Raw genomic sequence first — 72089 nt, 5'->3', positions numbered from 1 at the left:
CACACCTTCATAAATCAACCAACCACTGTTTGCAAAACCCACTGCCACTGTTGCACATTTCTATTGCACTGTTGTGTTTGTGTCATTCTGGGGTTTTTTTGCACACTTGTCTCTCACATTATGTAGTCCTGTGTTGATTGTCTGCCATATGTAGGAATGTTGGAGGAACGTCGGAGGAACGTTGTCTCGCTGTGTACTGTAACACTGACCATGGTTGGAAAAGTTTGCCACTAGAATTGTCTTGACTTGTGCTTCCCTGGCCACTGTATCTGTGGGGACGGCGTTCGCTGTGACGCCCAGTTTGTATTAACGAGCGAAGAAGGATAAAAGAATAAATCAGTATAGTGACATACAAAAGTTTAACACACACGACAACTCACACTGGGTTAAAGGCCAAAGAGAAAAGACGTGTTTTTAAAAGCACGGTAAAAACAGCAAGAGGCGGCGCCTGCCTGACCTCCAGAGGCAGCTCCTTTTACATGTTAGGAGCCAAAAGTGCAAAGGCTGTGTCTCCTGTGGATTTATAAAAATGTCTTCGGGACAGTCAAAGCTCCTGGTTAGCAGATCTACGTGATGGCATGTGAGGGTGAAGCAGGTCCATTTCACACCTAAACGAGTAAATGCTGGTTTTTTCATGTGGGGCCAAATAGGAAGGTCAAAGAATACAGCTGGAGCCACTGGATTTAAAAAACATCACCTCAGTCACTTTTCATTAAAATAGACTTGACATCATCAGCAGATACAGTCAGGGAAAAATGATTTTGTAAGTTTGCCCACAAAGAAAGGATCAGTCTATCATTTCTATGGTAGCTTTATTTGAACAGTGGGAGACAGAACAATAACCAACAAATCCAGAAAAATGCATTTCAAACCAGTCAAATTAATTCACATTTTCATGAATGAAACAAATATATGATGCTTTGGTGCTTGGTGGTTAAACCTTTGTTGCAATCACAGAGGTCAGTTTTACATGTCGGGGGGTTTTGTCCCAGTCCTCGATGCAGATCCTCTGCAAGTCATTGAAGTTTTGTGGCTGATGTTTGGCAACTCGAACCTTCAGCTCCCTCTTCAGATTTCCTAAAAAAAATTCAAAAAACGTTAAATGAGAGGGCGTGTCCAAACCCGTGACACACATTTATACATATATAGTGTTTGACACTGTTAGACAGGAGCCATGCACACGGCAGTCTTGATGTGTTTTGCACTGCAGCTGTTTGGGAGCTTCTTCAGAGGATAATGAGCATAGAGTTAATGATGCTTTTGTTTACCTTTTGACTGAGAGCAGGCTGAGTCCTCCGACCTCCAGCCCATGAATATGAGCAGCTTTCAGAAGTGTTTCGTGATAATATTTCACACAGAAACTCTGAAATGTGTAAAAAATCATTTTTCTTTGTTCCTTCTCCTCTCTGAGTTTGGCAGTTTGTCATTGTTTTAAATGACTGCTGGTCATACACACTGCAACACACACTAACACATACATACACACAGTGTTAGTGAGGGGTGAAATTGAGTTGTTTCAGTCTGGAGACTGAAACTAAAGAATAATGGAGAGAGAGAGCATGAGAGAGGCTCAGCTATTACACCGAAGCATTTTCAAACCTCCTATTTTCCTCTATTATCTCCATCTCTCGTCTGTCCGTGTGTCCCACGCTCACTCTGTTGTCATGTTGTAATGATGAAAGCTGTTTAAATAGCTGCAGTCGGCATGACAACACAAAACACACCCATTACCCCGACTGTCAGCTAGAGCTGATTAGTTAAAGTGTTTCCTAAAACACAATTATCCTCTTTTCCTCCTCTCCTTTATGGTCTCCATGGAAACAGCATGTTGTAGTTTCCCCAGCTGTTACCGTTGTGATGTATCGTCCTAATTTATGAGCAGGATTGTTTACACGTGAAGATCTGTGTACAGATGAATTTATTCAGGCCAAAAAGCCACTTGCTGTTTTCCTGGTCATTTAAACACAATCTCAGAGCTTAAAACCAACAACCACAGACAGACAAACCACACAAACCCACTCCAACTGTCCTGCACAGAATCCCACTGGAAGGTTCTTCCATTGAAGCCAGCAAGCATCTAACCAACCATGCCTCGATTACAGAAGTGTAGGTAGCAGGCCTGAACTGATAATCTAGCACACCGGGCATTTTCCCAGTGAGCTGATGCACTTTGGGCCTGATGTGTCAATCAAAGGACAGCCGCAGTGGACAGAAACACAATTGTTCAATGACATTAATGTCACTGTATTGCCCAATCAAATCTCTTAACGCAGTTGGCCCCTTACCCTACCATCGCTGTGTTCATGCACATTGCAGAACAGAGTTTAGTGTGGAAGAAGTGGAGCTGAAAAGCTAAGAGATAAGCTAAACTTGTCAGATTAACTAACATGCTAGCTGTTGGCTGCTGCACTATCAACAGTACGAGCAACAAACTGCTAGCCAGTGCTCACAGTAATAAGAGGATGCTGTTTTTTAGGGTTAGACGTGACGAAGAGACAGAGGAAGAAGGTGAAATTAATGTTGTAGGAAAATAGACGTAATTAAGGAGACCCATATGGAAAAGAAATAGTAAAAACTTATATGATTTACTCATGAAAGTGGCCACTTTCTCATTACTTTCATATATTGTTTTAGTAAGTATCCAAAACATACAAGTTTCATTTATATAATTTTTCAAGGGATCTTATATCTGTTTTCACTTTTGTATGCTTTTCATACAAGTTTCACACAAGACTAGGGATGGGTATCCGGTTCTTGTTGAGAACCGGTTCCCACTGTTTCAATTCCTTGTTGTTTGCCATTTTTGCAAACGATTCCCTTATCGATTCCAGCCGCCCCGAATGACGTCACCACGTTGCGGAGCGTCATTTACCTGGCAGGAAACACGGCGGCTCAAACGCTCAAAAGTTTGGTTATACTTTACGAGAACGGATGACAACAGGACAACTTGCAATACTTGCAAAGTCGATATTTCATTTAAGGGAGGAAACACTACGAATATGCAAAAGCATTTGCTCACAAAACACGCGATGACCTGAAATGAATGTCGTGTTTTTAATTCGCTCCGGACTCGTGAATCTCAACCCAGCAGCAGTGGTAACGTTTGCACGTCCTCTCCCGTTAATGCGGCAGGTAAATAATCAACTAACAGTGCATATTATGTTAGCGCGATCTGCCTTATTACAAACCTGCCATTACTGTGCGTTTAGGTGACCATGATGAGACAGACAGAGTCTGGCTCAGATGCTGGCAGTTCTCGCTGCAGTCTGCCGGTAGCGTCTCCTTTCAGGCCAGGATAGACGAATGTCACCGAGCAGCAGTGTTGGGACTAACGTGTTATTAAGTAACGCGTTACAGTAACTACGTTATTATTGTGGTAACGAGCACGGTAACTAGTTATTATGCCAAAATCAGGAACGCGTTACTCGTTACTGGGATTTAGATAGGCTCGTTATTCGTTACTTCGTGTGGTGGCTATCGCGGAGCTTCCACAGATTCAGTAACATTAGCAAGTGGTGGAAGCCAGCAGGTGGACGACAGAAAGGGGACGCAGGAGGAGGAGAGACCCGAAGCGGCCGCCCGTCCGAGTGTCAGGTGAACTGAACTTCAGGTAAGACGTTATAACCTGCAGTCTATCTGGGTCAGATATGAACCAAGTTTAGTTGGAGTTTATTTTTGTTATGCTGACTTTTTCGTACTGCGTGCTAGCTAGCATGACGGGGTTTCTATACAGCTGGGTGGTGCTATGATGTTAATGATGTTGAACTTTATTTTGTTCATAAGGTTAATTATTAGAGTTGCCAACCGTTCCCTAAAAAACGGAATCGTCTCGTATTCAGAGAAACTATTACGCGTTTCGTATTGAGGTGAAAAGGAACAGTTTGTCCCGGACTTCAGCTACAATGAAAAAGACACAAAGCTGGAGTTATTCTTTGTCTTTGCTGCACAGCTGCCTCTTCTTCTCTCATCCTCTCCCCCTCTCTCTCCTGTTGCTACTTTAATCATGAAACTGATCAATGATCAGCTGATCGGCTTTTCTCTCTTGTTTATTTATCGTCCACTTTGCGCCAGAAAGAGGAAACCAGCGGATGTCGCGTTAAACAACAGCAGCACGTTTAAGCTTGATCAGCTGTTGTTAGAATTTATTTAATATTAATTTCTAGTATCAGCTGATGTTTGCTGGAGCCACAGCTGTAAAGCTGCTGGTCATGATATTGTTTTGTATATCTGGTGAGTGGGAAACCAGATGAAACCAGGAGACGTCCTTACTGAATCATCAGAGCTGAACAGGTGATGGAGAAACAGGTTTACCTTTTAGGTGACATGAATGAGTTGAAGGGAAGTTATGAACTGTTTCTGAGAGACAAATAACACCAGGATCCTTTTCTATGTAGCTGATAGCTGGTAACTGTGTAGCAAAGTTTTGCCAGGGGGGCAGGTAGGGCATTAACAGGGAAAGGGGGGCACAAAGAAATACTTTCTTATTCTCATTTCAAATGTCTCGCTTTTAATAAATAATTATCTGAGTCTTACAACAAACGATTGATAGATTGATACATATATACCATCAAGACAGTGTACATCACTGTCACAACAGTGTTTGTTTTCATTCAAAGCCTTTATGATATTTGCTATAATGGCGGCCGGTCTCTAGTCAAAATGCCCGGGCTGATTTTTTGTCCCAGTCCAGCCCTGTATGCAGCTCATCTGCAGCCTGTTACCTACATCTTCCTATTCGGAAGGCAGAATTTCTGAGTTCTGAGTACAATCAAAAGCACCACGACTGCAGTTTTTGTGTTGGATGTAAAAAGCGCACATGATGCTGTGACGTAGGCTAGAATCATGGCGGCGGTCAACGGCGGTCCAGGCGTGGGATTTCTCTCGTGGAAATATGCACATTATTTTTTCCTTTGGTAGGTGGCACAGTGCACTGTGGCAAGTAAGCAAGCTAGAAGACTGGCACTCTTGCTGGGTATCCAGTTAGCAACACATTAACAAGAGAAGTCTGAGTAAAACCAAAGTTACTTTCCCTAGTAACTAGTTACTTTGAAAGTAACGAGTAACTTGAAGTAACTGAGTTACTTTTGATGGAAGTAACTAGTAATGTAACTAAGTTACTAATTTAAAGTAACTTACCCAACACTGCCGAGCAGTGACTCAGTTTGTGGTCAAAGGCTTGCACCCATTTGCCACAGCAGATGATTTTCGGTAAGTGAATGTGTTTAATTGTAGGCAGGGACATTACTGGATATTCTTGTGTAATTACTACAGAATAATTTATGTTATACTTTGTTATTCCTACAGAAAAATATTTATTTTATTATTTTACATTTACAATTTTCTTTCCTGGGGACCCTGTGACACCCCATTGAAGAGCCGTAGGCTGGATCTCTTAAGATCTCACTGTTGGGTTTGTAAGGCCATGTTACTCCTAAATTTCTATCTTGTTCAAAGAGAAGATATAAAACAAAGTTCTAAGCTAATCGACCTTAGTGTTCTCCTTTTTAAAAAGGATTGATAAAGAATCGAATCGTTAAACAGAATCGAAAATGGAATCGGAATCATGAAAATCTTATCAATACCCATCCCTACACAAGACAGATACAAACTTTATAAGATTTATATATCTTTTCCATTTGGGGAGAGTTAAGGATTTAGGTCACATGGATGGCTACTGTGACTGTGAGCCGGTGCTCATACCTAAAGTTGGACTTATTTGTTGCAGTGGAACTAAGATGTCCTAACACAAGAACAACTGTACCAAGCTGATTAAAACCTGTTTCAATATAAGGAAACAAAATGAAACATGGACAAAATATGTGACAGTATAATAAAAAACCAAAGTTGTCCCATAACCACCGGGGCCATCTTCTCGAGCTCCCATTTCAGCCCTTTTGATTTCCCTCACATTAATCATGTTTCTCATCACAGTCACACAGCTGTGCTTGTACTAATGCTGTACTCTATGAATCAGTTTTACAGTCATTAACAGTTACACTGGATATATATCAGGTAAAGAGCAAAAGGAAATGTAGACAGGAGGATTAGCTAAAGCTGCTGAAGAGGTCTCTTAGTGTAACCCGTTCTCATTTGTAAACTATTTTTGGTTTTCATTCATTGAGCTTTAAAATATCTACTTTTTAATGATCTCACTTGTTGTAACACTCATTGACAATTGGCTGTCGGCTCTGTTATAATCGCTATATTTTTTCTCTCAAGTGTTTAATGGTAAAGAATATTTCAAATATAAACATGCAAATAATGGAATTTGATTAAAAGCTCGAACTGTAACGGTTCGCAGCTGACTGAAGCGGTGGGAATGAGAATCAGCACCTCCAAATCTGAGGCCATGGTTCTCAGCCGGAAAAGGGTGGAGTGCCCACTCCGGGTCAAGTTCTTACCTAAGTGGAGGAGTTTAAGTATCCCGGGGATTTGTTTATGAGTAACAGGAGAAGGGAGCGGGAGATCGACAGACAGATTGGTGTACCGGTCTGTTGTGGTGGAGAGAGAGCTGAGTGTAAAAGCGAAGCTCTCAAGTTACCGGTCGATCTACGTCCCTACCCTCACCTATGGTCACGAGCTGTGGGCAGTGACCGAAAGAATGAGATCGCAAATACAGGCGGCAGAAATGAGCTTCCTCCGAAGGGTGGCTGGCCTCTCCCTTAGAGATAGGGTGAGAAGTTCAGCCATCCGGGAGGGGCTCAGAGTAGAGCTGCTGCTCCTCCACATCGAAAGGAGCCAGCTGAGGTGGTTCGGGCATCTGACAAGGATGTCTCCTGGGTGCTAGTGATGTGCGATACCACTGATTTCCTTTCTGATCCGATACCAAGTAATATTCAGGGTGGTATCGACGATACTGATCCGATACCGATACTTTGTACAACAACTTATTTTATTTATTGTATCTCAAATTATAGCGTCATAATGATTACAGGACATCAGATTTCTTGTTCTTATCACTTAATAATGCAGAGTTCATATGGTAAAAGCAAATCTGAGAGATAAGAAGGCCCAAGACCATTAAGACATTTAAAAACCAATAAAGAACTTTAAATGCAGAGTTCATCATATAGAAATAAAAAAACCTGAAGTTATGGCTATTTGAACACCTTGCCTGCCTGCAGCACTAAAGGACTCCGTGAGAGACGTCACCTGTCCCTGTCCTCCTCTTCACTTCGTCTCAACATACGCTCGTCATATTCTGTGATACTTACTCTGAGGTGTTTGACGAGGTTAGTGATGTTGCCACAACCATACATGCCAACCCTCACGATTTTTCCGGGAGAATCCCGAATTTCAGTGCCCCTCCCGAAAATCTCCCGGAGCCACCATTCTCCCGAATTTCTCCAGATTTTCCACCCGGACAACAAAATTGAAAAACCATATCGCAGAATTCATAGCGCGGCCCAGCCAACTCCAGTTTCCAACAATGGCGGCAGCGACTTAGTTTTAATATTACTCTTATTTCTCTTTCTGGGTCGCAAAAAAACTTTTAACATATTTTCAGGTGAGAATGTAGCTGTGTGAACTTCAAATATCTGAGCCGACACGTCGTCTTCAAACCCCCGCAGTCTGTCGCTACTCGGGTTAAACATGATATATAAGTCACTTTGATAACTTAAAAATGTTATTGTTCGGCTTTTTCGGTGTTTTATTTGTTCGTGAGTAAATCGGTTCGGCTGAGATTAAAGTTATTAGATTAGATTAAATTTAACTTTATTAATCCCTCGGGTGGGTTTTCACACAGCTGAATAAACGTCAAACAGAAAATGATTAAACAGAAGTGTGAGACGGTCGAGAGTTTACGCCAGTGCCCGGTTATATTTGAGATAGCAAGGAGCAGACGGCAGAGTTTCACTCCACCGAGGGAGCTCGTGACGTACTACCCGGCTTTCTTTAGACCGCGAAGGCCGGGTCCTCAGGTGGAAGCAGCCTCTGAATTTGGACACCCCCGCTGTTTCCGGGCCGGCCAATAATAACGGTGACATTTAACGTATTTTATCCGATAAATAAACACTGTAAAATTTATTTATCACCCCCACAGCCCTTTTGAATGTCTCCCTAATTCTGAGGTCTCAAGGTTGGCATGTATGTCCACAACACCTCACTTTTTTTGCCACATGTATCAAAACCATGTCTCAGCTGTTTGTGGAGGTAAAATACGTCCGCACATGACTCCAATTATGCTCAGCCATTGTTGTGAGTGCGCACGCCAAGGGGCTGCGAGACATTTATACAGCCGTATTTCGCACAGTTTCTTATGAAAGGCGGAAGAGGAAGTAGTTCCTTTGAATGTAGACAATCCGAATGTTATAGTTTCTTTCCACTGTGTTCCTGTTAATGATAAACTACAAATTTACCCTAAATTACTAAAATATCGATATTTTAATGTGCGAATCGATTCTAGAACATAAATGATTGGTATCGGAGGAATCGATATTTCAGGATCGATCCGCACATCACTACTGGGCGCCTCCTGGGTGAGGTGTTCCGGGCATATCCCACTGGGAGGAGGCCCCAGGGCAGACCCAGGACACGCTGGAGAGATCAGCTGGCCTGGGAACGCCTTGATGTCCCCCCTGATAAGCTGGAGGAGGAGGCTGGGAAGAAGGAGGTGTGGGCTTCTCTGCTTGGACTGCTGCCCCCGTGACCCGGCCCCAGATAAGCGGAAGAAGATGGATGGATAAAAGAGACTTTCAAACACAGGTTTATATAATAAAGTAAGTCTGAAGTGTAAAACCATTCTGAAGCTCACAAAGAAATGCATGGGTGAAAAGTACCAGTGATATTCTTAAGCTGAAATTCCTATTTTGTGTCTTTAGAAAAGTAATTTTGATGTCCTTTACTTTTCTCTGCATCTCAGTTTATTATGTTTCAATTCATCAAATTTGTAATGTACTTTTAGAGCAGTCTTCTCTCGAAGAAGATATTTTGATCTCCAGGGACGTGGCTGAGCTTATGAAAAAAGAATAAGCAGATCCCAGTCGTACAAAGAGGAGTAACGATGATTTTTTTGGCTCAGAATCAAAGTCGTTAATGAGCATGATGCTTCGTTAAGCTTTCAGACCCTCATTAACCAATCAACGACAAGCAGAGAGCCTCCATCTGAAATTACATTTCAATAAAATATCTGTTGCTTTGAAACAAAAAAGATCTTAATGAGTAATTCAGCCCAGAAGAATAATTTTCCATCAAACCAGAAAGAAATCGGGCAGCGAGGTGAAATAATGGTCCCCAGAGCAGCTTCAGAATAGAACTGAAGGGTTGAGGTGTGTGTGAAACTCTTTCATCAGAAAAATACGCTCATTATGTTTGACTTTGGGCTTTTTTGTATTTATTTTGCAGTGTGAGCAGGAGATGTTATATCATAAGATATAAGGTTCATTTTCCCCATGAACGTGTGCTGGTGAAGAGGTTAAAAACATTCATTTTCAAAAACGTTCCAGATTAAAGAACCACAGAAAATAAATGTGATGTGTGAGCAAACTATAGCGAATCGCTGTTCACGAACAACATTTTCTCTTAAACTGAAGTAATGAAGTGGAAAAGCTGCAGCTGTGCAGGTGAATAACAATCAGAGTGAGTCTAAAAGGAGAAGACTGAGGGGTCTTTCAGCGAATACAGCAAAGAGACACACAGTTGTCCTGCCTCAGCAGGGTCAGCAGACATTTTATAGCATGCAGCTGTTTCCAGATGTGCTGTCAAAGATCTGCTGCAGAAGCACAAAGACGGTGCTTATCGACCATGGAGAGCTTTGGGATTAAGAAATCAACGGAAAATACGTTTGAAAGACGTCAAGCGGAAACATCGTCGAGAGCATGACACAGGAAGTCATCAAGAAGCAGTTTAGTTATATGAACTACAGTCAGTTCATCATCATCATCATCATCATCATCTCAGGAAATTAGTCAAATTTAAACAGTGACAGAGTAACGACAATCAAACAAGACACTTGAACAAAAATCACTCGTTCAACTTAAATCGACATTTTATTTTTAAACTTCCTAATACTCTGAACGGCGCTGTGATGATATAAGGTAACCCGAGGCTTTGTTATAATTAGAGAAACTGTCCCAGGGAGGGCTCAGGCAACACAAACGCACACATGTAGGGTAACACAACAGCATACACACAGTATGAAAAACCCTGCCTCTGAAGGCCTTCCCAGTTCCTGCTGCTGTTCCACTCCAATCCGCTGCACATACCTTATCAATCTTCATTTGATTTTCGCACGCACCCACTACAGTTTGCCTACAAGCAGTGTTGGGGAGTAACGGAGTACATGTATCAGCGTTGTGTATTTAAAAATGTCCACGCCCCAAAAAGTGCTATAAAAATGTTATATATTAATATTTTTTTCCACTTTAAATGAGTCAGTCTTTTAAAACTACTTCTGCCTTCTACTTCTAAAATATTCATATCAAGTTTTAATTATATTTGTTGTTTTAACCCTTTAAATCCCAGTTACTTTACATGAGCGCACTGTTTTTTTAGCTGAAAAAACCGAAAAACTTAAATATTTTCCATAAAATACATTTGATGTAATATTTCATTGTTATTATAATTAGGCCTTTAGATGGGTCAAAGATTGCCACCAACATTCATTTTGATCTGCCATTATTTTTGTTGCAGGGGCAGTAAATTTAAAATACAAAATATGAGTAACTGTATTCAGTTAAAGTTACCGTTTAAATAGGTGGTAATCAGAATACAGTTACTTTGCTGAAATAAACAGAATACATGACGGTCATTTCCGGTTTCATATGTGAGGCTATGCCCTCTCTATGCCTTCTTCAGTTTTGGTGATCAAACGCAGTCGGGGCAGATTTAACCCAGTTGGATGAGCATGTAGCCATAAATCACGTGGCTGAGTGCGGCCGGTTCGAGTACGACTTGCAGTTCTTTTGTTATTTTTTTTTTTTTTTACTTAATTTCCATTTGGGACTAATACAGGTTCTCTGATTCTGATTGCTGGAAACCCAAACAAAACACACAAAAGGCTCTAATGTCAGCGTCCTGTTAATGCTGGTGGTGTCAGTCAGACAGCAGAGCCGGCAGTGCATGGGCAGGAATGCATTTCTTACTTGGAAATGGGATGGGCGAAACTGCAGTGTCTTCGATCTACTATTGCTGTGTGATTTTTATTACTATTAATGAAGGCTACTTGCCACCAAGCTAACATTGTTAGTTGGCGTTAGCTGAGGTTAGTTCATAGACTGTAGACTGTTAGGCCGTTTCTCAATACTCAAGTACGTAGTCGCGTTTTCACTAGAGATGGACCGATCCAATATTACGTATCGGTATCGGTCCGATACTGACCCAAATTATTGGATCGGATATCGATGAGAAATAAAAAATGTAATCCGATCCATTAAATATCAGAAAAGCACCCCACAAAACTTGCTACACGGCGTAACTCGGCTCATAACCGTAGCACGTTGCAGCAGTATGCATCACGTGATAGAGCGGCTGTGTGTATTTGTAGCCTCGCTAGCAATCCAGCATTTCATCTCCGAGGAAGTTTTCCCAGAGAGAAGTAAAGCAAGTGTGTAAGTTCATCTCTGAATGTTTGTAAAGCATTCCCACGTTAAGCTTAACAACCGATATATGGAGCGACTGCCTCTCTCTCTCTCTCTCTCTCCTGCTGCTACTTCAATCATGAAACTGCTGAATGATCAGCTGATCGGCTTTTCTGTCGCGAGTCTCTCTTCTTTGTTTTTGGCCCACTTCTCACCAGAAAGAGGAAACCAGCGGCTGAACAACAGCAGCACTATTAAGCTTGATAAGCTGTTGTTACAATTTATTTAAGATTACTTTCTACACCAGGATCTTTTTCTACGTAGCTGACGGCTGGTAACTGTGCAGGGGCGGATCTAGCAAAGTTTAGCCAGGGGGACCGATAGGGCATGAACAGGGAAAAGGGGGCACAAAGACATACTTTTCTTTCTTATTCTCATTTAAAATGTCGAGCTTTTAATAAATAATTATCTGAATCTTACACCCAAAGTTTTAATCTGATGTAAAATATATAGAAGTCCATTACTGTATATAGTAACTGTTAAGTCTAATATACCCTATAAGCTATAGTACTTTTTCCTTTGGGAAAGTAGCATCTGTGCAGTCTGCAGTTCTGTTGAAGAAAGATGTTGAATCTATTTAATTATTCTTGAAAAATAATTTATTTCTGTGCATTTTTCCACACTGCATCAAATTAAAGTTGATTACATCGATTAAGCATCATGAGGTGGAGGGTGGGGGGTGGTTCCCTATTTTTTTTTGCTGGGAGCTTGCAACCCTATTAGTTAGGTTGCTTAATATTTCTGCTAAGTACTCTTTAAAATACCAGAATAGGGAGGATGGAGTAGGTTTAAGTTTATTAGATTGATCAGTGTTGCTGAACTATGAAATATTTTGGGCGCAGTGTATTTTTTACATACAGGTATAACAGAATAGCTTTAGTGTTGTTATTTATTTAAACTTGAGTATAAACTTATACAAAATGCAGCAAGATATTAAAAAAACGTTTTATTGATTAAAAACACACTACATCGGATTCATATCGGTATCGGCAGATATCCAAATTTATGATATCGGTATCGGTATTGGACATAAAAAAAAGTGGTATCGTGCCATCTCTAGTTTTCACTAGTCCGGACTTCGTAAGTTCACACGGGAGTCCGGTGTCGAGAACGCAGCGCGTGATGACATCACATTTTTTACTGTCATCCCTTCTAAATTTAACTGTGATTAATATTTGCAATAGAAATTACACATGACATGGTGTTTCCGGTTGAGTGAACGCTGGCACGCCTGGCTGCCGCTGCTCACCGGTTATTGTTATATTTTTACTGTAATTTTTTCAGTTGCTGACGACAATTTGAATCGAATATCTAAGGCGCAACCCTGTTTTGACTTGTTTTCGCAATACTTGCGGGCTTCTATTGCTTGCGCTGCAGCTGTCAGCTGGTTGTTCAGTCCCTCCGTTTGTGTTCACTGCTCGGCCCTGATTAACATGTGGATCCACAGGGTGTTAGTGTGGCTCGTGCTCACCTGGGTTTTTTTTATCCATCGTTCATCACCCAGCGACAGCTCTTCTCCAGTACTCTGCTACGGATCTTTTGCGGCTCCGTTTCTGCCTGGCTGTCTCTCCACCTGTGGCTCTATACTTCTACCTGGACATCGCCTTCCAGCCCCGCCGCAGGTATATCCACCGAGGGCTTCGGCGGAATTTCAACATCAGTGACACCAACTCAATATTGTGCATCTGGTCAAAAACTCGTCGTCCTCCCTGCAAGACTGACCGGGCTGTCGACCACAGTGTGCTGGCCCACCTTGCTAGATCAACTAAGCCTACTGTCAGGCATGGTAACTCCAGCATCAACGTCGGTCTATTAAACATCCGCTCTCTCACTGGTGAGGGACACCTCGTACATGATCTCCTCTGTGATCGTAAGTTGGACTTTCTGTGTTTGACTGAAACATGGCAACAGCCCAATGACAATGGCCCTTTCTCAATTCTCAAGTACGCACTCGCGTACTCGCCGAGAACGCACGGGAGTACGGACTCGCGATTTGTACAATTGGAACACCAGCGTACTTGATGATGTCTCAGGTCCAGAGTTTTTACTGCCGTCCCCTCTTAATTTAACTGTGAGTAATATGTTATGAAGCTTAACTTTAATCACAGCCAAACCGGTTTACTCAGGAACAAATAAAACACTGAAATAAACCAAACATTAACATTTAGAAGTGATCTAAGTGACTTATATATCATGTTTAACCTCAGCAGTGAAATCTCTATTAATAAAAATAGTGTACATGTACATACATGTACATACCTTATTAAAAACAAGCAGGTGAGATGTTAGAACGCTTTTATTTTTATTTTAGTGGACACTCAATACAATAGCCGCGTTTGAGTTTTGGACGAAATGCATTCTGGGATATTTAGCTGTACCAAGTCCACACAAGTCACCACCGATGCATGCTCGATGAAACGGCGGAGCGAGAACACATCCGGGACTTTTTCGCGTTCTCGGCTTGATGCGTACTTCGAATTGGAACAGTACTTGGTCTCCGACTGATGACGTATCACAAGTACACGAGAACGCAAGTACGCACAAGTACGCATATTGAGAAAGGCCTTTTGTTTCTCTCAACGACTCCACTCCATCTGAGTTTGTTTACACCTGTCAACCTCGCATCTCGGGGAGGGGCGGAGGTCTCGCGATAATTCACCGGAAGCACTGGAAAGTGCTCCCTGTCTCTGCCCCTCCCTCCCATTCATTTGAATACACTGCACTACAGCTCCCTGGATCTACCCCCACCATCATATGTAATGTTTATCGGCCACCTAAGCCAAACAAGGAGTTTTTAACTGAACTGAACTTCACTCATTTCTCTGTACTTTCTCCAAATCTGATAATTGTTGGTGACTTCAATATTCATATGGACAATAACAAAATCCCTCTTTCCAGAGATTTTACCTCCTGCCTGGAAGGTTTTGGGCTTCTACAGTACATAAAATTTCCTACCCACTCTAAAGGTCATATCCTGGATTTGGTCAGTTGTTCTGGCATTACCCCCACCCATTGTAAAGCCACATTGTTTCCCCAGTCTGATCATATGTTTATTTCTTTTGATGCAAACATAATCGCTTCCAAAACCTGTACTCCTCGTAATATTACTTTTAGGAAAATTAGTAATATTAACCCAGCTGTTTTTTCATCTGCCGTCCATGACCTTCCATCTATCCACAGCTCCTCAACCCCTCATGAACTCGTTTGTCATTATAATGTCAACCTTCATAACCTTCTTAACATATTTGCTCCCCTTAAACATCGAACTGTCTCATTTTCCCGTTCAGCTCCATGGTTTACCCCCGACCTGCGTCACCTTAAAGCTAAAGGACGCCAACTCGACGTCTATTCAAGAAAACTGGACTTACTGTACATAATGTTCTGTTCTATAAGGACTGCATTGCCTCAGCCAAATCTGCTTACTACTCTGGTTTAATCAGTTCTAATGAAGGTAACTCCAGGTCCCTCTATTCATTGTTCAGTAAAATTACAAAACCTCCAGACACATTCCCCTCCCAGATGTATTCTGTTGAGTTTTGCAACTCTCTTATCTCTTTTTTCACTTGTAAAATCTCAGATAATCACCGTCAACTTAACTCTGTAGGAGCTCCTGACTCTGAAGTAGACTTCCTGTTTCCCCCACTGTCTTCCTGTCAGTTATTTTCAAGCTTTACTCTTCCCTCCATAACTGACGTATCTAATCTTATTTAAAAATCTAAGTCATCCACCTGTTACCTTGACCCTCTCCCCACTGTGTTAGTTAAAGCCTGTCTTCCCTCGTTGGCACCTCTCATAACCAATATTATTCATTCCTCCCTGAACACTGGAATTGTTCCTGAAGCACTGAAAAAGGCTTCTGTTTTCCCAACTCTCAAAAAGCCTGGTGCAGACCCCAATAACTTTGATCATCTTCGCCCTATATCAAATCTCCCCTTTATTTCAAAAATTCTTGAAAAAGTTGTCTCCGCCCAGCTTCATTTGCATCTCAATGACCATAATCTCTATGAATGATTTCAATCTGGTTTCCGCTCCAATCATAGCACAGAAACTGCTTTGTTAAGAATTACCGATGACCTTCTGATGGCAGCTGATTCTGGTCTCCTATCCATCCTCATCCTTCTTGATCTTAGTGTGGCATTTGATACCATTTCTCACAATATTCTCCTGAACCGGTTAGCATCCATTGGTATTAGTCACACCCCACTTACCTGGTTCACCTCCTATCTCTCAGACCGCACTCAGTTTATCCAACTTAAATCCCATTCTTCAACTCTCTATCCTGTTTCTGCTGGTGTGCCCCAGGGATCAGTATTAGGGCCTCTTTTATTCATTACTTACATGCTCCCTCTTGGTCATATATTCTGAAAATATAATATAAATTTTCACTGTTATGCCGATGACACCCAGCTCTACCTTTCTTCTAAACCCAATTCATCCCTCCCACCTTCCTCCCTCTCAAACTGTCCTATTGAGATTAGATCCTGGTTCTCCTCCAATTTCCTCAAACTTAACAGTAATAAAACTGAAGTTTTACTTGTTGGTACGGCCTCTATCTTAACCAAATCCCACAGTTTTTCCATTAACATTGAACGTTCTCCCACCCTTCCCTCCCCTCAGGGTAAGAGTTTGGGTGTCATACTTGATAATACTCTTTCATTCCAGTCTCACATTAATTACATAACCCAGTCTGCTTACTTCCATTTACGTAATATTAACCGACTCCGCCCCTTCCTTACTCCCCATGCTGCTGCCATCCTTGTTCATAGTTTTATTACGTCCCCTATTGATTACTGCAATTCCCTCCTATTTGGTCTCCCTAAAAAGTTCCTTCATAAACTCCAACTTCTTCAAAATTCTGCAGCTCGGGTCATAACTCTACTCCGTCAAGAGCTCATATTAGCTGTTCTTCAGCAGCTTCACTGGTTGCCCGTAGAAGCCAGGATAAATTTTAAAATACTGACTCTCTTCCTGCATTTAAGACACGGCTCAAAACACATCTGTCCAAACTGGCTTATTCGCTTTAGTGCTGATTTTACCTGTTGTCAAGTTCTGCTTTGCAATTTTAACTTATTTTATGACTATTGCTTCTTTTAATAATGTTGTTCTTTGTAAGGTGACCTTGGGTTTCTGAAAGGCGCCCTCAAACAAAATGTGTGTGTGTGTATATATACATACACACATATACATATATATACATATATACATATATACATATATATATACATATATACATATGTATATACATATATACATATATATATACATATATACATGTATATATATATATATATATATATATATATATATACATATATATATACATATATACATATATGTATATATATATGTATATATATATATATATATATATATATATATATATATATACATATATATATATACATATATATATACACATACATACACACATACACACACACACACACACACACACACACACATATACACACAGCACCATAACGGTGCAACCCATAACGGCAATGCTCAGTGGCTAGTGGATCTGAGGGCAGACCATAGCGACCTCCCTGAACAGGGACCAGTAACCATCACAGTGGCAGATATCCAAGAAAGGGTCTCCAGTATGAAGAGTTGGACAGCACCAGGGCCCGACATGGTTCATGCCTACTGGCTGAAGAAGCTGACTGCACTCCACGAGCGTCTGGCAGCACAAATGAACCAGCTGCTAGTTAACGAGAGACACCCGGAATGGCTAACCGAAGGTCGAACGGTCCTGATCCCCAAGGACCCCAAGAAGGGACCGGTCCCATCCAACTACCGACCAATAACCTGCCTCAGTACTACATGGAAGCTCCTGTCAGGCATCATATCGGCTAAGATGAACAGGCACATGGGTCAATACATGAGTGGGGCACAGAAAGGGATTGGCAAGAATACCAGAGGTGCAAAACACCAGCTACTGGTAGACAGAACAGTCAGCCGAGACTGCAAGACCAGACTGACCAACCTGTGCACTGCCTGGATTGATTACAAGAAGGCCTGTGACTCAATGCCCCACAGCTGGATCCTGGAATGCTTAGAATTGTACAAGATCAACAGGACCCTAAGAGCCTTCATCAGGAACTCAATGGGGATGTGGCGTACAACACTAGAGGCCAACTCCAAGCCCATAGCACAAGTCACCATCAAGTGCGGGATCTACCAAGGAGATGCTCTGTCCCCACTGCTGTTCTGCATAGGCCTGAACCCCCTCAGTGAGATCATTAACAAGACTGGCTACGGATACCGACTACGGAACGGAGCAGTTGTCAGCCACCTCCTGTACATGGATGACATCAAGCTGTATGCCAAGAGTGAACGAGACATCGATTCACTGATCCACACTACCAGGCTATACAGCAATGACATTGGAATGTCGTTCGGACTGGAGAAGTGTAGTCGAATGGTAACGAAGAGAGGGAAGGTAGTCAGAACTGAGGGGATTGAACTACCAGAAGGCAACATTGCAGACATAGAGGACAGTTACAAGTACCTGGGGATCCCGCAGGCGAATGGGAACCATGAAGAGGCCGCTAGAAAGGCTGCAACCACCAAGTACCTGCAGAGGGTCAGGCAAGTCCTGAGGAGTCAGCTGAACGGTAAGAACAAGATCCGGGCCATCAACACCTACGCCCTGCCCGTGATCAGGTACCCTGCTGGGGTAATAGGCTGGCCAAAGGAGGAGATAGAAGCCACTGACATAAAGACAAGAAAGCTCCTTACCATGCATGGAGGGTTTCACCCCAAGTCCAGCACCCTGAGGCTGTACGCTAAGCGGAAGGAAGGGGGCCGGGGACTGGTGAGTGTCAGCACCACAGTCCAGGATGAGACAATGAACATCCAAGAATACATTGGGAAGATGGCCCCAACTGACCGAGTGCTCAGTGAATACCTCAGGCAGCAGAAACCCAAGAAAGAGGAGGGAGACGAGGAACCATCATGGAAGGACAGGGCCCTGCACGGTATGTACCACCGGCAGATAGAGGAGGTGGCTGACATCCAGAAATCCTACCAGTGGCTGGACAAAGCTGGACTGAAAGACAGCACAGAGGCACTAATCATGGCAGCACAAGAACAAGCTCTGAGTACAAGATCCATAGAGGCTGGGGTCTATCACACCAGGCAAGACCCCAGGTGCAGGCTGTGTAAAGATGCTCCAGAGACAATCCAGCACATAACAGCAGGGTGCAAGATGCTAGCAGGCAAGGCATACATGGAACGCCATAACCAAGTGGTCAGCATAGTGTACAGGAACATCTGTGCCGAGTATAACCTGGAAGTCCCGAGGTCAAAATGGGAGATGCCCCCAAGGGTGGTGGAGAATGACCGAGCTAAGATCCTGTGGGACTTCCAGATACAGACGGACAAAATGGTGGTGGCTAACCAACCGGACATAGTGGTGGTAGACAAACAGAAGAAGACGGCCGTAGTGATCGATGTAGCGGTTCCGAATGACAGCAATATCAGGAAGAAGGAACACGAGAAGCTGGAGAAATACCAAGGGCTCAGAGAAGAGCTCGAGAGGATGTGGAGGGTGAAGGTGACGGTGGTCCCCGTGGTAATCGGAGCACTAGGTGCGGTGACTCCCAAGCTAGGCGAGTGGCTCCAGCAGATCCCGGGAACAACATCGGAGATCTCTGTCCAGAAGAGCGCAGTCCTAGGAACAGCTAAGATACTGCGCAGGACCCTCAAGCTCCCAGGCCTCTGGTAGAGGACCCGAGCTTGAAGGATAAACCGCCCGCAGGGGCGAGATGGGTGTTTTTTTATATATATATATGATGTAGTAATTTCTTCCAAAAAAAATGAATTTGAACTGATTTGAATTGAACAAACATTTAAAGTATAATCTGATCATTTTTGCAGCAGCCTCTCCACGTATTAACAAGCTGTTTTTAGACGTGATGGGTTGCATTAACAACCTGATCGCTGCTAATAATCATGTGCAGTTCCACATGATTATTAGCAGACAAAAAGAAAGCATTACTGATACAGAATAGTTTTCTATACGAGATCACTGCAAAAAGTGCAGCCTTACCTAATGTCCACCTACTGTTACTCATTTATATTAAGATTTAAAAATCTAGCTGGTGTTGGTATGGAGAGTAACTTTCAGTAATAGTAATAAATCACACAGCAATAGTACAGTCATGTAGTTGCCCAAAGTAATAAGTAATAAGTGATAATATATTAAGTAATCCAAAGCATTGGGAATACGTTACTGTCATTAAGTAACTTAATGGAATACGTTACAAACTACATTTTGCGGCATGTAATCTGTAATCTGTAGTGGAATACATTTTAAAAGTAACCTTCCCAACACTGCCTACAAGGCAGATGTCAGTGTGGAGGATGCTATTCTGTACCTCTAGTGACTTTAACACAATCCGGCCCCGTCTGCTCCAGGAAACACTGAACAGGAAGCGGGTGGACCCCTGCCTGGTTGCCTGGATCTCAAACGACCTCACTGACAGACCACAGTACGTCAGGCTGAGGGACATCACGTCTGACACTGTGGTCAGACGTGATGTCCGAATTTCTTGGAGGAACCTACCCGAGGGATTAATAAAGTTCTGCCTATCCATTTCTCACACACTTGCCATCTCATTTATGCACTGCTTTACAGCACTGAGAGTCTCGTGTGATTGTTATTAAATTAAATTAACTTTTGGTAATTCCCATTCAATTGACACCATTCTATGTTACCACCTGTGAGCCAGTTGTAACACAGACGTAGACACAGTTATAACACGCACATAAACACAGACACACACAGTTATATACACATGGTAAAACACACATACAAACTATAAGAGACACATATGGAAACACACACACACACACACACACACACACACACACACTATAAAACACACACTGTAACACATACACAGTGTAACTCACACAGCAAGCACAACACACAGTGTAACATATAGATATATACATGGTAACATAGTAACACACACAGGTGTCTGCTGTCATTTATGGTTGTAGCTGGAGGTGGGACTTAAGCTTAATGATGTCATTGACTGAAAACATGAGAGGGATGTAGAATCCCCATGGCAACTCCTTGTCACCATGGTTACACCCCACATCCAGCAGTAGAAAAACAAACGCAGAAGGATTGCCCATTGTGTGTGTCTCATCTGGAACTGTGCAGCCAATCAGTGCTGTTTTGTCCCAGAGGAGGAAATGACTTCAGAGCAGCCTTATCACCTGAAAACAGACACAGAAACGAAAGCAGACATGTTTACAGCAGCTTCAAATGAAAATCCAAACCTAGTGTTTGTGTGTGACCGTACAACACAAACATGGCTGCAGACAAACTGAAATCAATAAGATTTTATCTTTGACTGTCAAACTTTTCTCCTCTCTAGAGTTCAGAGTTGGACTCTAAGTTCCTGTTGTTGTTTGTCTTTAACATTTTTATTTCCTCACAGCTCAGACTGAAGAAGCATCAGATTTACAACAAGCCAAAAGCCTTTAAACTTGCTTATAAAACTTATATAATAAAAACTTTGCGATAACATCTTATTTCATAGTGTAATCTGGACCTGCTTTATCCAGATTGCCTACTAATTACTATATTTAACTATACTTGTAATAAATGTAGCCTGTTTGCAGCTCTGGAGACCAGGATCGCTGAATTGGAGACCCTGGCATTGAAAAGTCATAGCTAGCCAGGCCTCTGAAGTACTGTAGCCCCCCCACTGCATGACATGTTTAGCCACATTGCTGGCTGTCTGAGTGGTGTCCAAAAAACAATGTTGTCATGGTCCCTGTGTCTGCCCAGCCGGCCCCGTAAGTCTACATATGTCTCTCTCATCACTGCGGGCTTCCGCCTTCGGTCCACGCACCTGTCTCCGATTACTCTGCTGTTGTGTTCCTGTGCCATTTAAGATTTAAGGCTCAGATTCTCTTGTCGCTGGATGATTGTGCTAGACACGTTAGTGCTAAGATTCTACCTTTTGTGAAATCTCTTAAGCATTTTCTTCTTGAGTTTGTTTCCTCGTTGTGAGCTTCCCTCTTCTGTGAACAGTTTCCCCGGCCTTGTTACCTAACCTGCCTTTCGGAGCGTGAGTGAGTTAGCGTGTGGAACCCCCCGTTGCAAAAATGTGACTATGCAGAGTTATAAGATGGGCGTCATACAGACTACTTTAATCCTGAGTGGGCTGAACCAGTGAAACTCCCCTTTATGCGCGTGTAAAGAAGTTACATATTTAACTGTTTTTCTACATGATAAAGAAAAAAGTGGTGTGACAAAGAAAGAAATCTGTCAGCACGAGTCTTTAAAAAAATTAAACTAAATTAAACTAAATAAATGTGTAAAATTACAGAAAAGGTTTTGGTAGCTCATTGCCCCAACTGTCCAGTTTGTTTGTTTTTTATTCATAATAAAGGGTTAGGTAAAGGGGAACTAGGTCTTATATCGCCACTGTTTGTGGTTGTGTCCCCCACCCCCATGTCACAAGGGTCTACGTTATGAAGCTAACCCTCCTTCCTAAACAGAAAGGGGATGAAGACAAAAAACAGGGAGGATTTAAGAGGCCAATTAGTTATATGATTTATCAAAGAATAGACACAGATGAAGGGATTATCATTATATGGTCAAACTAAGATTAATCATTATTTATCCATTTATTTCTGTTATAGGTCCATTTGGTGAGGTAAAATAAAAAAAACTAACTTAAACAAAACAATAAAACTAACAATGGGAGAAATACACAACACAAAACCAGCACTACAACCTGCTTTGCCTCTTATCTGTAGTTCATTTTATTTAATTTAATAACTGTACAGTACTCTGTTTATAGTAACCATTGTCCTTATTGTAAATATGTAAGAAAAATTGTGTATGTTTCTGTCCTGTGTCCTGTTTGTTGTATATGTGTCTTTCTGGCTGCTGTTACAACCAAATTTCCCCTTGTGGGACAATTAAAGGATTATTCTATTCTATTCTATTCTAAAAAAGGAAGGAAAGGAGAAAAACCACAATGTACCTTAGAATTAATCTACTGGTGAGCTATTTTTAAAAAGTATAAAAGCAGACGGGGAGAAAATCTTCTATTTGAAGATGAGTTTGAGATCATGGCTTTGAAGAAAGTAATGGTTATTTCTTTTCTGTCCTGGTGGATGCTCAATCATCCAGGTCAGTCAACCCAAACAGTTGATTCTGTTCATCTGGACGTTTTCAGTGGGAGAAATGTTTCATCATCATCATCAGGTGACTGCAGGTTTCAACCTTATAAACAGGACATTTGCATAATGACTGAAAGTAGCACCACCGAGGGAACAATGGACTGTGAGGTCAGTTCCTTCATCAATTATATGCAAATTGTCAAGACCATTGATCAACAACCACTTGAGGTACTGTTTATAAGGTGGATAATATTTAAAAAAAGAAAGAAGAGTAAACCTTTAACAGTAAGTAAGAGTTTTATGTCACTCATATATGTAACGATGCAAATGTTCCAATATGATTCTCGGATGAGAGGTGAAACGTCTTCAAGCAACTTAAAGAAGTCCAGACGCTTTTCTTTGCAAGCTCCTTAGACTACGATGACCTGGATGACTGAGAACCTTCACAGACATATTCCAATATGAAAGAACATTTACACATGACTTTTGGCCACATGTCGGTAAAGTTATGTGACATTAGTGATGTTAGCACTTAATGTGGTTCAGGTTCCACTTTTAAACCCTGTACTTAAATATGAACACTCTTCAAAACTTTGATTTTATGGATAATTAATGCCATGGGGCAATATAGCATGTGCTAGATGTAGGAGGTATAGAAGCTGAGTTATGACTGAAAAAAAAAAAAAAAAAAGGTGCCATTATGAGGACCCATAATGCATCGCAAGAAGGACATTGTTGTTGTTTTTCACTTTTTAAAATTATTATTTTGTGTGTGTTTCTGTGTTTGTCTTGCCCTGTAATGTGAATCACAGCCCAGCGAGGCTCAAGTTCCATTTTAACATTCGTTTGACAATGCCTCCACCTAGTGGTGAAATTTCTGAACTGCATCCTCAGTCACAAGCAGAAGAGGGCAGAATGTGCCTAATATTTTGGTCATTACCGAGTTTTCGGTTGTTGAAGGAGAATACCCTTTGACCTTTGAGACGTTATAGTCATATTCTCGTCCTCCACAGATGACGTGGAGAACTGTTTTTAATTTCCGGAGGATGATCAATACAAAGACATTGGCTCTGGGTTGAGTTCAGCGTAGAGATGGACCGATCCAATATTACGTATCGGTATCGGTCCGATACTGACCTACATTACTGGATCAGACCGATACCAATACAGTTCATCTCTGAATGTTTGTAAAGCATTCCCAAGTTAAGCTTAACAACTGATATATGGAGCCTCTTCTTCTCTCCCCTCCCTCTCCTGTTGCTACTTCAATCATGAAACTGATCAGTGATCAGCTGATCGGCTTTTCTGTCACGGTCTTGGATTGTGGATCCGATCTCACGCATACAACACCACTGTGCGGCGCTGTGCAGTTTCTCCACAATGACGTGCATTTTTGGAGATATGTCAACAGATATGACCTCACCTGCACGGCATCTACAATCACACCTCGCTGCTTAAAAGCTGCGCTCTGCTTGTGTTGCTGTTGGTGGTGATGTGTACGGCTGGCAGCGGGAGAGCTGCAGCCATTGAACGTACTGTAACAGCAACCGTGTGATTATTGTAATAATAAATGATGCTGCGAAGCATGAAAATGCCATCGGGTCTGCCGTGGTGGTTTACAGTTATCAATTCTTTTTCTTTTTTTTAAGAATTAAAAACAAAAAAAAATGGGCAGGGATAGCTCAGTAGGTAGAGTGGTGGCCCCATGATCGGAAGGTCGGTGGTTCGAATCCACTGAACGGCTACCCTGAGGTACCCCTGAGCAAGGTACCGTCCCTACACACTGCTCCCTGGGCGCCCAATGGCTGCCCACTGCTTCACTGAGTGAGTGGGTTAAATGCAGAGAGGGATTTCCCCACGGGGATCAATAAAGTATACTTTCTTGCTTCTTTAAAAAGTGCAAGCAAACCAGTAAACTAATTAAAACAAACAAGTACGTTTGAGAAACTATAATACAAAAACTTGAATTAAAACTCTCAACAAAAACAACTGGTGGAAATATAAATAATATGTAAACAACAACCCCCAAAGTGTCTAAGTCACATTCAATTTTATTTATATAGCGCCAAATCACAACAAAAGTCACCTCAAGGCGCTTCATAGATACAGAGAAAAACCCAACAATCATATGACCCCCTATGAGCAAGCACTTTGGCGACAGTGGGAAGGAAAAACTCCCTTTTAACAGGAAGAAACCTCCGGCAGAACCAGGCTCAGGGAGGGGCGGGGCCATCTGCTGCAACCGGTTGGGGTGAGAGAAGGAAGACAGGATAAAAGACATGCTGTGGAAGAGAGACAGAGGTTAATAACAGATATGATTCAATGCAGAGAGGTCTATTAATACATAGTGAGTGAGAAAGGTGACTGGAAAGGAAAAACTCAATGCATCATGGGAATCCCCCGGCAGCCTACGTCTATTGCAGCATAACTAAGGGAGGATTCAGGGTCACCTGGTCCAGCCCTAACTATATGCTTTAGCAAAAAGGAAAGTTTTAAGCCTAATCTTAAAAGTAGAGATAGTTTCTGTCTCCCGAATCCAAACTGGAAGCTGGTTCCACAGAAGAGGGGCCTGAAAACTGAAGGCTCTGCCTCCCATTCTACTTTTAAATACTCTAGGAACAACAAGTAGGCCTGCAGAGCGAGAGCGAAGTGCTCTAATAGGGTGATATGGTACTACAAGGTCATTAAGATAAGATGGGGCCTGATTATTTAAGACCTTGTATGTGAGGAGCAGGATTTTGAATTCAATTCTGGATTTAACAGGAAGCCAATGAAGGGAAGCCAAAACAGGAGAAATATGCTCTCTCCTTCTAGTCCCTGTCAGGACTCTTGCTGCAGCATTTTGGATTAGCTGAAGGCTTTTCAGTGAGTTTTTTGGACATCCTAATAATAATGAATTACAGTCGTCCAGCCTGGAAGTAATAAATGCATGAACTAGTTTTTCAGCGTCACTCTGAGACAGGATATTTCTAATTTTACAGATGTTGCGCAAATGGAAGAAAGCAGTCTTACATATTTGTTTAATATGTGCGTTGAAGGACATGTCCTGGTCAAAAATGACTCCAAGGTTCCTCACAGCGTTACTGGAGGCCAAGGTAATGCCATCCAGAGTATGAATCTGCTTAGATACCATATTTCTAAGATTTTCAGGGCCGAGTACAATAACCTCAGTTTGATCTGAATGAAGAAGCAGAAAGTTAGCGGCCATCCAGGTCTTTATGTCTTTAAGACATTCCTGCAGTTTAACTCATTGGTGTGTGTTATCTGGCTTCATGGACAGATAGAGCTGGGTGTCATCTGCATAGCAGTGTAAATGTATGCTATGTCTTCTAATGATGCTGCCTAAGGGAAGCATGTATAATGTAAACAGAACTGGTCCTAGCACTGAACCCTGTGGAACTCCATAATTAACCTCAGTGTGTGAAGAGGACTCTCCATTTACATGCACAAATTGGAGTCTATTAGATAGATATGATACAAACCACTGCAGCACAGTACCTGTAATACCTACAGCATGTTCTAATCGCTCTAATAGGATATTATGGTCGACAGTATCGAACGCTGCACTGAGGTCTAGCAGGACAAGCACAGAGATGAGTCCACTGTCAGAGGCCATAAGAAGATCATTTGTAACCTTCACTAAAGCTGTTTCTGTGCTGTGATGAGCTCTGAAACCTGACTGAAACTCTTCAAATAAACCATTCCTCTGCAGATGATCTGTTAGCTGTTTGACAACTACTCTTTCAAGGATTTTTGATATGAAAGGAAGGTTGGAGATTGGCCTATAATTAGCTAAGACTGCTGGGTCTAGAGATGCTTTTTGAGTAAAGGTTTAACTACAGCCAGCTTGAAGGCCTGTGGTACATAGCCGACCATTAGAGATAGGTTGATCATATTTAAGATCGAAGAATTAATCAATGGCAGGACTTCTTTGAGCAGTTTTACACATCACATTACAACGCAACATCTAAACACAAGAGGGTGGGGGGGAGCAAAGTGTGCCTGCACTGACACTGGAGCGGCGAGTCGAAACCACAGCATCGCAAACAAGAGCAGATCCTTTTAGGGCAGCCGTGAAATTCTAGTCGTGATAACAGGATGTCGTGGTCGATCGTGTTAAGAGTTGCTGACAAGTCCAACAATAAAAGGGCAGCAGGGCTGCCAGAGTCCCGAGTTAAAAGAATATCATTAAATTCAATTCAATTTTATTTATATAGCGCCAAATCACAACAAAAGTCGCCTCAAGGCGCTTCATAGATACAGAGAAAAACCCAACAATCATATGACCCCCTATGAGCAAGCACTTTGGCGACAGCGGGAACCAGGCTTAGGGAGGGGCGGGGCCATCTGCTGTGATTGGTTGGGGCGAGAGAAGAAAAACAGGACAAGAATATCATTAAAAACCCTTAAGTGCCGTCTCAGTGCTATGTAGTGATTTAAAAGCAGATTGAAATTTTTCAGAGATTTTGTTAAAATCAATGTGGGCCTGCAACTGTAAGTAGACCACTTTCTCCAAGATGTTAGACAGAAAAGGAAGCTTTGCGATTGGCCTGTAATTGGACAGAACAGTTGGGTCCAGATTGTGTTTTTTAAGAAGAGGCTGAACTACAGCTTGTTTAAAGCATGATGGGACGCAGCCTGTGTTCATTGATCTCACCACCTACAACAACAACACAAGCACAGCACAGGTTTTAAGCCGGCGGGATTGTAGATGTCGTGCAGGTGAGATGGACATCGCAGGCCATGCCCCGCCACAATAAAGCATTTTCTAATTAGAAACTTTGTCCTAATTATTTCCTGGGTTTTAACTATTTAATAATAAAAAAGGAAACATCACAAAAACCACTCAAGGTCATGAAAATTAATTCACATTTAGCAATTCAATGACGCATCCACCTTATTAATTGAAAAGCATCGGCATCGGCGACACTGGCCCGTATTTACTTCCTATCACATTGACACCAAAACCACTACAGATTAACTTGTGGCAGTTATAGAAATCACCAGTGCTGTTGCTCATGATGATTTCAAAATGTTTCCCATAACAAAGAAAAGTCTTGAACAAATATATTACACATAAAAATTTCACCAGTGTTGTAACATGTAAGCATAGTCTGCCTGTGTCTGTTCTCTGGAAATGAACATTTCCAGCCAATATAGGTAATACATCAACATGGCTGAAGAGCGTTTGTAGTTACATACAGTGTGTATAAGTGTGGCTAATATAACAAACAGCCACTGATGGAGTCGAGCTTGTGAGAGCGAGTGGATTTAAGAAAGTGAGTGACTCAGGTCAATTAGTTTGTCATGTGTTTGAATGAATGTTGAGATGAGTTAAAATTTGTGTTTTAAAGAAAAGTTAATATTCATAATTTAATTTCCAAAACTTGCATATGATCTTCAATTTGTAGCGATCTGCTGACTATCACATGGAGCAGTCTCAGACAGAGGCCCGTCCACTGCTGCCACCTGTGTTAACGTCTTCAAGGATGGGCAGGATGAATGAACTACCTGCTCAGCACTCCAGAACAGTTTCACCTTTTGCTGGATGTCTGGTTGGTTTCATCTCTTGCATTGTTAGAGATGGGCCGTGGGATTGGAGGTGCTTTTGGCAGGGAATTTGGGCCAAATAAATGGGAATGTCTCGCAGTAATTTTGGAGACTCTTTTGAAAGAGGAAGGGGTTAGTATTTATAGGGTGACATATGTAGTGTTTCCAAACTGTTAAAATGTGTATTGTTTGCTGATGACAGCACTCTGTGTTGCTCAGGTAAAAACCTAGAACAGCTTCTGACTACAGCGGAAAAGGAGTTAAATATATTAAAAAACTGGTTTGATGTAAATAAGTTATCATTAAATATAAAGAAAACAAAATTGATTATTTTTGGCACTAGACAAATGAAAAATGTATCTAAAATCAGGGTGAATGGAATTGAAATTGAAAGAGTGTACGAAAATAACTTTCTTGGAGTGATAATTGCTGATAAGCTGAGCTGGAGGTCTCATATAAACCATGTGAAAACAAAAATGTCAAAAACCATTGCTATTCTCTATAAAACAAAGCATGTCCTGAACAAAAATCATTATACACACTTTATTGTTCTCTGTTGCTTCCATATATGACTTACTGTCTGGAGATATGGGCTAATGCATATAAAACAAACACTCTTCCTATTTTCAAGTTACAAAAAAGAGCTATAAGAATTATAAATCAATCAAACTATACAGAACCAACTAACATTTTGTTTATTAATCTGAATACCCTGAAATTTTACGATTTAGTTGAATATAAAATGGCACAGATGATGTATAAAGCACAAAATAACTTTCTTTGATGCAGGACTCAGAAGCTGTTTGAAGTCAGAGAGAGTCAATATGACTTAAGGGGAACAGATTTCTTTAAAAAGAACAAGATAAGGACAAATATAAAGCAGAGATGTGTTTCTGTTAGAGAAGTTAACCTGTGGAATAGTTCTGACAGTGATTTAAAAAGGTGGAGTTCATTCTCCTGGTTTAAAAACATGTTTAAAAATATTAGAAAAATATATAAATCAAGGATGAAAAGAGCAAAAATAATAATACTGAAACTCTTGACTGTTTTGCTTTGATGTAGTTCCTTATCTAAGGTGGAAAGTTTTTTGTTTGTTTGTTTGTTTTTGCTTTGTTTATTCTTTGCTTCGAGCCCTGTGTACAGGAGCTGCATGCAAAAAGATCTTGTGTTAAAAGGGTTGGCGTAATAAGCAAATGCTTCAGCCAGTACCTTTTGATTAGCCTTGTCTCGTGCTGTCTTGCTTTGTGGTAGATCTTTGTTCTGTCTTCACTGAGCTATTTGAATGCTAATCAATAAAATCAAATCAATAAAAGATACAATAAGGCCTTCGCACTTTTAGTGCTCGGGCCCTAACAAGTGCTCAGACTGCGCAGACGAACATGCCTGCGACTCACAAAGTGTTACACCAATTATTACGCCAAATTGCGATGTTCACTCGCAGAATCAGCCTACGGCATCAAACGGTGCATCAAACTGTACAAACTTCTGACAAAGTTGTATTTTTACTCAGTTGTATATAGAATTTGCATTCTATTTTTATCCTATTATATAATTTATTCTATTTTATTCTACTGTATATAGTATTTTATTTCATTCTATTCTATTCTGTGCAGTTGTGTACAGTATAGTATTTGTATTGTATTCTAATTTTTGCTATATAACTTTTGCACAGTCCACTTCCTGCTGTGACAAAACCACTTTCCCACGTGTGGGACTAATAAAGGTGATCTCATCTTATTAAGCTGCGGGTCAACAGAAAGCTTCACCCCATGCTTACCCTACCTTTCCGCTCATCAAACAGCAGGTGCGGTGAACAGGTGAGTGCCATTATTTATCATCTAATACACAACCAGGAGTCACGCCCCACAACCGTGCACCAATACAGCGTGTGGACTAAACCAGCCCTCTAACCCAAAAAAGGAAAAGCTCACATTTGGCTCCCACACTGAGCATCTGTGTCCACAGCTGGACTGGCCATCGGCCCACCGGGAAAATGATTTTCCGTTTTTATGTGTTGATGGGTTTTTGTTTGTTTGTTTGTAATGGTATTAAAAATGAAAAGTGATGGATTGGCCAATTGGTCATGATCGACTCTGGGCTGGACCAATTACAGCCAAGGAGGTCGGTTGCGCCCTCCCTCTGAAAACAATCTTATCACAGACAAACATTAGAGTGGTTCAGGTCATACCTGTCTGACAGGACCTTCTCTGTGAGCGTTGGCGATTTTATCTCTTCCTCAGCTCCCCTTACTTGTGGTGTTCCCCAGGCATCTATACTGGGGCCAATATTGTTCTCCATTTATATGCTTCCTCTAGGTCTAATTTTTAGAAAATATAACATTTGTTTTCATTCATATGCCGATGATACTCAGATCTGTCTTCAACTGAAGGGAAACAGTCCTGCCTCACTAGATCCTTTACTTCAGTGTCTTGGTGAAGTTAAATCCTGGATGGCCTCTAACTTCCTTAACTTCAATGAGAACAAAACCGAAGTGCTAATTTTTGGACCAAGCGGCAATCCCAGCACCTCTAATGTTAACCTGCACAGTCTTGAGCCTTTTGTCAAATCGCATGCCAAAAATCTGGGGTTATATTTGACAGCAAGTTCACCTTTGAAAAACAGATTAGCTCAGTCGTACAGCGGTCCTTCTTCAAACTGAGGCTTTTATCTAAGGTGAGATCATTTTTATCTTTTAAAAACTTTGAACGGGCGATTCATGCTTTCATTATATCCCAGCTGGACTATTGTAACTCCTGCCTGGCAAGGCTGCAGTTGGTCCAGAATGATGCAGCTCGTCTTCTGACACGTACTAAAAGATGTGAACACATTTCCCCGGTGCTCGCCTCTCTTCATTGGCTCCCTGTCCGCTTCAGAATTAACTTTAAAATGTTATTGTTGACTTACAAAGCCCTGAATGGACAGGCTCCCGGGTATTTCTCTGACCTCTTGCAGACTTATACCCCCTTTAGATCTCTTAGATCAAGTGATCTTTTGCTTTTAGCCGTACCAAGGTCGAGGCTGGTTCACAGAGGCGATCGAGCATTTGCAGTCGTAGCGCCTAAGCTGTGGAATAATTTACCCCTACACATCAGACAGGCTCCTGCTGTCAATCTTTTTAAATCTTATCTTAAAACGGTTTATTAGGTATGTTGTATTCTTGTACAGCACTTTGGTCAACGCTCCTGTTGTAATTAAATGTGCTATATAAATAATTAAAATTAAATTAAAACAGAAGAAAATGGTACTGAGGTGAAAAAGGAAGTGATTTGTCCCGGACTTCAGCTGGAATGGAAAAAAGACACAAAGCTGGATTTATTCTGTCTTTGCTGCACAGCTGCTTCTTCTCTCATTCTCTCCCCTCCCTCTCCTGTTGCTACTTCAATCATGAAACTGATCAATGATCAGCTGATCGGCTTTTCTCTAGTGTTTGTTTATCGCTCACTTTGTGCCAGAAAGAGGAAACCAGCGGATGTCGCGCTAAACAACAGCAGCACGTTTAAGCTTGATCAGCTGTTAGAATTTATTTAATATTACTTTCTAGTATCAGCTGATGTTTGCTGGAGCCACAGCTGTAAAGCTGCTGGTCATGATGTCGGTTTGGATATGTGGTGAGAGGGAAACATGAAGATGAAACCAGGAGACGTCCTTACTGAACCATCAGAGCTGAACAGGTGATGGAGAAACATTTTAATGTGGGACAAACAAACAAACAAATACATGAAATAAAACAGCATGTTCTAATCGCTCTAATAGGATATTATGGTCGACAGTATCGAACGCTGCACTGAGGTCTAGCAGGACAAGCACAGAGATGAGTCCACTGTCAGAGGCCATAAGAAGATCATTTGTAACCTTCACTAAAGCTGTTTCTGTGCTGTGATGAGCTCTGAAACCTGACTGAAACTCTTCAATAAACCATTCCTCTGCAGATGATCTGTTAGCTGTTTGACAACTACTCTTTCAAGGATGTTTGATATAAAGGAAGGTTGGAGATTGGCCTATAATTAGCTAAGACTGCTGGGTCTAGAGATGCTTTTTGAGTAAAGGTTTAACTACAGCCAGCTTGAAGGCCTGTGGTACATAGCTGATTATTAGAGATTTACATCGTATGAGATGTATCTATACAACGGACTATGTGATCAGTGAATACATCAGGCAGGAGAAACCTGAGAAAGAGGAGCAAGGAGAACCATGGTGGAGGACAGGCCCCTGCACGGTGTGTGACCCCCACAGATAGAGAACATGGCTGGACTGAATGACAGCACAGAGGCAGGCTCAGCTGTTTCTATTAAAGCGTCACTGAGCAAGTTTGATTGTTTAGCTTTAAAAAGAACAAAAACTTTCAGCAGACCTGCAGTTTGCTGCCTCATCATCTCCTCTTCCTCCTGTCTGATAGGTTTCAGAGTTCCTCCTCTTCGTGTTTCACTTCCTGATGAGCTCTTTGTTTCTCTTCACTGATCATCACAAAATCAATCAAACAATTAATTGAATCTGATTCTGTCCGTGTAAGAAAGATACACATGATTTGGTGTCATGCAGACATTTCAGTAACAATTTATAATCAATCATTCAGTTCACAGTGAATAAAAAGAAAACTAGAGTCTGAAGTTTCTGAGGTTCGGGCTTCACAGACACACTGAGGAGGAAGAGATGTATTTATGATTGAACCAGTTTCTTAGGTCTGCTGAAGGATCACTGCTTTGATTCGCACTCTGGGATAATCTGACATTTGACAGATAAATCATTTTAAAAACCATCAACTTGCTTCTGATGCCTCGAGGCTGGACTCCTGTAACACATCGCACGCTCATCTCTCTTACAATGAGTCTAAAAAGCTGCAGACTGGTACCAAAAAAGAGAGGTCACATGACTGCTGCGACGCGTCGACTCCCGGTGACTACAGAACAAAGCGCGTCTGCTGCGTCCACACATTCCTGACCATCCTGCAGTTAAAGGTCATCTGAAATGGCGCCGTGCCTTCCCCGTGTCTGCACCTCTGGAACGACCGCCCAGCCGGTCTCAGACCAGCTGCAGCTGTACGCTCTTTAAATCCAAGTTCAAATCTTTCTGTGGAGCCTTTGAAACAGCTGATGGTTGGAGGCAGGTCGTGGTCGTGACCTCTGCGACCTTCAGGGTTAAACAAGCCATGAAAAGAGCTCTGAGTGCTCAGCAACAGGAAGTGATGTCAGAGTATCAGCTGGATCATGGAAGCAATACAGAGACGATCAGATTGTTTTATTGATCAATTTGTCTTTTTTTTAACTTTGTTTTGGTTCGTCAGATTTTGTTTTCAGGGATCATTAAAATGTGAATTTGAAATATTGATGTAAATGTTGAATGACTCTGATGATGTCAGCGTTCCTGGTATGGGCCTCAGAGACGTGCAGACGTTCGCCTCTATCAGAGCTTCTTCTCTGCCTGCAGAGAGCGCTCAGTGAGAAACATGGAGCCTGGTCTAAAAGGCTCCAACTTCCTGATAAGAAACAGCTGCTCCATTTGGGCAGGAAGTAAATAAATTTTACTAAGTAAAAATTTTTATTTCTATTCTATTCTGTACAGTTGTGTACTGTATTTATTCTTATTGTATCCTAATTTTTGCCTCATAACTTTTGCACTGTCCACTTCCTGCTGTGACAAAACAAATTTCCCACGTGTGGGACTAATAAAGGTTATCTTATCTTATCTTATCTTAAATCAGGAGATAAATGGAAAATAAACAAGGAAGTAAAGCAGGAGCAGTGAAAATATTTTATTAAATATTTCATTAAATGTTTCAAACTCTTTCAGGAGGAGAACCGCGGACAGGTGACCTGCACTAACATTACATGCTGAAAGTAATCAGAGTACATCAAAAATGCTCAGCAACTGATCACTTTCTTATCAATCATGTTTGTTAGCCTCAGCGTGCTAACAGTTAGACTCCTCACATCCCCGCGCTGACCCCTTATTGGTCAGATCAGAAACAGACTCCTCCCACTTCTCCATGGTTTCCTGACTTTACTTCATGTGCTGAAGACGTCTATGCAATGCTGCCAACTTATTGGGTATTATTGATCCAAGGATCAAATTATCAGTAAATCGGCTTCAGGTCAGGAGCCAATCAGACGCCTGAATTCAAGTCATTATGATGATGATCCTCTTATATAAATGGGATAATCTGAAGTTTACTGTCAAGTTCAAACTGCACGTCAGGGATCAGCATGGCTGAAGTCTGCCCGGCAACAGATGAGTGCCGTCAGCACTGACATTAGCCAATCGCAGTGTTCTACAAATGAAAAAGCAGTTCAATCAGTTTTCACTTAAAACTCAAAAAGATACATCGATTTAGTTCCTGATGAAATAAACATCGATGATTTTACAGGTCAATGAATCCACAGCAGCAGGATGAGGACGCTTTGTTTTAAACCTCACAAAGCTTTTCAAAATAAAGAGCTGAAAGAAGGCTTTAAATAAAGTTTAATCTTGGGGTCAGACAGCAGCTCCACTTCTTTAATATTTAAACCTCATTAAAGTGATGAGCAGTGTGGGGTCATGTGACTCCAAAACATCCTGTGGACACAAGCTGCTCTCAGGAGGAAGAGGTGGTGGTACAGCTACAGCCAACCCAGGGACGCACAGAAACAGCTTCACGGCCTCTGAGGTCATGTGACAGCAGCGATGTAATCCACATCGCATCTGACAGCACCAGATTTAACTTCCCGTCAGCGCGCACGCTCACAAGCTTATATAAGCATAAATCTCCCTCAGTGGAAACTATCCACACACACTCTGGATCAATAACTTATACAGACCGTCCATCTCACTTCCTGTTAATTGAACAGATTCTGCTCGATCACGTGGCCGCTCTGACTCGCTGACCGCCCTCTCCCCTCGGTTCAGTCAGCTGGACTCTAATCGGACAAAACCAGGAATGTTAATCACGCTTACAGCCATCAGCTCACATCTCATCACGCCAGCCTCCTCCTCCTCCTGTCCCAGAGAGCATGTTCGAGTTTACTGAACCTAACTGAAACCCTCAGAGTTGGTTGAACAGCAAGGACACTTTCAGGTGAAAACATCCCAATTTAAAACAATTATTCATTATTTATCTTTCATCTCTTCATATGATGTCAGTTTTTCAGAATAAAGTAAGCGAGAATCAAACTTTACAAATGTTAGACTTTTATTATGAAATGATACACAAAAATAGGAACAGACAAACACTCCCTGCTTACATCACTTCCTGGTACAGACATCATCATTACATTTCACATTACGTTACAGCCTTGCTACAGTGCTAGCAGCTAGTTAGCTCACGAGCTAACCAAGTTAAATACAATAAGTCAGAGCTGAGGGCGGGGTTCTGTGGTTAGGGACAATCAGAACTGTGCCCCCACCCCCCGATACAGTCGCTCATACAAAAACTCCAAGCCTCAGGGCTGACAGCACCTGAACGCAGCACAAGCCCTTCAGGAAACACTTCAAGGCCCATCAGCATCGACATCATCATCGTTCACTTTAAACACATTTCCCTCTTACTTCTTGTCACATGGTCCCCACACGCACACACACACGCACAGGTAAGAGCACTGGAGTGTTCAGTAAAGGTTTCAGGAGCAAAGAGGAAGTGAAAGGTCACGTGACTCCGCCCATAGCAGAGGGTCAGAGTAAAACAACTAAACGTGACAAGGCTTTCCTGACCTTTGACCGTTTAAAGCTACATCAGTGAGGGGAAAACATGGCTGAAATCTGCCCGGTAACAGATGAGCCATAGTTTTGACATTGACCAGTCGGACAAGTTTGCGTCATCAAGCTAACCTTTGAATCTGGTCATGTATGAGGTCATGTGACTTTAGCTCAAGGACTAGCCTATGAAGCTAACATTTTCAGGAACTCAGGATCCCCACAGGGAGACGTGAAGGCACAGCTCTGACTGAAGCTGGTCCAGTCCCTGAAGGGTCCAAGTCACAGGTCAAAGGTCAGATATTACAAGATCTCAGCATTAAAACAAGTTCAGACTCGAGAACGGTTAGTCTAAGCTCACTGACATAACTATAGCGAGTCCGAGTCGACACAGTAGCGAACAACTGCAACAAAAAAAATCTCCGATAAGAGAGCGACAAACCAGTGTGAACAGAGACGGACCACAGGGTGTGCCAGCTAAACCAGCAGCAGCTCAGGTGGCCACAGCTCCGCCTCCATAAACCCTGCCATCATCATAATAACTAGCAGTGAGTCACGTGCGTGCCGTCTAAAGTAACGGCTAAAACACTTCCTGAATCTGACCTGTTACGGCACAGCACTGATCGTCACGGTCATGCCGAGTTCATGAACCAAGGAAACTCAAAGCTGTGTCCTGACGACAGAAGCGATTCAGTTCATATAAAACAACCCAAAAAAGGTGAGCCCCTCAGGAACCCTTACATTAACCATGCTGGTGTTTCAGAGTCCTCCAGAGAAGGATGCTCATGAAGACGTGAAGGTCATCCAAGTCCTGTGAAACCCAAAAGAAGAAGAAGAACATGTAGACCAGAGGAAAAAACGTTTGTAAGGCGCTGATTACGGATCTTTGGGAGCTTCTGAGAAAGCACTGAATCTTAAGCCTGTCAGCTCATCTCGCGGTTCAAAGTCTCGTTTGGATGCTGGTTTAAAGCCCGTTGGAACTCCTGGTTCCTCCTGACTGCTTCTCTGTGCTGCGTATGAAGGAGCCCCGGGTGGTATCCGGCTAGGCGCCGGGATCGTGGGAACCAGGGTGTAAGTTACAGGTTCAGATTTTGGGTGCATGGGGTAAAAGAGTATGAGACAGATCCAGAGGTAAACATCTGTCTGAGAACTCCTGTGAGGTAAAGTGAGGAAGTGCGCAGTGAATCCTACAAACATCTGGATCACAGCTGGAGGATAAAGTGTTTCTTTAGTGCTGGAGTGGATCTTGCACATCATAAAAGCCAGTGAGTGTGACCTAAAAATGTGTCTTGTGGCAGTCTCACCAGTAGGGGGTGGTCTCTATGTGGCCCCAGCTCTGCCATTCAGGAAAGATTCCCGCTGATGTCCGAGGGCTTCCAAACGGATCAAAGTCCGAATGGATCTCATCTCTCTTGTCTCCGCTGCGGTCCCTCTGGAACGGTACTCCAGCTGGACTCTCAACGGCCGTGCTCCGACTGTTTCGATCGGCCGTTGCCAGCCGGTAGTTGTTCCCAAGGTTGTTGTCCCAGAACGTCTGGTCCTGAGTCTGGTACCGGATACAGAACTCCACTTTTCCAGAGGGCTTGAGGAGCTCCGGGAGTGCGATGGAGAATGAGAAGGAGTCGGTGTCGGGGCAACCGTAGACGTTGTTCAGGTACTGACAGCGAACGTCCTGGAAGGAGCACCAAGAGTCAAAGGTGATCCGCACCCAGACAGACTTCTCAAAGCAGATGTTTCGGACCTGGACAGTACCCGAGAGCAGGTGTTCCTGGACTGAACAGGTCTCCAGGCACACCTGCTGGGCTTTGAGACGACTCCTCAGGTCTAGGTAGTCTGCGGCTGGCTGGGTGAAGGCCAGAACCAGGCAAGAACCACAATCTGCTGGATCTGGAAGGAGGAGATGAAGAAAGGTGTCAATAAAGAACATGAAGCTCAGCTGAAATGTTCTGACTTCCCAACTTCTTCAGGGATGCAAAAAGAAGAGCGAAAAACAGGCTGTGAGTAAGCAACCAGGCACACAGAAGCTTCCAGAACAAATGTATTGATTAATAGATTACTGATTTGTTTGTTGTTAAGTATCAGTGACCTCCTCCGTCACCTTTGATGTCTGCCAGGTGCAGTCCGGAGGCAGCACCCTCGATCTCGGTCAGCAGCTCGCTGAGCGCCTCATCTTCGCACTCGTTGTAGACGTGGACAGTGGCGAGTGCCAAACCCCGCGAGTCCGCAAACACCACGGTCTTCCTCTTCTTCCTCCTTAACATCCCCGGGCTGCCGCTGCTGCTCTCTGCGCCCGCTGATGGTGCCGTCGCCATCGCGGAGGTAAGGCAGGGTCGCAGCGGCCGGCAATGCGGCAGCAGAGCGACTGAGGATGAGGAGCGCTTGTTGCAGTTCCCGAGTAAGGAGCGCAGAGGAGGTGAGCTGGCCAGGCAGATCCTTACGGCCACGTCGATGGGCATGATGGGAGATGGGCCCCCGGGGCGAGGGTTCAGGACATGGAGGACCCTGAGGAAGACAGAGGGGGTCAGTATTCAGAGTGCAGAAGAAGAAATCTCCATTAATTTGAATAAAGTCACTGAAGATACCGACTCTCTGCAACACCAAACACCTGAACTACGTACGGCCTCTCAGACGAAGTTCAGAGCGCTCGAGATGACGGCCGTGATCAATCGTGATGAAAAAGTGACCAATCAAATAATTCTTTCCTCGTTAATGAATTAAATGGTCAACATTCTGTGACCTTAATACATTAAAACTGCCTAAAAAGCAGGTATGTCAGGTGTGCTCATACAGGACCAGCACTCATTTCTGAGTCCTGGACTGACCTTTAGACCCGACTGTGGGTTTTCAGAGATTCTCTTTCCTGCCTGTCGTTTCTTTTGTTCAAAAACTTGGCTGTGTGGAGACGGCGAAGAGCGCAGGAGGCCCAGGTGTCTTTAGAGGTGATTTTACACAGAAAAAACACAAACTGGACGATATCATAGAGCTGCAGGTCCAAGTTCAGATTAAAGAGCTCGAGACTTAATACAGCGTCTAAAAATCAGTCGGCATGCAGGAAGTGAGAAAAACTCCAGCGTGTGTCTCTGGGCCAGGTTTCAATACAGTCAGTGTGATTGGCTGGAACCAATAACCACCAAATGATTGATTATTGGGCATCTTTACTTAGTTACCTTTAGCTAACAGGCATGTCGGACACACAAACATGAGGAGGGCGACTAACACAAGTCAGGTACGTTTGCATGTTTCTGATATCACATGAAGCAGAAAGAAACACACCTGAAGCGGTGCTGACAGAGTAATCTGATTACTGAGCGCATGGTCAGCAGTCAAAGCCAGATTATTGATGACTTGATGGGTAATCTGCAGCTCTGTGGTGAATATTTCAACACTTCTCCGATTTTAACGCTGAAGTTCAGAGTTTTCAGACTGACCGGCGGTTCTTCTGATCGATGTTTGAAACCAATAACTGACAGAACCATCGCTTATTGATCAGAGCCAGGCTGACCTGGAGCTCGAGTTCACAGACCGATGATGAAGAGGAGGATGAAGGCTGTGGCGCAGTTTAATATTTGAGCAGCTCACCTGGTGCAGTTCATGGAAACCTGTCGCCCGGTTCGGCCCGTCCCGGACAGCCGCGGGGCTTCCCTCCGTGTCCACGGTTTTTTGTTTGTTTGTTTGGTTTTTTTTACTTTTTTTTCTTCGTTTATTTTTCCGCCATTTTAAAGTCCGACCGCTGCCTGTCCGCGCGCACCGACACGCCCCCTGACGATCCGAGAACGGGGAGAGAGAGAAGCCAATCAGCGCTCGGCACCGTCAGCTGGTCACACTGACAGCCAATCAGAGAAACGCCAAATAGAGCGAGCGAGAAAGTGAAGGAGAGAGCGCGTTTATCGGGACGGAGAAGGTGGGCGGGGCCTGATGCACACTGAGCTTTGACTGACAGATGAGTTAAGAGGAAGAAATGCAGGTGTTAGTGAGTGAGAGACACCGCTGATAACTGCCAATCACGCTTCTGTACGTCATCCACCCGCCCCTCTTAAACTGACACATGTACCTGAAACAGAATTTGCTGTTTTTAAAGTTACCACATCAACAAAGTTATGATTTTGATCTGTCTCATGTGTCTCTGATCCCGGATCGTCAATGTCATTGTTGTAACTTTATGCAGCGTTGTTCCAACTGCTGGTTTAACGTGGGTTGCGGTCAAAGTCAACTTTAGATCAAGCACAGAGGACTGAGACGAGGCTATGGTGGAGGTCAGGTCTTCTTTACTCAGCTCCCTTTCAATCACATACAATACCACAGTACCACCTACTGGTGGGAGGTAGTAATAGCTGCTGCTTATTGCAATATACCACATCCCTCTTTTCCGAGATAATGATACTACCTCTTAACTCCAATATTTTGTAACATAAATGCACCTTTTAAATCGTAGGAACATTAACAATATTATATTCTTGAGACATTAAGTAAAGCACACCTTAGATTGCCTATCACTTGAACAATGCAAAGACATATCAGTGCAGTGTTTTGAAACAGATGAACACATGACAAATTGGATGAGACATGTCAAAATGAACATATGAAACATGACATATTTTCTCTCTTTTCCAACAAGACAGTTTTCTAACTTGTACAGAACAACTCAGGTACAGGATAGAGTGACTGTAAGTTTCCAATCACTTAGTCTCTATACCTGGCAGGGCGTATTATTGCTCGGCCACTGCGTGTGTAGCATGTGGGTGTATTGTCCATACTTGCAGGACGAGAGTGTTGTGGGGTGTCACTTGCTGGTGGCACAACTGGCTCTTGGGCGTGAACAGACAGTTCATCTGGGTCTATGGATGTGTCCTTAAACAGACTTGGGTGTATTTTCCTCAGATGTCTCCTGTTCCTCCTGAGCACCTCACCCTCTGGTGTTTGCACAGTGTAGGAGCGTGGTTCCTCTCGCCGATGAGCTACAACAGCTGGTTCCCAACCGCGCCGTGTTTGCATGTGCACAGTATCGCTCGAGGTAAAAACAGGCAGTGGTCTTGCATGCTGATCAAAGTGGTATTTCCGCTTTGACTGCAGTCCACGCACTTTATCATGAATGTTCTGTGGGGTTGACTGTCTCAACACAGCACTGGCGCATGGCAGCGTGCTGCGGAGAACCCTTCCCATCAGCATTTGTGCAGGTGACATATTCAGTCCTGTGACTGGAGTGTTCCTCAGAGATAACAGCACTAGATGTGGATCTGTTCCAGTTCGTATTGCTTTTTTAAGTGCATGTTTAACAGTCTTTATGGCTCGCTCCGCCATTCCATTTGAAGAAGGAAAACCGGGACTGGAAAAAGTTAACTTTATCTCCCAAGATGCTGCAAACGATCTCATCTCGTAGCTGGCAAATGGAACATGATCGCTCACTATCTCTTTGGGAATCCCGTGTCTTGCAAAGACTGATTTCATCTTCTGAATCACAGAGTGTGCCGTTTTGTCAGGTAAGTTAAGAACTTCTGGGTATTTGGATAAATAGTCAACTAACAAAAGATATGGCTGACCGTTCAGTTCGAAGATGTCTGCTCCGATTTTCATCCATGGCAGCTCTGGAATCTGATGTGGAATAAGCGGCTCAGCCTGGTTCTTTGGCTGCATTTGCTGGCATTGTTCACACTTTTCAAGCATAGTCTCTATATCGTGTGACATGCCAGGCCAGTACAGTACTCTTCTTGCTCTGGCTTTTGTGCGCTGTACACCTTGGTGAGCGAAATGCAACTTCTCCAGGATCACTTGTCTGAAGCTTTGGGGTATTACAATCTTGTCCCCTATCATAATAATGTCATCGTGGATACTGATATTGTGTCTCATAGGCCAGTAGCTGTGGAGTGTTCTGTCTAAACTCTTCCTTTTAGCTGGCCATCCGTTGAAGTGTCTTCCACGCACAGCTTGTAGCACGCTGTCTGCTGCAACTGCCGTTCTCAGGTCACTCAGTGTTTTCTCACTCAATGCTGCTGTGGCCTCCAGAGCATACACAACTCTTTCATCATTTGTGTTTTCACTCACATTTTCATTGTCACTGGTGGTTGTGGCACGTGAAAGTGCATCGGCTATGAACATGTCTCTGCCGGGGGTGTATGTGACGGTGAGATCATATCTCTGTAGTTGCAGCAGCATTCCTTGTAACCTTGCTGGTGCCTTGCATAGCGGCTTACGCATTATCGCCTCCAGGGGTTTATGATCAGACTGCACGGTCACTGGTCTTCCATAGATATACTGGTGGAATCGTTTAGTGGCAAACACAATGGCTAGCAACTCTTTTTCTATTTGTGCATACCTTTTTTCTGTGTCTGTGAGTGCTCGTGACGCATAGCACACAGGTTGCCCTTCTTGTAATAGGCATGCACCCAGCCCATCTTTTGAAGAATCGGCCTGCAATGTTAATGGTTTCTTGTGGTCATAAAATCTCAACACTGGTGCTTGTGTGAGCGTCGCCTTGAGCATCTGTAACGCTGCTGTGTGGTGTGGCTGCCACTGCCACGCTGTGTCCTTTTTGAGTAGCTGTCTTAAAGGTGCTGTGAGTGATGCTTCATTTTGAATGTACTGTGCCAAAAACTTCGTCATTCCCAGCAGACGCTGAAGGCTTTGTTTGTCTTCTGGAGTCGGCATGTCGACAATCGCTTTGATCTTTGAAACATCTGCTTTCTGCCCTGCTGCTGTGATAATATGGCCCATGTATTTCACTGTGTCAACTTTGAACTGAATTTTGTCCTTGTTAAACTTCACGTTAGCTGCTCTTGCTTTCTCCATGACCTTCTGCAGGATTTCATCGTGTTCGTCCTCCGATGTAGCTGCAATTATCATATCATCTGCAATGATAAATACACCAGGAATGTTGCCAAAAGTCTCACAATTCTTTTGTTGAAAAACCTCGCTGGCGGATTTGATCCCGAATGGGAGCCGGAGGAAGCGATACCGGCCCCAAGGTGTGTTAAAGGTACAAAGCTTTGATGACGGCTCGTCCAGCTTGATCTGCCAGTATCCATCTTTTTCATCCAATATGGTGAAGATGGATTTTCCTGCTAGCTTGCTGCGAACGTCCTCCTGTGTGGGGATGGAGTAGTGCTGGCGTTTAACTGCTTGGTTCAGATCACAAGGGTCCAAACACACCCTTAGTGTTCCGTTCTTCTTCTGTGTGGCGACAAGACTGTTGACCCAATCTGTAGGCTCATTGACAGGTGTTATGACATCTCTGCTTTGTAAGTCCTGTAGCGTCTTCTTCAGCAGGTCCATTATGGAGAGAGGCACGTTCCTGCATGCATGAATCACAGGTGTTGCGTTTGGGTCAGTGTGTATGTGGTGAACTCCAGGGAACTCACCTAAGCCTGTGAACACATCAGCATACATCTCCACAAGCTCTTCCTTGGTAGAAGGTGGTTTGGCTAGTCTCGTTTTAGTGGATGTTATGGCAAGGGTCTCAACTCGTTTCACCAGATGCAGCTCTTCACAAGCTTGTCCACCTAGGATCGGTTTATCTGCATGGCCTGATACAAGAAAGTCAAACACAGCCTTGTGTTGCTTCACACTCAAGAGACACCACACCATCTGCACGTATGCGGGCTCCACCAAAAGCTATGAGTACAGTCTTTGTGGGCTGTAATCGAGGCATCCCTGGTAACTTGTTGTAAACTGATCTGGGGAGCACATTTGCGTCCGCACCTGTGTCTAGCTTGAAGGTGACTGATACGTCTCCGATTGTTACACTTTCATGCCAACTTTCAGTTTTGTGCTTGTCACTGCACACCACGCCAATGTACAGTGAATCCCCATCAGTCTCAATGTTATTAATAGTTTTTGTTTTCTTGTAGTTTCTACTTTTCTCTGCGCCTGCTCTGCATACTTTTGAGAAGTGGTTATTTTTCCCACACTTGTGGCATGTTGCCCCATAGGCTGGACACTGTCGGAGCGCGTGCTTGTTGCCGCATTTGTAACAAACCATTTGCTTGTCGTTGCTCATTTTGTTTTTACTGTGTCCTGATTTAATGTGTCCTGTTATTTTTCTTAATGCGTCCACTGACGTATCTTGGGCTGCAGTTGTTGACTGCATAGCCTGAATCTGTGACTTGGCCACTTCTGCTGATCTGCATATTTCTATCGTTTTGCGCAGTGTGAGGTCGTTGTCACGAAGTAATCTCTCTTTTAGTCTTGTGTCATTTATACTGAACACCAATTTGTCCCTGATTATGTCGTCCTCATTGACCCCAAACTCACAACTTTTACTTTTCTGACGGAGTTCTGTGATATATCAGTCCACTGTTACACCTGTTGACATTGGGTATGACCAGAACTTATGGCGCTCAAAAACAACGTTCTTTTGTGGACTACAGTAGTCCTTAAACGCTTTCAGAATGTCCTCCATGGCTAGCGTGTCTCCGGCCGGGGTTACAGTGAGTGTGTTGTACACTTCAAGCTCCTCCTCGCCGATAGTGTGGAGAAGAATGGCTGTTTTAACTTTTTCATCTTTCTCCAGCGCACCCGTAGCAGTCATATATAGTCTGAATCTTTGTTCCCACCTGCACCAGGTCTCAGATAAATTGCCGGTGAGCAGTAGCGGCGATGGTGGCCTGAATTGCTCCATGCCGTTAGCAACATCTACTGTTAGCTAATCTACGGCTAGCTTACTCACGTCGCGGTCCCCGTTCACACGGTCTCGCCAACTTCTGACACCATGTTGTAACTTTATGCAGCGTTGTTCCAACTGCTGGTTTAACGTGGGTTGCGGTCAAAGTCAACTTTAGATCAAGCACAGAGGACTGAGACAAGGCTATGGTGGAGGTCAGGTCTTCTTTACTCAGCTCCCTTTCAATCACATACAATACCACAGTACCACCTACTGGTGGGAGGTAGTAATAGCTGCTGCTTATTGCAATATATCACAGTCATCAAGGTGGACTGATGAGGACAGAGTCTTCTGCGGTGAAGCTGCGCCTTCTGAAAGATGGACGAGACGACCGTCCTACAAACGTCCCCACAGGTTGGTGGAAGCTGCTTTCCTTTTTACTTACAGATTTCAGCTGCAGAGACCTCAGGAAATCGCTGAGTCTTGTCAGACAGACTGAGGGCTGACAGTTCCCACAGTGAACAGGTAAACTCACAGGTAAACTCAGAGGAAGCTTCATCCTTAGCTGCCTCATACTTGATCAACAGACTGACAGACAGTTTGCCTCCTCTGCAGACCGTGAAACTGAGGTGAGGACAGGATTAGACCTTTAGACTGTCCTGCAGCAGCAGCTTTGCATGATTCAAAGATCAGAATAATCCTTCTTTGTCTGTTACTGGTTGCAGCTCCTTGACTCCCCCATTCTTGTAAAACAAGCTGTTTTAGTGCCTTCCCTTTAAGGGGGGTTTGTTCTGATTGACTGACTTCAGGAAGTCTGCAGAGGGGCAGCCTGTAGTGCTTTAGAAAGACGCTGATGTTTAGTGAGGAGTCAGAGGTACGTGTGATGTCACATGATGTAGATTTAATCTGTGACACATTCAACTTTATTTATAAAACACCCTTTAACAGAAACATACCTCCAGCAGAACCAGGCTCAGGGAGGGGCGGCCATCTGCCGCAACTGACCGGGGTTAGAGAAGACACGACAAAGTCACGCTGCTGAGAGCCAGAGATTAATAAGAACTAATGAGCGCTGTAAAGCACTATACAAATACAGGCCATTTCAGTGCAAGGAGGTCTATTAACACATAGTGAGTGAAGAAGAAACACCCAGTGCATCTTGGGAATCCCCCAGCAGCCTACGTCTATTGCAGCATAACTAAGGGAGGATTCAGGGTCACCTGGTCCAGCCCTAACTATATGCTTTAGCAAAAAGGAAAGTTTGAATCTTAAAAGTAGAGATAGTGTCTGTCTCCTGAATCCAAACTGGAAGCTGGTTCCACAGAAGAGGGGCCTGAAAACTGAAGGCTCTGCCTCCCATTCTACTTTAAATACTCTAGGAACAACAAGTAGGCCTGCAGAGCGAGAGCGAAGTGCAGCACAAAGTGAATGGTGCACTGAGGTCTAGTGACAGCAGTGATGATATTGACCACAACAGGCAGAAGCTGCATTAATAAGGTGTTTAATAGCTGTTTGGGTAATAAGACATACAGACTGTGTTCTGTTCCAACAGGAACTGTGCTTCATCACTTTGCTTACTTCATCTGCAGACAAACGTCGTCTTCATTGTAAAAAACACAAGTGCTTATTGAAGATGTGCAAAACAGAGTAACAACAACAACAATAATAATAACAATAATAATACTGTCAGCAACAACAAGGAGAAAAGAGCTTCAAACTTCACAAACTCACAGTGAGAAACTCTGTACCATCAAAACAGAAATTATGGCTTCAACAGTGCAAACAACACCAGATCCTCCGAAGTCCAGCCCTGATACCCAGATATCCGGTGCTCGCTGCTGTGAAAGGAGGTTCCTGTGCCTCCTCCACGCCTCAGAGAACCCATTCTTCACACTGAAGCTGCAGTCAGGTCCAAAGTTTGTTGACGGTTTGGGGCTCTGAACGGCATGCCTGAACTCGGTGCTCCACAACCTCAGAGAGCAGTTGTTATTAATAACCCCAGTATGCGTGCTGTCTAACCTGGCCTGGCGCTCTGCTGCCGCCCCCCTGTGAAGCCTCGTGCGGACAGTCGAGAGCTGCTCGTTTGGTGATGTCACTGATTACTGGACTTTGTGAGCTAATGTTAGCTCACAGGCTCTGAGGCACATACTTTGGTTTCAACGTTAGACTCACCCTGAGACCGCCACCGTGCACGCTTTGAGTCCTTTCTTTGAACCAAACAGGAATAAATTCCTGTTTGGTTCAAAAAAGGAATAAATTCCTGTTTGGTTCAAAAAAGGAATAAATTCCTGTTTGGTTCAAAAAAAGAATAAATTCCCGTTTGGTTCTCGGCACAGCGCCTCCTTCAAGACGTCCTGAGCAGCTGATTTAATCAGTTTAACGAGCGACGTAGCCTCACCTTCAGACTTCACCCAAGAAACGCTTTGAATGAAACTTGATTTGAGAACCTTCATCACCGTGATCACCTTTTTCAGATGATAGTTTCCCCGTATTTAAAGATTATTTTCTATCATTTGAGGAATGAGAACATTGGTACTTTGAGCCCTGATGATGGGATAATGGAGGGTTGTATGAGTTTAGATGATTTAAAGGTCACACATTTAATTGTTTCCTTTTTTAACTTTATAGTTAATCAATATAAACACTGTCACAATGAAAAAGACTTTGAAGTCATGGTAATGAGAACATTTCCCATTTTTTCAGATAACTATTTGTTTCATTTATTTTAACTAGAATATTCTTCTTTAAGGCCCAAAACAGAGAAATACAAAACTCATATTTTACCAGCACCGAGATGAGTTCAGGTTTTTCTCTTCATGCTAATTATTAATTTTTTATTATTACAAGAAATGTTTTCATTTTATTTTTTATGTTTGCTTTTGAAATGTGTTGCAGAGTAAAATGACTCTTCTCTCTTTTTTAAAAGTCCAAAAATAAACACGTCAGGTGTTTTTTCAATACGTTAAATAATTCAACATTAATTATAATTCACTGAAAAAGTTATAAAAAGTTTCTTTGATGAACTCTGAACTTTGAGCGATTATTAATGTTCATCCCTGTTGCTATGAAAAGTTATTCTGCTCTCATTGCTGAAAACAGCTATGGAGTAAAAGGTCAGAGGTCAAGCTAACAGCTGATCTGCTTTCCCACACAAACATCATCGTAGTTTCATTTAAGCACAAACTCAAACCATCAGAGACAAACTTTAAAACTCAGCTGATCTGAAATTTAATGAGGTCAGATCTTCCTCCTGCTCCTCCTCCTCCTCCTGCTCCTCCTCCTGCTCCTCCTCCTTCTCTACAGACAGATCTGTTTGGCGAGCTCGCGGTCCAGGTCGTGAATCAGCGTGTCAAAGTCCTTCAGGCTGAGCCGACAGTTAAACGGAGCGTCAAAGTCCAGGAAGTCATCCATGTACAGAGCTCCGCCCCCTCCTGTTGGCCATGCCCTCTTCTTCTGCTCCTCGTCTTCATCATCACTCCCTGAAAAACCAAGAGGAAGAAGCAGAGTCAGAGAAAGGGCTGTCAGTCGGACACCTGTCAGTTCTACAGTCACCCTCTCAGGCCGTAATGTGACCCAGCAGGAATCAAACAGGTGTGATTTCAGTGACACCTGTGAAGGTTAACCATGTGTATAGGTAGACGATCAGCTGATTTTTACCTGCATCGCTCTCGCTTCCTGCCACCTCATCGTAATCGGCATCCTGCCCGGTCAGAAACTCTTGTCCGCAAACGCTCCAGTCTCCCGCGTACCTGTTGATTGGCGGTGGACTCTCCAGCCGGGCCACACCGCCACGCCCTCGCCGTGACACCACCACCTCCTCTTCAGGGCTCTGTGGTAGAGCCAGGCGCAATGCAGGATGCCGCTGCTGCTGCACCAAGGGATTCTGGTGAGGGGTGGAGGAGGGAGGAGGTGAGGCATTGGCGTCGGCTGGTGCTCGATGAGTCGGCACTGAGGACCAAGAACAATTGGGACGATCTTGATGGGTTCCATGGCAAGGTAAGGTATGTGGGCAGGTCTGTAGGGCTTACCTGGCCACAGCTGCAGCAGGTAGTGCAGCGCTTCGATGTGCCGTTTGAAGTCCACGGCGCTCGCCATCTCCTCGCCATGATAGAAACCCTTCGTTGATCCTCTTCCCGACTTCCCTCCTCCCCCCCTCCACGCGTCTTGGGTTGGCGTGAGGAGCACAGGCCCGAAGCACACGGCGAGGTTCTGATGAGTCATCCTGTTGGCGGCGCTGAAAGATGCTACGAGGCTGAGGTGGTCGAGCAGGAGCAACAGAGTGGCCTGAAAGCGAGAGATGGCGAGGACAGTTAGTAGACAACTTAGCGGTGGACCTGCTGAAATCTGACCTGATGTCAGATTTCAGATTAACTCGTCTCAATTTTCCCGAATGTAAAATATTCAGCCTGTTTATTTTACTTCAAAGGTTCCAGGTTGCGAAAAGGTCAAAGGTCAGGGTGTTAGGTTGCAGCTGAAGCTGCCAGTTTTCTACCCCTCTGTAGGAGCATGTGTTCATACAGGAAGTAAACAGGAAGCATGCGTTCATTATTCCAGACTATTCTTCCTGTTCAGAGGCTGCTGCCAACATTACCCACAATGCACCGGGAACCGCGACAGCAGCTTCTGCATTAACGAAGAAGAAACGTCCCTGTGAGAATGCAGTTGGTGCATGCAGAATTCCTTGACTACTGGAATTATGTCACTGGCCAGTTCTAGCGCGACATGCTCGATCAGACGAAATCAAACCTTCATCATTTGCTTTAAATGTAAACGCTGTGTGCTCTTTATCTGTCTTACACCAACTCTGCAAACTAGAGGGGTCATAGAGGGCTCGCAGCTGGGTCACAGTAGTGTCCCAGAGACAGGAAGAAGCAGGACCAACAGCAGGCCTGCACACAGAAGAAGAAGAGTAGCATGAGGAAGAACATTGTGGGCTAGTGTCCATCAGATAGGCCGAGTCAAGGTACTGCTGACTGTGGGGACGGAAGCACGACACTGTCACAGCAGGAAGCTGCATTGTAAGAATACTGCCGGTGCACTGCAAGATTACCACAGTAGTACTGCAGGAGTACTGGCTGTTACCCTTTCTGGAGGTGGCAGACAGGACAGCAGCTCCACGGTCCTTTGGGACAGTTGGGGATCAGGTGTTGCAGGTTGGACAGGTGGGGGTCGTAGGGTCATGGCCTCCCGGACCACCTGGTACAGAGTCCTAGTGATGAGGGGGGATGGCAGCTCCCGCAGGTAGTCCTTTAGAATCCCTGAGGAGGCAGGTGAGTGCAGTCACAATGAGTATGAGGACGATCAGAGGTCGGGTCAGAGTCTAGCTCAGACACAGGGACAGGGTAAGGAGCCAGGGGTCAAGTACATGTTCTCTGCTGTGCTTACCTGTGATTACGTTGATGTCAGGGTAGAGGTCCTCAGACAGACAAACTGCTGAGCTGTTCCTCTCGAACCAGTCCCTGAGCTCCTTCTTCACCGCAGCAGAGCCACAGAGCCTGTAAAGACCTACCACCTGACACACACACAGACACATAATCAGCTGACGGTGAAGCCGCGGCATCTTTGTCACAGCAGACTTGCACGCTAACCTTCAGTCCCCGTCGTTCGATCTCTGCCACTGTTTTCTGGATCAGCAGGGGGACGGGAGTTGCAGAGCCCTCTTTCTCCACCAGGTGGTGGAGCTCAACCCCAAACACAGAGGACGGGGTGGATGCGTCGCCGTTGGGCTGCAGACACACAATTTATGATTGAGTCTGTAGCGGCGGCGGTGGTTGGTCCACAGTTCACAGCACTTCATGCTCATTGTGGAGATGCTGATTTCCCTTTTCAGCAGCTCCTCACAGCGGTGCAACTCCTACCAGAGGGTTTGCTGAGCATGATGCTACTGTGATTCACCTGACCTGACCTGAACCCCTATCTGGGCTTCTGTAATACTGGAGCAGCTGCAGGCTGACCGTGTCTATGCTACACTGCACTGCAGCAGGCATTGATGGTGAAGGAGCCCCCACCAGGTACTGACTGTGTGAGTGAACACACCCTTGAGAAGCTGGATGTTTCCATATCACAACCACAATCACCAAAATGAAAGCAACAAAAAAGGCTTCAAATATTTCACTTTATGTGTAATGAATATGTGGAAGCTTACTTTTACCATTATATACGTTGTTACTATATTCAAAGTTTTCGAGTTGTGCTATTTGAAGAACAGTCCATACTAGCAGGACGATGTGACCCCGCCCAGGTGACCTGCTGGTTCCAGTTAAATCTAGCTGCATGTATCAGCAGCAGCAGTGGGATTGTGTACCTGCGTGTCCCATTTCTCCTGCAGACACAGTTTGATATAGAGAAGTCCTCTGGGCTCCAGCTTCACACAGAGCTGCTGACAGCGACTCCCTGACAAACCAAACACATCCTCAGTATACAATTCAGACGTCAATGATAATCATAGTGTCAGCTGCATTAACAGTGAACAATGTGGTATAATGAACCTTTGAAGAGAGGGGGGATGGAGACCCCGCCCAGACCGCACACCCGGTTTCTAGTTGGACCACCTGAGTTGGGACTCTGCTCAGATGTTGTTTTGGGTGCACAGACTGAAAAAGGGGAGAAAAAAAAAATCGTGAGCAGATTTAAATGGACACCCAAAGAATATGATGATGTTGGGGGGGGTCGTGATCATGACATCATGATAGCTGGAGGTTGTTTAAAGTACAGTTTTTCACCAGTGATAGAAATGGAGGAATCGTCAGTTTGTCTAAAGACTAAAGTAGAGCCTGTCTGAAGAACTGAACCGGTTACTTGCTGTTTGTTTAAAAACATTAAGAGTTTTTTGGATAGATGAGTGTGGTCCATGCTTTTTAGAGCTTAAAAAGCACTTTGATGCAGTCAGTAACGAGATCGTGTCTCAATTAACAGAATTTAACCTCTCTTCACAGGAGATGATATGGTTTAATACCTACATTAGAAATAAGAGTCAGTGATTCATCACTGCTCGCTCTGAGTCCACAACATTCTGGTTTTTTAACCTTTGCTTTTTAGCTTATTTACGTAATAAGATTTATGAATGTTGTACAGGGACTGGACTACACGTTTACCCTGATAGCATTTTCTATAGCTGTTTTGGCTTGTTCACAGAGAATATTTCACCCCCACATCCTTGTTTTATCTTAGTCCTGCCCAATGTTCCCTCTAAGCTGCGTGCACTGCTGGCACGGTTTCAGCGCACAGAAAAAAAAAATCTAACCTGAATTGAAATTAAAATAAATATGTTAACAATTCTGTTTTGCAGTGTGAGTCAGTGAGTGATGGGTGACTGGCTGCTCCAGCCAATGATGCGATTCACATTCGTATATACGCAGCTAATCAACGTCGCTGACAGGCTATGGCAGCGTCCTTATGTGCCCACACCGGTGTTTTAGCAAAGCGGCTGATGTGGAGTGAAGCCACGTTAATGACAACGTGTACAACCATTGGAGATGTGAGCAGGACAGACGGAACAACTGACGGGAAAAGTGTGGACTTTATACCAGTTTTTAAATTGTGTTGATCGGCCACGTAAAACCAGAGTTATGATAAAAATATCTGCAATGTTTGGTTTTCTTCCTGAATACTGTCGTTGTTTATATTTACTGCAGGAAGAAACGGTAAAAACTGTGTTTTATAAGGAAAACGCTCGAAAGCCTGTGAGCAAAAACAACACCTAAAAAAAAACACCTCCACCCTTTCCTATTGGTGGAAAAATGTGGACCAATCAAAAAAGGATATGGCAACATGGTATTTAGTTGTTTAGGAAGGGGGAAGTTTTAGGAGTGACGGCGGTGTTTTGAGATGTGAGAGATTTGCGACGTTTAGCACAAATCTTGTGTAGTTAGTGTGTAGTCAGTGTGTAGTTAGTGTGTAGTCAGTGTGTAGTTAGTGTGTAGTCAGTGTGTAGTTAGTGTGTAGTTAGTGTGTAGTGTGGTCAATAGTGTTGTTGTGTGTGTCAGAACAATGAGGCGACTGCTGAGTGTTACAGGTGTTACAGCAGTGATACATCTGCTGCTGTCAGGCCTGCAGGTATCAGGCTGTTGTTCTCCTTCATCTCATAGTGGACAGAAATTATTTTTTGGAGTGACACAAATAATTTGTGTGGCATCAGATTTGATGCAGAACAGCTGATTGTTCTGTAAATAGTTTGAAATGTTTGTTTAAAAAAACACCTTGGCTGCATTTTTAGGTAAACAGCTGCAAAAAACTTTGTTGTTTGCATAACTCAGTTACTTTTTTGAAGAAGTAACTATATCATTAACTGCCCAACATTGGTCATTATTTACTGTATTTTGCAGACAGAGAGTTACAGACTCTCTCCCAGACCACAGACTCATAATACAGTCAGAGCTTTATATATAAAAAAATAAAAAATAGAAAGTTGTGTTTTCAAAATTGGAGTTCAAGTTATTTTTCCTTCCAATAGTGTTAACATGCTACACAGGACATGAACAAGGTTTTATTTTTAATTTTCATTGTAAGTGGGATAAAGCAGTTAATTAAAAGTAGTCTAACATAAATGTAAATGCTGTAATTTGATTACTTTAATAACCATGTAACTTGGATGGATTCGATGCTGGCGTGACCACAGTGCACACGTCTGCTGTTGCTCACAGTGGTCCAAGGGAGTTTGTGTGTTCGCTCAGACACATGAAACATTAGAGGGGACATTGGTCCTGCCTGAATGCGGCTTTGTTGTATTACCTGGTGTTAATACCACTATGCGGAGCTGCCTGGCTCGCTCTAGCTCCAGGTGGAAAGTGTGGTTTAAGGGGAGGGCCGAGCCTCGCAGCATCAGGAGGGCAGTCCGCGCTCTCGTCACCCCATCAATCTGTATCACCAGGAAGACTTCCTTACTGCCCTCTGACCTGAGACCGAACATCCAGAGAGACAGAGAGAATGACTGCTCCAAAACTGAACCTAACCCTCCAACAGGGGGCCCCCTTGAACACAACATTCACAGAAAAATGTTGTCAGTGGAGCCAGAAGTGACCAAGAGGGTGGATTAGTTTGTTAGACTGTACAGGTCTGTCCGGTGTATCACATAGACACAGACGACCTGCTAATTAGTACTCAGTAGCATCCAAGTAAATTCCTGAAACTGGAGCTCAGACTTCTTGTATGGTCTGCTGGTAACCCCAGCAGACATATTGTTGGTCAGATACCTGCCCCCAAGAGCACAAACACCAGCCACAGATCCAGGTTAGAAGAATGTTTTATATCAGACCTGTACTCAGACGATTTATACCCTACACAGTCATGAATTAGCTGCTCGTAAAACAGCCAGTCTGAGCTTTAGACTGTTGACCTGCAGTTCTCTTAATGTCCACTGGATGCTGCTGTGTTCAGATTCTGTGTTGAAGTGAATTAAAGGCTTGAAGGTATGTTTATACCTGCTGGTCTTCATCTCCTCCAGCCCCAGCAAGTGGACTGTCAGTAAACCCGTCACCCGTTGGCTGCATCTCGGCGGGTCGGAGCCCACGTACAGCTGGAATGAGCTGACGTCACAGGGCCCATCCTGGGTGATCACGTGTTGAGAGGGCTGCTGTCGTGGCAGTAGTTCAGGGGAGTCCCCGTCACTCAGATACCCTGACAGGAAGACATACATGTTCTATTATAGTAGTTTTTCACTGGATTTCACTCAGAGGCTGAGACTGCCCACGCTTTATTGAAAATGGATGAAGATGGAATCCATGACCTTAATGTGGTTCTGGCAAGGTCAGAAATATCAGGAAGACACACAGATTTCTGTGAAATACAGTCACAGACGCTTTGTATTTACTGTGTACTCATTCTCACTATCGGTTTACTCCTGAATCCTGTCCAGAGCCATGAAGGTTCCTGCTCTACATCTGAGCTAACCTCTTCTCCCCCCCGAGCGGTTTACCTCCTTTACTGGCTGAACATCCTCTTGATGACCGTCGCTGTGGTCGGGCCGGAGAGGTGGAGCTGTCCAGATGATACTTGCTGATCACGTTCTGGTTGGAGAGCGCCAATAATGATGCCGTGCTCTTACCAGCCGACTCCTCTCCGCATCCTCTACTGTCATTTGTTTGCCGATGGGCCCGAGAAGATGAGCGGAGGCTGAGTTTCCGGCGCAGCTCGGGAAGTTTCTTCATCTTTAGAGAGAGTTTTCTTACCGTACCAGGAGACCTCAACCTGTCAATCATACTTCCTGACACACCCCCTTTCTTTTGGGAGGCGGGACTAGAGTCTGGAGGAGAGTCTGAAGCAGGGTGAGATGAAGAACGCCAATGAAGACAAAACCTGAGCAATGTGGTGACAGCAGGTGAAACAGGAAGTCTTACCTGTATTTTCTGCTTTGATGTCATCGACATGGTGACTGACACTTGGATTGGGGAGGCTGGAGCACTGAAAGTCCTCCAGTGGACTGGCACTGCTACAACCTCCGCCAATGTCTGTTCCAGCACTAGGCTCATCTGTTTTTGCCCTCCGCTTCCATACATCCTCGTCCCGGCGTAGACCTCCTAAGTCCTCCTCCTCGGGGATCGGGTTGTACCAGATGTTGCTGCCACTATCCTCCTGAGGGTCGCACACTTCATCTGAAGTCTTTCCTGAGGAAAGCACCCAGGCTCGGCTGCTGCGATCCAGGCTCTGCAGGTAGGCGCGCTGGCCAGACAGCTTGGCACTGACGGAGGTGGAGGGAGATTCAGCGGGGTCCCCTGCTGGGTAGTAGGATTCCTGTTGCATTGTTGTGCTAACACAGGACGCACTGGTCTTATCCCAGGCCAGACTGGTGCACATCCTGTCAGCACACTGCTGCATCTGCAAACCATGACAATAACGAGTGGACACATCACTGAAGGGAGAGAAGGAATAGAGTGAGGAGTCAAACCACCATCAGATCCAGGAGGAGGTGTCCATCTACCAGCAGCACAATCTCTGTCCAACAACCTTGCAACTGTTATTTCTGGGAAGTGCACATATTTCTCTGTTTTCCCTGTTAAAAATCCATGCCCAACACAAATAAGTGCACGCACTGTATTGTTTTAATACGTGGGAACGTATTAATGAAGGTCAGAGATGGGCAGTAACGTTACTGTAATCCGATTACTTTTTTCAAGTAACGAGTAAAGTAAGGGATTACTATTGCAAAAACGGTAATTAGATTACCGTTACTTTCCCGTAGGAACGCTGCGTTACTGCATTACTAAAACCGTCATTTTTTTGCGAGAACGTCTCATGACAGTGACGTAAGCGAGTGCGACGTTCGTGACAACAGCTGTGTGCAGATCAACAATGGATCATATATCGAGTGCGGAGAGAGTATGAGCGTGCAGCGTTTAAAGCGTGGAAGTACTGACCTTACTTTGAGTTTGATTCCATAAAAAGTGACAAAAACATTAGCGTCTGTTGTGCGTGGGAAGAAAACTTCTTTTTACAGCGAAAAAAACCCTAAACAAGCACCGAGTAGCTACGACGTGATGGGAAACTCACAGAGAAACTCGCGGATTCTTCCACTGACCGCTGCGGCACACCTGCACCAGGGTAAACCTCCGCCTACCCCACTCCTGCTTTACAGGTGAAAATAGAGCAACAGGACCGCTAGTCTTTGACTTTATTTATTTTCTGCTGTGTTTTACTTGCATCTATTTGAAAGACTGAGTGTAAACACAAAAAATATTTTATTTTATGTGCTGGAATGTGCAGAAAATAGGTTTAAATGTTAAACTAATTTCTTCCAGTCAGAGAATGTTGCAGATAATTAAATTTTTGCTTGATGCATAAAGTTAAAAGACTAAAACTAATAAAACAAGTTTTAAAAAGAGACTTTTCCATTTGATTACATTTTGTATGATGGATTATGCAGAAAAAGTAGAACTGGGCTGAAAGATCTATCACTTTATCACCTGTTCAGGTTGTAAATCGTGTTTTTAAAAAGTAACTAAGTAATTAATTACTTTTGAAAATAAGTAACGGGATTACTTTTTTGGGGAAGTAATCAGTAATTAGTTACTGATTACTTTTTTCAAGTAACTTGACCAACACTGATGAAGGTACCTGAATTGAGACATAGGAAAGGGTTCAATAAGCAGCAGCAGAACAAGAACAAGGGACCCAACCACCATGGACATCATAGCTGGAGGAATACTAGGAGGAGAACATAGAGAACTACCAGGAGGACAAAGACTAAGGATTACCAGGAGAAGAACAATGATTAAGGATTAGCAGTGGAAGTAGAAAGACTAAAGATTACTAGGAAGATAAAGCCCAATTATTAGCAGGACAAGAACAAAGATAGCGGACAGAACAAAAACTGAAGCAGCAGTAAAGGTCTGACTATCAGCAAAAGAAGGGACAAAGGAGAATAGCAGTGTGAAGGCTCGGTCATACAGATAGTCTGCTATTACCTTGTCTTGCACCAGCCTATGGCTCAAGGCCTGCCCAGATGCATCCTGAGATATCCCTGTGGGTCTCTCCTGGTCTGAGAGTGTGATGGTGGAGCTTGAGGTCAAGAAGGTGGGTGGAGCTGCAGAGCCCTGACGCGCCCACTGCTGTTTCTTCGCCACTGTGATATGGTTTCGAGGAGGCGATGGGGGGTCGGGGTCTGTAAGTGTTGGCGACGATGGTGAGGAAGAGGACTGGAAGACATTGTCGGGCCGGACTGGAGTCTCTGTAGTAAACAAACAGCTATTATTATGGGCTGGATCAGTACGCTTGGCGCTATCAAAGTGGTGAGGTGGGGTGAGTTTGATCTGCACACACTGTGGTTGCCCCTCCCTGAGCCTGGTTATGCTGGAGGTTTCTTCCTGTTACAAGCTTTTCTTTCGCACTGTTGCTAAGACAGTTGCTCGCCTGCTCTGGTCTCATGGTTGTGTCAGATTATCCAGCGTTTTTGAGTTTTTGGACTTTCGAGTTTTGGTTTGTAGAAATATTTTGTTTTGATTCCTGGTTGCCTTGCTTTGCATATTATTATTGTATTTGGTCATTAATGTATCTGTGTCGTCCTCATTTAGTGAGCTCACTTCTCTTTCGCTTTGAGAGTTAGTGTTCCTCGTGCTTTGATTTTAGTCCTCTGTGATTTGGTCCAGCTGTGTCTCCATCTGCACAGCTGTCTCCACTTGGTTACCCTCCTGTCACTGTCCTTCAACAGAACATTTGTTCCCCTTACCCCAGTGTTCTGCTAGCGTTTCCTCTGTTTTTGGACTTCATGATTTACCTTTGGGATTTCCTGCATTCACTCAATAAGAGTTCAACTTTGTCTGTCTTCATGACTCCTCTGACTCTCGCATGGTATGCAACACCTACAGCCTTCTGACATGTTGGAGTTTCTCTGTAATATTACAGATTTGAAGCTGAATAAATAAAATGAAGTTTAGCGCAGCAGGCTCTGACTGAAGGTCTGATTTCCTGTTGATGGTCATATAATCAGCTGTTTCTGTGAAGGAAAGTGGAACGTTTCTCTGTCACATCCTATACATGTAGATTACTGTTCCAGCACTCAGCGCAGACCCAGTGTACGTGTGTGTGTGTGTGCGTGTGTGCGTGTGTGTGTGTCCGCGTGTGTGCGTGTGTGTGTGCGTGTGTGCGCGCGCGTGTGTGTGTGTGTGGCAAAGTGCTTCTGCGCGGTGTACCAGGGGCACGGAGAAAAGTTGTCGTACCATAGGCACGAGCGGTGTGTGTGTGTGTGCGCGTGTGTGTGTGTGTGTGTGAGATCCTCGTGACGGTCTGCAAAGTAGCTGTCTGAGCTGCATGAATATGTTTCTGTGTGTGTGGTTCAGCATCTGTAAATGTGACGTGTGTTCTGAGTTCATGTGTTAAACTCGTTTGTGTGAAATTGTTAAATGCCATGAATGCACCATTGTGACTTCTTATTGGGTAAAGTCAGCAGTTTAACCTGTGTCCTCTGCATTCAGGCACCCCCACCAAGAGAATCTAAGAGAAGTCCCAATTCAGGACTGCATTCAGGACCCCTCAAACTGTTTTAAAGTGGTTTGGATGGTGCTCGAGTATTCTCGAGGGTCAGTTATCGGCTGGTGTGGTTTCCTGTAGTTAAACTGTAGTTAAACAAAGTCCCAAAGGACATCAGGATCATAGCTAAAGTAGGATGAACTAAAGAAATCCCTCCTGGAGGTTAGGATCACTCTCTTTCACTTTGCAGGTTAAAACATCGTCGCGCACACGCGGGGTCCTTTCAATGCATTTGTTTTACACTTTAAAGAAATGAAAGGTGGACTGAATCGGACCGAGCTACAACATGAAGGCTAGCTGTTCTCCTTGTGTTCTCAGCACAGCCCCTTTGGACTGAAAACGGGCCCAGACAGGAAGTGACACTCTGCAGAGGTTGTCCCTCATTTCCTGTCATCAGAGACGAGAGCGTGAGCGCTAATAATAGTCCATCTGTTTTTCATTTCAACGGTCCTACAAACAGCGATCACTGTGGGGCGGGGGTGGGGGAGTTAGGGCGTAGAGTGGAGTGGTGGGGGTGGAGGGGTGGTAGGGTGAATAAACAGCTGTGACTGTGCAGATGTGAATGAAGTCTCTGTGTTTAAAACCAAACACACTGCTGTCTATTCACTATTCATTACAGCCTGCAAACACACACACACACACACACACACACACACACACACACACACACACACACACACTTTCTAAACAAACTGATGTGTTTCAGACACTTTCATTTAAAGGCTCTTAAAGGGCCAGTTCCCTGAAAATCCTCCTCTGACCTTTTGTCTGCTTCAGCTTTGACCTTTGACCCACATGTTTACATCAGAAACTCAGTGAGTCAGTTTCAGGATGACCTTCGAACCATCAGACTAACCTCCGCGTTGGTTTAATGTGTTCACTCCGGCTCGCTCCATGAATCGTGCATGTCAGCATGTGTGAGCTGAAGGAAGAAGCCATCGAGCTCGTTTCCTGTGAAGTTTAATCTTTGTCTCCACATGTGAACATGTTCACCATTACACATAATGTTTGAAATGTTAATATGAAATAAAGCCATCGTGTTCACTGAGATTCATATCTGAAACTTTTACTCAACATCCCAGAGAGATAAACAGGAAGAAACCACACACAGGCCTAATGACAGGAAGTGGCTAACTGACCCAGATTTTCTACAGAAAGCTGACAACGTGCGACTGTCCCCAGGAGCTGGATCTGGTCAAGATTTCAAACCAGGACTGAGGAGAACCTGTGACACTGCTTCAGTCTGAAGCCTGAAGCCTACTGAGGATTTACCTGGAAGTGTAACTACACGTCGCGTCATTGATCGGTCTGTGGAGCACCATCTGTTCCTCCTGTTTACTTAAAGCTTTTCCTCTGGGTTTTCAGAAGTTATCAGAGGATAATGATCATTACTTCAGTGTAAGGACTCCCAGATGTCAGAGAGAGATCAGTAAAACAATCAGGATGGACACGAGCGGAAGACAAAGAAATGGAAAACTTGTCTGCCCCTCACCACAACAAAGAGCGAGGACTCGGACGTGGAAAAGTCTCAGCACTTCATTTCTTTGGCTGCAACTGCTGATGAAACAGCAGGACAAGAGCACACAGCCATGAACTCATGATGCACCTGCAGGAAGCTCTGCACAGAAGAAATCCGGAGCGAGACATCATGTTTTCACATGGCACTGAGCAGTGACATCGCAGTGACATCATGAGCATTCGATCCATTCATTGGCTGTTTGTCTGTTGTTATAGAAACAGAAGACGTCACTGCTCTGTGTGTGTGTGTAAGAGTTCGGCCCTGAGCCCAGAGTCTTGATCCAGAGCAGACCTGCTCTAAAAATAAAGTGAGGAGGAGGTCTGAGCATGCACCGAGGAAGCTCGTTGAGGACTCTCTCAGAGAACCGAGGTCATGTGGCAACATTTTTCCTCTCCACAGTCTCTGATGCAAGAGCGCAACTCTGCAGCGCACACACTGTGTTCACAAAAGGATCTAACGTACATATTAGTGAAAACAGCACAGCAAATCCACACTCTGACTTCCCTCGGATGTGACGTGATGGCTGATTGGCTCAGGTAAAAGTGTACTGTGCTGGTGTTCCAGATGTGCAGGTGTACCTTCACCTTCTCTGACACCCCCAGTTACAGGAAAGCGCACTCGTGTTTCTTATTGTTCCAAAACATGTTATAAACAAGCTCCAGCAACACACAAGGTCACAAAGACTGTTGAACAGGAGGGAGAGCAGGTTATGGTTGGTGCTTCGATCCCTGGATGCTCCAGTCTGCGTGCCAAATGTTCTTGGGCAAGATACTAACCCGGAGTTGCTCTCTGACAGATCCATCAGAGCATGAATGTTAGACAGAACACACATACATAGTATAAAGTGCTTGAGTGCTCAGAATAGAAAAACACTTTATAAGAAGCAGACAACACAACATCAGATGTGTTTGACACAACAAGAGTTTCAGTCAGGTTTCAGAGCTCATCACAGCACAGAAACAGCTTTCAGAGCTGCAGTGGTTTGTATCATATCTATCTAATAGACTCCAGTTTGTGCATGTAAATGGAGAGTCCTCTTCACACACTGAGGTTAATTATGGAGTTCCACAGGGTTCAGTGCTAGGACCAATTCTGTTTACATTATACATGCTTCCCTTAGGCAGCATCATTAGAAGACATAGCATACATTTTCACTGCTATGCTGATGACACCCAGCTCTATCTGTTCATGAAGCCAGATAACACACACCAATGAGTTAAACTGCAGGAATGTCTTAAAGACATAAAGACCTGGATGGCCGCTAACTTTCTGCTTCTTAATTCAGATCAAACTGAGGTTATTGTACTCGGCCCTGAGAATCTTAGAAATATGGTATCTAAGCAGATTCTTCCTCTGGATGGCATTACCTTGGCCTCCAGTAACACTGTGAGGAACCTTGGAGTCATTTTTGACCAGGACATGTCCTTCAACGCACATATTAAACAAATATGTAAGACTGTTTTCTTCCATTTGTGCAACATCTCTAAAGTTAGAAATATCCTGTCTCAGAGTGACGCTGAAAAACTAGTTCATGCATTTATTACTTCCAGGCTGGACGACTGTGAGTCATTATTATCAGGAAGTCCTAAAAACTCCCTGAAAAGCCTTCAGTTAATCCAAAATGCTGCAGCAAGAGTCCTGACAGGGACTAGAAAGAGAGAGCAGATTTCTCCTGTTTTGGCTTCCTGTTAAATCCAGAATTCAAACTCCTGCTCCTCACATACAAGGTCTTAAATAATCAGGCCCCATCTTATCTTAATGACCTTGTAGTACCATATCACCCTATTAGAGCACTTCGCTCTCACACTGCAGGCCTACTTGTTGTTCCTAGAGTATTTAAAAGTAGAATGGGAGGCAGAGCCTTCAGTTTTCAGGCCCCTCTTCTGTGGAACCAGCTTCCAGTTTGGATTCAGGAGACAGACACTATCTCTACTTTTAAGATCAGGCTTCAAACTTTCCTTTTTGCTAAAGCATATAGTTAGGGCTGGACCAGGTGACCCTGAATCCTCCCTTAGTTATGCTGCAATAGACGTAGGTTTGTCCTGTCCTCCTCTCCTCACCACAAGTGGTTGCAGCAGATGGCCCCGCCCCTCCCAGAGTGTTGGAGGTTTCTTCCTGTTAAAAGGGAGTTTTTTCCTTCTTACTGCTAAGTGCCTACTCATAGGGGTCATAGAATTGTTGGCATTTTCTCTGTATGTATTATTGTAGGTCTTTATCTTACAATATCAAACACCCTGAGGCGACTGTTGTTGTTGTGATTTGATGCTATTGAATTCAATTGAACAACATACACACCACACACACCAACACAGTGAGCTGTTGATGTGATTACTGGTATGTGAGTGAAAAGGTCATGTCTAATATAGATTGATGGTTTTGAATGGTTTGGGTGGCCACGTTGACTGGAATCGCGTGGACATTCACCCTGAAACATTTGAAGACTGGACAGCAGAGACGAGGACGCCGACCTTGGCCTCTGTTAGCGTGTTAGCACGAGGTCGACTGCTCATCCACGGGTCATGCTGACCTCCACTCTTTGCTGAGAATGCAAACACAGAGCGTCAGAGTCATGTGTCCTGACGAAGGCTGCGATGAAAACAGAAAAGTCACATAGACTCTCCCTGTGCTCTGCTTCAGCTCTGATCAGACACTGTTTGCCCAATCGGATGCGACCTGAGACGCCTGAGGTCATGAGGTCAACGCTGATTCCAACAGCAGAACTTTATTTAAACAAACTCTTTCATAAGAATGGTCCTCTGCCTTAGTTTCCCGCCCACTTCAGGGATGAGAGCAGTTCATCCCTCAAGTTTGGGACGCCGCAGGAAGCTTGCCGTGAGCGTGCTCACAGCGCCTTTAATCTGTGATAGGAAGCAGCTTCATCACATGAAGGCATCGTGAGGTGTTCACTGCCCTCACTTCATAAACTTTATTCTGACATTAAAGGTAGCGTGAGGCATTTACAGGCTGCATGTAAGTGAAGGAAAAGTGAGTTTCAGCTGCTTACCGCTCAGTTTGGGGTCGGTCTTCCTGCGGCTTCTGTCTCTGCCTCTCAGCCTGGAGAAGGTCCTCTTCAGCAGGGGCTCAGCCATCGTGCACCTCCCTCTCCTCCTCCTGCTCCTCCTGAGTCGGGAGGTGCTGGGAGGAGAGTGGAGTCAGTAATCCAGCAGGAGAGCAGGAGATAGAGCTCCTTCTCCACGAACTCCTCGTCTCCTCCTTCGTTCTCAGAGCTGTTCTACAGGAAATGAATTCCTCGCATTCTTTCCCAAACTCCCCCTTCGCCCCTCTCCGCCCCATGCTCCTCCTCCCACTCTCCTCCCTCTGCAGGGACACAGGAAGAGCTGCACTGAGGCATCATGGGAGGTGTAGTTCCGCTCCAAACAAGCGCTCAGTTTCTCTTCAGTTGATGATTTTAAAAGTGATTCTTAACACTCATGTTGACGGGCAGTGAGGGTGACTCCCACGTCATCGGTGACACTCGTCTTCTTCTACTGTCTAATTCAGGGTCATTAACCAGATCCTGGGGAGGACCTGTAAACTCAACACAGAGAAGCCCTGAATACAAAACCCAGGACTGTGCTGCTCTCTGCTGCAAACCGCTGCTCTCTGTCCATCTGCCGATCTGTAAGAAATAAAATCTGACTGATCGAACTCACGACTCAGCTGTTACGCCCTCTGCTGGAAGGAAACCGGAACAAAGAGGCTGAAGGTGAAACCAGGTTTAGGTGCAGGAGAAGGGGGAGGAGCTTTGGAGGTCTCTGTTGGTTTCTTTAGTTTTGTAGAACACAAAGTGGGAGTGAAAGCTGGAGTGTCACCTCAGCTCCCAGTGACCTGAGGTAGTCTCCTCACGCTTGCATTCACAGGTGTAACCAAAGTAAACTGTGTGAGCCGAACTGCATGTTGTCTGGAGCTGCGCCTGTCAGGCAGCAGGTAACTCACCTGTGCTGGAAGCTGAGTCCTACTTTAGGCGTCTCAGCAGGAGGCGAAATCTGTAAATCCTTTATTTCTGTGTCTCAGTGGAGGTAAAGGAGCGAGGAGTAACATCCACGTGACAGGAAGGAGAGCTCCGAGGTTTGGACATGGAGCTGCAAACAGAGACCAGACAAATGGCAAAGAGCTTCCTCCTCTTCATCAGCACTAAGGTGTTTGGGGGTCTAGGACCTCCAGACCCCCAACGCTCTCAGTGAGCTTTCCCATGTGACAGCAGACAGCCAATGAGGTGACATCACTCTGAGCTGTAACCAGGTATTTAACCCACTGAGAGGCAGGGGAGCCTGTGGGCCTCCTTACTCACCTGTCCCTCCTCTGTGTTTGAGGCTGCCTCTACGGCCCTCGCTTTACCAGAAAGTTTATGTCGACACAATGTTTCCTGAATCTTCATCGATCAGCTGACTCATCTGTGTGATGGTGACTATCAACAACCAGCACCAAACTTAAATCTACAATTAAAGATAAAGACAAATCGTAAAACATTATGTGAACATCAGCAGGTATGAAATCACCCATACTGACCAATCACATCTCAGGAAACTGCGTCACCACTCCTGCAGCTCCCTCAGCTCAGCAGGAGGTCTGAAGTCTTTGTGTTTGACCAGTAACAGAATTTTATTCTTTATCTTACAGAACTCAGTTTTCTGTGAGCATGAACATCTGATCCTAACAGAGCAGCTGTTTATCAGACCCACAGCTCAGAACATCGCAGCTGGTCTTGAACCAGTCACTCGATTAGTCTGTCACACACACACACACACAGACACACACACACACACACAGACACACAGACACACTCTCACACACACAGACACACACACACACACACACACACACACACACGCTCTCTCACACAGACACACACGCAGACACACACACACACACAGACACACACACACACACACAGACACACAGACACACTCTCACACACACAGACACACACATACACACACACACACACGCAGACACACACACTCAAAGACAGACACACACCAATGAGTTAAACTGCAGGAATGTCTTAAAGACATAAAGACCTGGATGGCCGCTAACTTTCTGCTTCTTAATTCAGATCAAACTGAGGTTATTGTACTCGGCCCTGAAAATCTTAGAAATATGGTATCTAAGCAGATTCTTACTCTGGATGGCATTACCTCGGCCTCCAGTAATGCTGTGAGGAACCTTGGAGTCATGTTTGACCAGGACATGTCCTTCAACGCACATGTTAAACAAATATGTAAGACTGCTTTCTTCCATTTGTGCAACATCTCTAAAGTTAGAAATATCCTGTCTCAGAGTGACGCTGAAAAACTAGTTCATGCATTTATTAGTAGTAGTTCTGATTAAGCAGAGATGCACAAATAAAAATATAAGTGTCATGGAGTAGGATCTGTCATCAGAAAGGAGCAAGCACTTTGGCGACAGTGGGAAGGAAAAACTCCCTTTTAACAGGAAGAAACCTCCAGCAGAACCAGGCTCGGGGCCATCTGCTGTGATTGGTTGGGATGAGAGAAGGAAGACAGGATAAAGACATGCTGTGGAAGAGAGACAGAGATTAATAACAAGTAGGATTCAATGCAGAGAGGTCTGTTAACACATAGTGAGTTAAGAAGAAACACCCAGTGCATCATGGGAATCCCCCGGCAGCCTACGTCTATTGCAGCATAACTAAGGGAGGATTCAGGGTCACCTGGTCCAGCCCTAACTATATGCTTTAGCAAAAAGGAAAGTTTGAAGCCTAATCTTGAAAGTAGAGATAGTGTCTGTAATGTTTGCATGCCTCAAACATTAATAATGACACCTTCAGTATCTCTTAGTTCCAGTCTTTAATTCTCAGGCTTGCAGCAGCAACCCAGTCTGCAGCGCTAAGTTGTTCCTCTAATGTTTTCGTTCCTTTCCTACTAACTTCCTTCCGCCTTACGTTTGACCTTTTCAAAATAAAATATCTGTAAACATCACAGTCTTTCTCCTGAATCCAAACTGGAAGCTGCCCCCCCCCCCCCCCCCTTTTTTTTGCGTGTTTCATGTCTGTGTTTGTGAATCCAGCTGCCAAAATAAGTTTGATGTTGTTCTCCACCTGTAATTATGTGTCTCTCCACTAGATGGAGACATACTCCATCAGATGGTTTAAAGTCAGTCCCAACAGCCACCATCAGATCATCACAGAGAGTACAGAACCAGCTTTAATTGTGTGAATGCCTGAGGCGCACTATTGTGATCCTGTTTCTCTTTAAACTTTATTCTTCTACCTTATTATTCTAGTTGCTCCGTTTCTTTGCTGGTTAACTACTGCCTCAGTTTTTCTGCTCTTTCTGCTAATGCCTGCATAACTTTTATACTTTTTTTTCCCATCCCATATAAACCTTGAGATCATCTTGTCCCATATTTTAAATTTACTTTGAGGTATAGGATGGGAGTGATTGATACATGTATAGCAATCTTGGGAGAACGTTCATCTTTATTATTTGAATTCTAGAGTAAAAATTTGTAGGTGTTGTTGACTTTTTTTATGTTACCCTCCACCTGATTGTAGTTGGTGTGAAACATAGCAGATAATGATTTTGTCAAGGTTACGCTCAAATATTTCATGGTATTCAAGTGCCACTTTAGTTTCTATTCATCTCTAATCTTTTTAGACTAGGCTCATTGAAATTAATGGACCACATTACAAGTTTAGCTCCCCAAAACGAGCCTTGCTTTAGTTCAGTGAGATAAGCAGCCGTTTTCAGAGCAGGCGAACCGGGTTCGAATCTCGCCCATGGCAACATGTTTTCAGCAGACAGTTAAAGCTTACGTAGCTTCAGCTTGTGCAGCTTTTTTTCAGCTGAATGTGTTGCTTGTTTAATATTTTTGCTAATTCATTACAATTCAGACTTCAGCAGCTTCTACAACTGTCTTCAGCAGACAGTTCAGCTTGCCAACATTTCTTTTCAGCACACAGTTTGACTTTTTAACCTCTTTTCAGCACAAACTTCAGCTTCTTCACCCATTTTAGGAAGGATTTTCAGTTTCTTCATCTTTTTAGCATAATGTTCAGTTTCTTCACTTCTTTTCAGCAGATAGTTCTACTTCTTCAGCTGTTTTCATCAGATTCCACTACACGGCATTCACACTGCATTTTCGCAGGAAATGCAACTTTTTCTACTTCTACCCTATTTTATGAATGCCGTGAGGCTTTTTATGCCATTTTTTGCCCCATTAAAATAAATGGACCAAATTACAAGTGTGTTTGCTGTGTTAGCTCACTGGGGTGAGCTGTGTTTTAGCTCAGTGAGATGTGCAGCCGTTTTCAGAGCAGGAGGGCCGGGTTCGAATCTCAGCCATGGCATCATTTCTTTTCAGCAGACAGTTCAACATTTTCACCTGTTTTCAGCATACATTTTAGCTTATTCACCCCTTTTAAGCAGAATATCAGTTCTTAGCACAGAATTGAGCTTCTTCACCCCTTTTCAGTAGAAAGTTCTGCTTTGCTGTGATGCATTCACAGTATTGTGATCCTGTTTCTCTTTATTCTTCTACCTTAATATTATTATAGTTAGTTTTAGTTCACAAAATATCACAAGATTATAGGAGATAAAATCTAAAGTTGACTGAAATATAATCTGTAAAATCATCTGGAGACAGACACTATCTCTACTTTTAAGATTCAAACTTTCCTTTTTGCTAAAGCATATAGCTAAAGCTGGATCAGGTGACCCTGAATCCTCCTTTAGTTATGCTGCAATAGGTGTAGGCTGCTGGGGGATTCCCATGATGCACTGGGTGTTTCTTCTTCACTCACAATGTGTTAATAGACCTCTCTGCACTGAATCATTAGTTATTCTTAACAGTGGCGGTCCTAGCCTGTTTGCCGCCCCGGGCAACCGCCCGTGTCGCCCATAACAAAAACCGCTACTGATTATTAATCTCTGGCTTTCACAGTATGCTTCTTTCCTGTCTTCCACCTGTGACCCAACTGGTCGCAGCAGATGGCCCTGCCCCTCCCTCAACCTTGTTTTTTTTTCTGGAGGTTTCTTCCTGTTGGAAGGGGCTTTTTCCTTCCCACAGTTGTCAAAGGGCTTGCTCATAGAGGGTCACCTGACTGGGATTTCTCTGTTTTCTCGTCTGACAGTTGAATGATGTGTTTATAAACTTGGTGTTTATATACTTTATTTGAACACAGACTTTCTGTTTTAGATTTAAAAACAAACATTTGTGAATTTGTGTAGATAATTACAACTCATGATGTTGGAGAAGAGGAAATAAAGTTTTTGTCCAGCAGGGGGCGTAATGTCTCCTCACAAACACCACCCACAGCACCTTAAAGAGTATGAATGAATGTATTCAATAGCTTTAACAAAGTTAAATAACAATTAAAATAATTGTTATTATTGTTGAAGTAATGATGTAATCAAAACTATAAAAGTGATTAAAATGAATAATGATAATAATAATAGTTCTAAAATTCTCCACCTTGTGTGTGAGGACCCTGATCCTCAGTCTGGCCTGACAGGCGCGTTGCCCATCAGGCTTGATTACGGTGTGTGTGCGTCTTTAATTGCTGCTAATGGAAGTTGACGCTTCTTTAATGAATTGACAGCGAGGTTAATGAATGCAGCTGTGAATGGCAGGTCCAGATGTCCAAACCAGGCTGTCCTCAGTTTGTATCCTGCTAACTCGTCCTCTGAATGTCTCTTTGTCCTCTTCATCAGGACAGAGATGGGGACTTTTATTGTGAAGGGGAAGCTTTGACTTAAACTTTAAATTGCAGGGATCAGCAAGCAGTGATGTCAGCTGATCAGCTTTTCATGTGAAGCTCTTCATACGATGTCTGAAGAAGAAAAGAGGATGTGAGTGGTCCTGAAGCTGATCACATCATTACAAACCGTCACCTCCCACTTTGAGGTGCAGGACACGGGGGCTTGTGCTGGGACGAATGAGGATTTAATCAGGTTATGTTTCCAAATGTTTTGTCTGCAGTTTTATTTCGATGCACAAACGCGAACAACATGGCCACACTGTTGTATTCTAGTGCTAAACTTTGAGCTTGTTTAAAACTTGAAGAGGAGTTTTCACAGAGAGTACGGGACGAAGAACAGGGAGACTGTGTGTTTTTTTTCTGTTTTCAGTGAATTTTATTTTGCTTTATTTATATTTAAATGTTTGAAATTAAAAGTCAGTCAGTGAAACGTCTTCATCAGATTCCACAGTCCTTCACACATCAGTTTCAGGAAACGTCCCCGGCCTGCTTCCCTGCAGCTGCTCGTCCTCTTCATGCTTTAAAGTGTTCTTTGTGTTTTCATGTAACACCGTCTCGTCTCCACCTCTGTCAGCTGGACGCATCATAGTTCCTCTGGATTAGGGCTGGGTATCGTCACCGATTTCTAGAATCGATTCGATTCCGATTCACAAGGTCCCAAATCGATTCGATTCAATTTGATTCTATTTAAATCGGGGAAATTTTGCCTCAGATAGTCAGAAATATTATAATTCAGATCATGCATCAGTACATTTCCATATTTTTGTATCTATAAAAAGGAAGCTGACACTTGCGAGACTTTATCAAAGGTGTGAGCATCACAGCAGAGGCCTTTGTGTCAAAGTAGCTGAAGATAAAACACAGAAAAACATGAAGGTGATTTTTCTGGCCTGGATTTTAAAAAAATATTCTGCAGTAGATCAAAAACGAAAGAAAACCATTAATGAACATATGAACGTTACCTGATGCTGCTGAAGTGAAGCAGAGCAAAGTTACAGCGGTTTTATTAGAGACACAGCGTTTTGCAATTTTGCATAATTTAAAAAAGTTTAAATTTGTTCAGTAGCCTGTTGAACAGCAGAAATTAGGTTTTCTTTTCGGAAGTAAGTAAAAGGAAAAAAAACAGCGGCCGACAGCCTGTAAACAACAGTAGACTTGTGCGTAACAAGCAAGCGAATAATGCAGAAAACAGATTTTTAGACGGGAAACTGTTCTTGAAGTACAGAGAGAGAGAGAGAGAGAGAGAGAGAGAGAGAGAGAGCTGTGCATGAAGTGTGATTTTATCGTGTTGGAAGCAAAACAGCAAAAGTCAGAGTGAATTCATGACGATGTTTATGTGAAGCGTAGTTTGGATCTTCTTTTGCTGCTGGTTCGGTCAATATTGTTTGGAGAGAGATAAACTAACAGCTTTAGAATCAGCGCAAAAAGGGCGTAAACACAAAGCGCGGATCTGCCGACAGATCAGAATCAGCGAGCTGTCGGCTTTCAGCCCCGAGCGTGCCGTCGGGTGAGAAAGTCATATCTCACTGATTCTGATGCGTCGGCGCTTTGTGTTTACGTCTCTGTGCAGAAACCGTGTTCCTGCTCTCATTTACTGTTTTAGCTGTTTGGTGGTTGTTGAAATTTTGTGAGGTTTAACCTGAGATTCTGGCGTTTTGGGCAAAATAAATTTATATTTAAAAATCGATTCAGGATTTTAATGAATCGATTTCACGTTATCCAAGCCAGAATCGATTTAATCGATAAATCGATCATCAAAACCCACCCCTACTGTGGATCACTCTTAAACACTAAATTCATTTTTGTGTCCCCACAATAAATCATATATTTATAAAATTGAACAATGTCATGTAGTTTATTAACACCAGTTATTATAAAGTGTTTAATATTATTATTATTCATGTCTGTTCTTTTATCACAGTTTGGTTTTTTGCATGAAACTCTGCTTCACTTTGTAATTCCTTCAATAATAATAATAATAATGATAATAATAATAATAAAGATGATAATAATAATAATAAAGATGATAATAATAATAATCATGATAATAATAATAAAGATGATGATAATAATAATCATGATAATAATAAAGATGATGATAATAATAATGATGATAATAATAAAGATGATAATAATAAAGATGATGATAATAATAATAATGATAATAATAAAGATGATAATAATAATAATAAAGATGATAATAATAATAATAAAGATGATAATAATAATAATCATGATAATAATAAAGATGATGATAATAATAATGATAATAATAAAGATGATAATAATAAAGATGATGATAATAATAATAATGATAATAATAAAGATGATAATAATAATAAAGATGATTATAATAATAATAATGATAATAATGAATAGCTCTTATTTCCTGTTAACATGATTTAGATCTTCTGAAGTCTCTTTCTGCAGTTTTTCCTTTTAGTCCGAGGCTTTGAGGCTCAGTGTGTCATCATCATCATCATCATCATCATCATCATCGTTCTACTGTTTCTATTGTTTCTATTGTTTCTTTTCTTTTGTAACTTTGAACTGAATAAATAAACCAATCAGTGTCTTTGCTCTGTAGCAGAAAGCAGCTTCATTCTCATCTGTCTTCATCACGGACCGAGCTGATGATGAAGGTGAGTTTGGGGTTATTTTCCATGGCTCGTGTTGTGGAGTTTGATTTGGTTTCTGCTGTTGGACTCGTGTCTTTAATGATGCTTGGACTTTATTCTGAATCATTTCAGACTCACAGCTGAAACGTATCCTCGCTTTCTCCTTCTGGTGTCGCTCTTTCCTCGCTCACCCAAGTCTCTGCTGGGATGGAGGGAATTCCCTGAACTGGGATGCCTGGAAATCCCTTAGCAGCGCGCGCACACACACACACACACACACACACACACACACACACACACACACAGTGTTTTTCTGTTTGGTGCTGAAGGTCGAGCGCTTTGTTTCCTCTCGTTTTATTTCCATTTTTCTGCTCTCTCTCCTGTTTTGTCCTCTTTTTGTTTGACTCCCTCAGTACCTGCAGTAGAGTCAAACAATAGAGACACATTGAAATAAAATACAGTGGAGACGTGAGGAGAAAGGAGAAGGTGAGGAGAAAAAGCCCACATAAAAGATGAAATGGGGACGAGTGGATGAAAAATAAAGGGTAATGTCAGTGATGACAGGACACTGAGGAGTCGAGCTGAAGCCGGTAGAGTGTGACTGAGAACCTAAAGGAGAACTGTCAGCCATTATCCAATCAGATGCAGTCAGCAGTTTGATTGACAGCTGAGACTCTGGTTGACTGGATCAGCTGAGATGTGAGGCGCACGAGACAATACGAGCTCAGGTTTA

At 43.5% G+C, this 72089-nt stretch overlaps 2 protein-coding genes across 2 annotated transcripts; both read right to left on the bottom strand.

Moving 5' to 3' along the window:
* Positions 1–35427: 35427 nt before the first annotated feature.
* LOC146380997 (protein phosphatase 1 regulatory subunit 3C-B-like) lies at positions 35428–39705 on the bottom strand. The gene is made up of 3 exons (XM_084936956.1): positions 39525–39705; positions 38044–38447; positions 35428–37832 (listed from the first exon to the last, which is right to left on the bottom strand). Exons 1-3 carry the CDS (start codon positions 39536–39538, stop codon positions 37246–37248), a joined length of 1005 nt encoding a protein of 334 aa, XP_084793082.1. The 5' UTR covers positions 39539–39705; the 3' UTR covers positions 35428–37245.
* Positions 39706–45843: 6138 nt separating this feature from the next.
* Positions 45844–63311, bottom strand: syde1 (synapse defective Rho GTPase homolog 1). Its single transcript, XM_084936955.1, has 14 exons — positions 63021–63311; positions 56937–57199; positions 54873–55350; positions 54452–54790; positions 53958–54153; positions 53269–53432; positions 51027–51131; positions 50843–50931; positions 50127–50264; positions 49924–50050; positions 49621–49796; positions 48567–48822; positions 48196–48486; positions 45844–48017 (listed from the first exon to the last, which is right to left on the bottom strand). Exons 1-14 carry the CDS (start codon positions 63103–63105, stop codon positions 47836–47838), a joined length of 2889 nt encoding a protein of 962 aa, XP_084793081.1. The 5' UTR covers positions 63106–63311; the 3' UTR covers positions 45844–47835.
* Positions 63312–72089: the final 8778 nt, after the last annotated feature.

This window comes from Perissodus microlepis, chromosome 8, assembly GCF_051167445.1.
Source record: "Perissodus microlepis isolate ML-2025 ecotype Zambia chromosome 8, ASM5116744v1, whole genome shotgun sequence".
Taxonomy (NCBI): Eukaryota; Metazoa; Chordata; class Actinopteri; order Cichliformes; family Cichlidae; genus Perissodus; species Perissodus microlepis.
This window is presented reverse-complemented; position numbering and strand designations above follow the sequence as displayed.

Bases quoted from the DNA above. Each gene is read 5' to 3' on its own strand.
- LOC146380997 (XM_084936956.1), bottom strand. The intron at 37,833-38,043 runs GTGACGGAGGAG...TCCTCCTTCCAG, and splicing joins GCACCTGGCAGACATCAAAG to ATCCAGCAGATTGTGGTTCT.
- syde1 (XM_084936955.1), bottom strand. From the start codon at position 63,105: ATGGCTGAGCCCCTGCTGAAGAGGACCTTCTCCAGGCTGAGAGGCAGA. The intron at 54,154-54,451 runs GTAAACCGCTCG...TCTTCCTGTCAG, and splicing joins ATGTTCAGCCAGTAAAGGAG to GGTATCTGAGTGACGGGGAC. The intron at 51,132-53,268 runs GTAATACAACAA...CCCCTTTTTCAG, and splicing joins CATAGTGGTATTAACACCAG to TCTGTGCACCCAAAACAACA.